The sequence below is a fragment of the Poecilia mexicana genome, unplaced genomic scaffold (assembly GCF_051168715.1).
Source record: "Poecilia mexicana isolate PSO_F unplaced genomic scaffold, ASM5116871v1 scaffold_5, whole genome shotgun sequence".
Taxonomy (NCBI): domain Eukaryota; kingdom Metazoa; phylum Chordata; class Actinopteri; order Cyprinodontiformes; family Poeciliidae; genus Poecilia; species Poecilia mexicana.
The window spans coordinates 14,671,922-14,742,705 of record NW_028263374.1 but is presented as its reverse complement, the minus strand read 5'-3'; the positions used below and the strand labels follow the sequence as shown (position 1 = coordinate 14,742,705).

The window sequence follows — 70,784 nt, the reverse complement described above, 5'->3', positions numbered from 1 at the left end:
TTTGATATGGGCAATAAAAAGCACATGTTTACAGCGCCGAGGGTGATTTTCTAGGAACACGTAGCCGGTGCTTTTAGTGCCTCTCCTGAGCAAGCTTATGACTCAAATATTTTATGTGCCGACAAATGCGTCCATCCATTTATTACCAGCGCGGCTTCAAAAGAGGGGAGTGCCTTGATGATGTCACATCACCGAATCCATTAACATTCAAAGCAAGACTGATAATGTTTGATTTAATGCACTAACACACGCCCTGACTTACAGGTTCTCGGTTCTTGTTCTCAATTAACATTTGAGCTCACACCTCCTGAGAAACCCAAAATATGGTTTCTCAAATATGAATATTGAATATTACATCTGGTCAATGGAAAATTCATTTTTTTAAAAAAAAGAAAAGCATCTTATAATACTGAATGATAGGGGGGAGTGTGGAGGTATCCAGCAGACAGTCGTTGACACCTTCCACAAGGAGGATAAGCCAAAACGGCAATTTGCTGAAAAGACGCATTCAGATGATGAAGTGTGAAAACATGTTAAATGAAAATTGTGACGAACAAAGAACTATGGTAGAAACATAGTGTGATTGCCATGCTTGAAGGTTACAGCTGCAGAATTGTGAGTACAGAAATGACAGACTACTGAAAAACATGTCCATGTATGTCCACACAGTCCAAGGATATAATCACTTGAAAAGGTTCAAAGTTGCAGTTATCACGGTTGCCTGTGTAACATTTTCCATATTTTCTTCCTTCCACTTAACTTTCTGCTAACTTTTGACACTCAGCAGTTATTTTAAAAAAAAACATCCAAATTAGGCTATTTGAAGTAAATGTGCAAGATTAATTGGAATAAATGCTAATTTATGTGTCAATTTTTAAATCTCATTAGTATAATAAATCTACTTTTCAAAGATATTTTATTTTTTTAGATGCATGTATTCATATATATATATAAAATGTTGCACTTTTTTTTCTTTTTCTTTTTTCTTTTAGATATAATGCAGCTGTGGGGGTCTTTCCCTGAGGACGGTTCGTGCTGCAGAGCACATGGCCACCAAGTGGCGGTGATAAGTAGGACCTTTTATTGCTCCTGACGAACTGGGGACCCTATAACACGGGCTCATGCGCTGTGCTGCTGCCCATTCCGAAGACTCTCAGCAGAGATGATGCCAGTTTCTTTTCTTCATCTCCAGTTTTAGCATTTATGTTTAGACTTCGGGTGTAAACATTCTTTACTGTATACATTTCTAAACATTTTTGTTGCTTGGTGGATTACAGGCAGGTGAGCTGTGTTAATATACTTCATAATTTTGTTTTAGTGTTTTGTAGGTTCAGTCTTGTTCTCGGGATGTTATTCTTCATACAAAAAAATATTCTCTTTTTCTAAGAATAACAAAAAAAATATTCCCTGATACCCTTTCTCTCTCTCTTTTTTTTTTTTTTACAGACTATGGGTGACGTCCGAGACAACGTAAAACCCTTTTGCCATCTGGGAATTATGAACTGACCTTGATTATGCCTTGGCACCTGTAAGGACGCGAGGAAGACTTGGGCGCTCACGACCCCTCTCTTGGTGACCAAAACCACTGACGAGTCCTTCTGCAGAGAGGACGAGGCTGCAGCAATGGAAACTATTTCCAACGAAAGTGATATCTGGCAACTGAACGAATCTTGGAGGAACTCCAGCCTCCTGAACGGGACCGGCGGGCTGAATCAAACGAACCCCCTGAAGAGGAATGAGGAGGTGGCGAAGGTGGAGGTGACCGTTCTCGCTCTGGTGCTCTTCCTGGCGCTCGCAGGGAACCTGTGCGTCCTGCTGGCCATCCACACCACCAAACACAGCCAGTCCCGCATGTATTACTTCATGAAGCACCTGAGCATCGCCGATCTGGTCGTGGCCATATTCCAGGTCCTCCCGCAACTTATCTGGGACATCACATTTCGGTTCTACGGACCAGATATTTTGTGCAGGTTGGTAAAATACCTGCAGGTTGTCGGGATGTTTGCATCCACTTACATGTTAGTTTTGATGTCCGTAGACCGCTGTCTGGCTATATGTCAGCCTCTGCGCTCTCTGCACAGAAGAAAAGATCGCTTCTACGTGATATTTTCCTGGCTCCTCAGCCTGCTCTTCAGCACCCCGCAGATGTTCATCTTTTCCCTCAGAGAGGTCGGCTCAGGAGTGTACGACTGCTGGGGCGACTTCGTGAAGCCCTGGGGAGCGAAAGCTTACATTACATGGATCAGCCTCACTATCTACATCATCCCCGTGGCCATACTGAGCATTTGCTACGGTCTGATCAGCTTTAAGATATGGCAAAACTTTAAGCTGAAAACCAGACGCGAACAGTGCATCAGCCTGACCCCCAAAACCTGCAAAAGCAACACGCTGGCCCGGGTGAGCAGCGTGAGGCTCATCTCCAAGGCGAAGATAACCACCGTGAAAATGACTTTTGTGATTGTGGTGGCGTACATCGTGTGCTGGACCCCCTTTTTCTCGGTCCAGATGTGGTCTGCGTGGGATCCAGCTGCGCCCCGTGAGGGTAGGTTGAGTAGAAAGGCTGTTGTAATGAATGCGCGCTGTGAGCAAAAAGGTGGCTGTGGGCTACATGGTGCGTTACGCACTTGGAATACTTGAAAACGCCAGCACAGAAACCGATATCTCCCCCTTTGAATATGCTTTAAAAACAATTGCCATGTGAAAATATGCAATTTATTATTGTTCATTCATCCGACTTCAACAATAGTGAAGTTTTCTACGCACAAAAATCATTGGTTTCATCATTTACAGTAAAATTAGACCTTTTCGGGTCTCCTCAAATATTCATCAGAATGCAGAGGACTTATACAGTGTGTGACTCAGTAATCCCGAGAATTTACACCCAGATTAAAAAGGAGGTTTTGTGTTTGTACCATTTGGCGATTTTACCAGAAAATAGCCAGACGCAGCTCAAAGATAAAGTCGGTATATAATTCCATAATCTGATCACAAACAAGGAAGCTGCCAAAGATGCATGTGTTGATTATGTGACCTTCCAAGAGCCAAAAGTTCCTCAACCCAACTCATTAATAATTGGATAAATAATTATTCAGATTTGTAGCAAAATAAAAAAGAACATACATACAAACCCCCTTTTTTTGTAATGATTTAAGTGAGATATAAAATATTCTAATAAATAAATATCAAAATAATTAATTGATGTATTCTTTACATCTAAAGTTTTTAAAGTTATTTTTGAGTTTATTTTATTAAACTATTTTATAGTCCTCTGTTGCAACAAACCATATTTTTTTATTTTATGTTTTATTTCTGAAAGTCAGGGGGCGGGACCAACACTGCTATAGGCCAATTGATTGGTCAGCTGTTACGTTGCAAGGCAGGATATCCAGATGTTTCCTGATGTGGCGCATCACAAATGTAAAATAGACAAATGCTACAATTATTATATCATACATCTTAGCAAATAAAGGAATCAAATTCTAATAAAATATTTTGATTGCTAGATTTCAAAATGTTTTAATGTTCAAAACTAGATAAAAAATGTAATGATTCAATCCATTTATTAGTTTATGTTTTTAATATTCAATATTTTAGCAAATTTTCATTTTAATAAATTGTGGCACTTTTGACATCTATGGTAACAGTTATGCTCTTTCTAAGGTCCAAGTTTCCCAGCAGAGCCAGAATGTTTGTCAGGATGTTTTCCTCTTCCTGGAAAGCAGACATGCAAACGTGTTGATGTACCGAATGTCGATTTATCCTACAATTACACGGTGTTGTAGTGTAAAAATGTCACGGTCACCTTATTTTAATGAATGCAACATTGCTAAGACATGTTGTGTGAGTTAAGATAAAAGGATCAATGGTGTTGTTTTAAAGGAAAGGATGCATACAGAATTTTACAACTTTCCACAGACTCCTCCTGAGCTGCAGAGACTCATTGACAGCTAATCATTAATCAAATCAGTGTGCACAAGCGTGCATCAGGCAGCTTTGGTGCCTGTGGGGGTCTTTGACATTTAACCACAATATGTGACTAACAGCCTCCTACTGCATGGGGTCTATGCATCTACTGTGAGCGACCACACCTCTGGGTTATACACTTAAATATGTGTTCTTTTTTCTCTTTGAGTAAATGCAATTCAAAACGCTGTATCCTGAGAACGAGATATTATAGGAAAGGTGTAAAAAGAAATACAAATAATGCTTTTCTAGTTTAACCCCAGGGGTATTTGTGAACTAAGAGTTGAAAACAGAACCATACCATTTGCACAAGACAACTATCAACCTCAGAAAAAAAAAAAAAATATATATATATATATATATATATATATATATATAGCAGAAGACAGAAATGGTGAGAGGTTTTCTTGCAGCACAGAGATGACATGTTTTTAACCGAGGCGGTTCTTGCATGAATTGTACTCGGAGTGTGTCCATTTTTTCTGCACACACAAAACACTCTGCAGATGAAGCTTAGGGGTTCAAGAAATTGTAACTAAGAACTAAAAAAAGTGTGCTTTTTAATTTCAGGTCTTTGCACTTGGTATAAAATAATTCAAACCAAGTTTGAAGCATGTTCTTTACTTTAACTCAGGTGATTCTAACCTCAAGAAGCATTAGAAATACTCTGTTTCCACAAACAGAGTAAACAATTTATACATTCAAAAACAATGTTTTATAGAAACTCTCTTCTTCAGTGCTTAACAATCCGGTGTAGCTTTGACCATTTTAAGTATTTTAGAACATCAACGTCAGTTCACATTTCCTGCCATTCTTTTAGAAAATTTAGCAATATTCATATCTCCAATTGAACTACATGTTTTGAATGAATGTTTTTGTTTCTCTTTTGACATGTTTGTTTAAAATTGTTTTCACCTCTGAAACTCGGAGCCATTCAAAGGCGTAAGCAAACTAAACTGCTTGTTATGCCTCCACCAGGTCAGAAGGGGGCACTCAAGAGCTCCTTTCACACAGATTTAACATTTTTCTTAAAGGATCTTACTCTGTACTTTGAAGGTTGATCAATAGCTATTTTGAGATAATAAAAAAAAATCTTTAAATGTTTCATGCTGCAAATTAATTCATCATTAGATGGGAAAAAATCAGTGCTAGTAAAGATAATCAGTTCTTTTGCTGAACTTGGATTGAAACTTTGTAAACCAAGAGGAAAGCAAACTTGTTTTGATTGACTAAATAATGGACTTACGTAAAAGAAATACAATGGTCGACCTTGGACAATTCATTGAAAACATTTTGTGAGGCCACTTTGTTAAATTCTGCTAAGGGCCCATTGCAATCCTCGACCAGCTATTCCAATTCTGTCCATTTGATGCATTACAAGCAAAGACACATGCTTGATGAAAAAGTAATTGGCTCTGACGCCGCACCTCAGTGTTATATTTAGAGGAATAGTGGCCAGAAAAAGGATGAAAAAAGCTTCAGTGTGTGGAAAAAGAAGAAAACGATTAATCCATTTCCCGTTAGGGAGGGTGAGAGGAGGAGGCTGACGTCTGGACGTCAGCGACACTTAGTAATGGCAGAGTTTGGCTGCGACAAGTGCCAGTGTTTGTGTACAAAGGAGAGCAGGAGTGTCATCTGTGTGCGCTGATAAAGAGTTAATTAGACGCAAAGAGCAAACCCGGCACAGACAGCTTGGGAAATAAACCGCAGCCAAGCGGAAAAAATGTCCATATTACAAATACTGAAAAATATCAATGATGGTTCTTTTTTTTTAATCATATATGGTACAGCACATTGTCACATGATCCTGCATTAAAACCAGCAGTAAATACACATCCTTATAGGTAATCAAAGGTGCATTTCTTTGGATTGAAGGAAATAAATTCTGTTTCTCAGGGTCACGGTGGATGAGAGGATTTGTTTTTATGCAAGGTGAACACCACCTGTTTGCTAAACTGAGCCTAATGACAAACAGACCCCTGCTTGTTTGACCTTGGTTTTCCCCTGTATGTCGAGCTGCATGTGTGAGGATTTATCAACCTGAACCAGCAGGAAATTCTCTGTTATCTGGTCATTAAATACCCCCAGTCCCTATGAGATCTGTTACTTTTTACATAGAATAATAATGAATCATATATTGCTTTACAATCTGAGATCAGAAAGTGAAATTTTAAGGCTGATAAAAATTGCACCATCTATCTATCTATCTATCTATCTATCTATCTATCTATCTATCTATCTATCTATCTATCTATCTATCTATCTATCTATCTATCTATCTATCTATCTATCTATCTATCTATCTATCTATCTATCTATCTATCTATCTATCTATCTATCTATCTATCTATCTATCTATCTATCTATCTATCTATCTATCTATCTATCTATCTATCTATCTATCTATTATTTTTATTTTTATTTTTTTCCTCATGCAAAGTGTTGAATGAGTGGTGAAAAACTCTGGTGCTCTCTTTCCAATCTGACCGAGTTTGAGTTATTCTCTCACAGAAGAATGGGTGACAATTTCTGATTCTAGAAATACATAGCTGGTAGAGACATGCTCTACAAGCCTTTCAGCATTTTCTGCAGTGAAAGGCGGCTCTGCAATACAGACTAAAGAAAGCTGAATTCAAATGGATGCTAATCATTTCAGCTTTTTATTCACGAAAAAAAATAAATCATAAAACCATTCATTGGGTATGGATACATTTTCAAAGCACTTATAAGAGATATCTTATGGGGCTTTAGGTCTGACACGTAACTTGAGTTTAGTCGTACAGACAGAAAAAAGAACAAACTTCAGAACGCTGAATGTTGGCTTTGTCATAATAAAAAGCAGCTTTATTGATTTCTGCTCTTTATGTCTGAGTTGGGAAACTTTTTACGGACAATGAAACTAGTTGCCAATAAATAATAATGTGTTTTTAGTTCATTTTATGACTTTTGTTGACATATAATGTTGCAACACATTATGAAAAATTAAACGTTGCTCTTAATTTTTACATTCTGGAAATAGGTTAGGAAATGTAAAAAGTGTTGGCTATATTTTTGTACTTTTATCTTCAAGTTAACTTTAAAAGGTACAAAGCTGCTGGCAAACAATGTCAACATGCTCAAAAATTGGTTAATTTTATAAATTTTTTCTAAAAAAAAAAGAAAAAAGAAAAAAGAGAAATGATGGACCGCACTGACTGATCGCTTTCACCTTTACACTCAATATTTTTAAACACTGCTAAACAATGACAATAAAATTAGATATTTAAAAATATAAGAGTGTTTCAGACATAAATAGCTCACTGTTGGCTCAATAGGTAATACCAAAACAAGTAGTAATGCAGTTAAACATGTGCAATAATGATCAAGTGTGAACATATAAGTTACTTTTCTGTCTCATCAAAAGCATAACTTCATCTTTATTATGAAAAAAAAACAAAAAACGATCATGCACGTCATAATCTATTTCCTCTACAAAAAATGAGAAGTCAGCTTCCTGACACGGGGATAACATGACTGAGTCCAGACCCGTTGCAGATGGCTTTACCATTTTTAGCACCTGATTGGGCTTATCAGCATCATTTCTGAAAATGTCAGAAGACAACAAAAATCCCCCGATTCTCTCTGAGGTTTGTTGGAGGGAAATCAGCCGCCTGCATGTGTGATTTCACATTTAGCCGCCAGACAGATTTCATTATGTGGTGGACAAAACAGCTGAAGGTTAAACCTTGACTCAGACGAGCCGACACAAACTCCAGATTGTGAACAGAAGCATCTTGTTGCAGTGGTTGCTGCCCTTGGCAGCTGACTCACACCCCACTATTGATTTGTATTAAGAGTTTTTAATGGGCACAGTTTCCACCATTCAATCTCCAAAGTCTTTTTTTTTTTTGGAAAGGTCAGTTCTCGTGTCTTTTACAAGGAAGGAAGCACAACTCAAAAGCTTTTTTTTTTTTTTTTTTTTGCTTTTTAACATTGAATCTAATTTTGTGTTAAAATCTAAATGAGGTTACCACTAATGCATGTTTACCATCCATGAACTACAATCAGAGTTAAACGAATTTCTCTGGAGTCTTTTGGACTGGACAGAATCAGCCCGACAGCCACACAGATGTGCCACCCGCAGGGTGATTAGACTGTCGCTTCATTTGCCGTGTGATCTATCAATCCCCCTGTGAGAGACTCCATGAGCCAATTCAGCGACGGGCTTTCTTTTTCTCCGTGAAGCCACACAATATTCAAATTGGATCCGGGCCCTGCTCTCATCTGCTTTGATGATAAATTCCTGATAAACTCCAGTTGGTCATTTTTGCACCACCTGCCACTGCACTACGTTCCAGAGGTCGCAACTCCAAGGTAGATGACACAACCTGCGACACGGTTAACTAAGACTGACGCGGCAGAGTCACGTTTTAATCCGTGAGCTTGACCCGTAGAGGACAGCTCTTCTTAATCATGTGTGGTGTTGCGAGAGTTTCATGCCCCCTATGATGGCATTTTACTCTGCAGTTTCTAATGAATCCAGGGGACAGAAGCAATAAGATTAGCGAGGGCACAGGCAGACCGAGAGAAAGATTAGCAACCACTGAGACGAGGTTAAATACAGGATACAAACCAATTACATGATCTGAAACTCATTTGCCAAATGTCAGGTGGACGGCGGAGTTAGCGGTGTAAATGTCATCCAGCGTACCACTTCAGGTTGCTTTCTGCAATCTACCGCTGCATCACTGGGCAGGAAACAGTGTCACCTCTTTGAATCTGACAGATGTCTCTGCAGAGTTCGGATTGGTGTCGACGGTCAGCGATGGTTGAAATTCTGTAAAACCATTTTCCAGGCACAGGGTTTTGTGTGTGTGTGTGTGTGTGTGTTGTAGTTTTAAGGTGCTGTCTTTTTCTTTAGTGTTTTTTTTCTGATTTGAGTGACAGAAAAAACCTTTAAGCACAGCATGAGTAACTCTGTATGGCTATAGGATTGAAGCAGACACTGTGAACCAATTTCATTCTTGTAAAAAAACAGCAAACACATTTAGTTTAGCAAAACTAAACCTTGACACACCTGCTCTAAAAGTGCATACAGAGTAAATACCTGTTTGTTCCCTCATTAGTTTGCTAGCATTTTCTGTTTGCCTTTTGCTTATGAACTCAACAATGACTCTTGTTGCGGTACTGAAACGTTGACACCAAATTGAAAGACTAAAACATTCAGATTGAAAACAGTCATTTCTGTTTTCTGCATCATTTCCCAGAGCACTGAGTTTCAAAGATTTAGAAATTTAAGCACACCTTCCTAAGCAGTGCATTTGCATGCTGTTAATAATTCCCTTACCAGTAGCACACCAAGACCATTATTCCTGTGGGGGAAGAAGGAAAATTCATGACTAATTATGTGCAAAAAGAAAAACCTTTCAGTCTTTTTTGGGGGCTACAAAGTCACGATTGCAGCTGTTACAAAAGAAAAGTTCAGTCATTTCCTGCAATCTTCTGCATACACACATCCTGTCCCACTGAGAACAACTTTCCTCCAAAATCAACCAATTTTCTTTAGCCCCTGACTATTTGACCTCCTGTCTGCTCAGTTTCACTATTCTGAAGCCAAGTGTGCACATTTTCCATCAAATGTTGTGGTGAAACATGCGGGGAGAATTTGATTTATAGTTGAAAGCAGATATCAAAAGACACTGTATGAAAAGATAAATAAAATTTCCCCCTGCTGTCTGAATTTACACCAGGTTAAAATGTTCCTCTTTTATTTGTTTGCTTAATCTCCCTCCGCTACTCCATCTGGGATTTCTCACATTGAGATTGCCTTTAAAAATCCTTGGGAATTCCAGATGATGTAAGTTTTTAATAGTTCAAATAACATAGTTTGAGTTAAATGGACGCACACCTGTGCAGGTGTTTTAAGGAACACTTTAAATGCTTTGCTTCCCTACGTGGCACCATGAAGAACAATCTAAAAGAAAAAAATGAGCAAAGTTATCAGGAAGAGAAATGTGAAAGTCTTCCCTTCTTCCTCATCCTCAAATTCAATTTCCTGATCATGAAGGTGCCAAAATTGTCGGTCTAAATAAGTATATGAGTCCTTGTCAAACGGCGTTTTGACTAAAGTACAAAGGGTTGGAGTCCCAGTTGACGACATCCCAACTAAAGTTCTACAGCTTTTTATTTCTCTTTCTCACTGTTAACGTTTTAATAATGTTTTTTAAATCTCTTTCTCTTTCTCACATGCTGTTTTTATTTTAATTATGTAAAGCACTTTGAAATGCTTTGCTGCTGAAATGTGCTATACAAATACAATTTGATTGATTGATTGATATGCCAGTATGAACACCATGGGTGTTAACAGGTAACCCCCAAGTTATACAGAGAGTGGATTAAGTACAATAAAGTCAATATTTAGGAGCAATCCTTGAAAAGCTCTGTTCTCACTCAGAAAAGTGGGAAGGGATGAAAAGTACTGTGGCTGACAGATGTGCAAGTGCAGCAAATGGCAAAACGAGCTGCAAACACACGAGTGATGCAAACTCCAAAATACAAATGCTGCAGAAAAATGCTGGGAGGTCTGGTCACCTTTGAAAATGAGATGAGACTTCTCAAGTTTTGGTAACACTTTATTTGAAGGGGCTTGAATAAGACTGTCATGACACTGTCATAAACATGTCATAACACCTGTCATGAACAAGAATAAGCCTTCATGAATATTTATGACTGTTGTCATAAAGCATCATTCGGTAAATTATGACACTTTTAATACAAAGTTGGCATTATTCAAAATGTCTTTGTTATGACAACTTGACATTAACCAGGAAATCATTACTGTTTAAACTTTACCTTTACTAACATAAAGTTACCTCATTTTTAAAGTACAATCAGTAATACTTTTATAACAAATTTATATCAGTAATGATTTCCTGGTTAATGTCAAGTTGTCATAACAAAGACATTTTGAATAATGTCAACTTTGTATTAAAAGTGTCATAATTTACCGAATGACACTTTATGACAACAGTCATAAATATTCATGAAGGCTTATTCATGTTCATGACATGTGTTATGTCATGTTTATGACTGTCATGTCAGTCTTATTCAACCCCCTTCAAATAAAGTGTTTTTATTTTCAAAATAAATAAGGGAAAAAAAATTGTTGGAACGTCCATTTTGTGGAGCGAGTTTTTTTATCTACTGTTGTTTGTTTTTAATAATACTGGCATTTCCCCCTTGCTTCTATTTCCTGTGGTTGCACCATTTTGGTTGTTCATCGCAGGAGTTTCTGTCTTCATTTGTTCTGCTGATTTTGTTGTAGGTTTTTGCTCCTATTTTCTGTGATTGCAGCATTTTTCTGTTGCCTTTGGTTTTTTATGTGTTGTGTATTTTGGAGTTTGCATCGTTCATCAGTTTGAAGCTTGTTTTTTTTTTTTTTACAGTTTGCTGTGCATTTGCACCTGTCAGCCACTGTAGAAGAAGTTTATATGACCGTGGCAGCCTATAAATCTGACTCCAGAATTTAAAAAAAAGTAAATTGTTCAAACCCAACCCAACGGACCCAAACCAAGAAAAGTTTTATCTGAAATAATATCAGAAAGTGAGAATGTAACAGTATTATTTTCCTTTTTAGCAATGCACTTACATATCTGGTTTTGCATGAATCTCGCAGAGAGCCGTCTCTTGCTGAATGCATATGGCTCTTTGCTGGAAGGCATTTTTACCATGCTAGCTATTAGTAATTTCTTCAGAAACACAATTGCTGAAACCACCAAAAAACACCCAATGCAATAACCAGATGTTATGACAAAACCAAATAATAGTAAAGAACTAACCCGTAACATTTCTTCTAAAGGATTGGGTCACTTGACTGTGCAACGTTGCAGAGCTGTGCTTCTAAAAACAAGACAAAAAGAAAACTGAGATTTGATTTCTGCAGTTATTATTGTTTCTGATTGCACAATTATTTAATAAAAATTAATGCTTCTTGTTCAAGTGGCTGGCACTGCTAAGAGGTAAACGGTCTGCACTTGTATAGTTTTTATCAGGTCCAGAGGACTTTGAAACACTACATTCAGCCTTTCACGCACACATTCACACGCTGACGGTAAACCACAGCTGCCCGGGGGAGACCAGCAGGAGCGAAGCTGCCATTCAGTCGGCTCCACAGGACCCTCTGACCATTTTTATTTAAAGGGCTCAGGGTAAGAGCAGATAAACAATGCAAGAGTTTAGCCTGAACCCCCAGTCTAAAATCAATACAGGGAAAATCCTACAGCAGCTGGTGTTGGTTTATTTATATGACTGTAACCACCCTATTTTAAAATGATTATTTCTTTTAAAGTTATTAAGTTAAAATAGAATCTACCTTCTATTACGTTATTAGCTGCAAACACACGAGTGAAGCAAACGCGTTTATAATCAATTGACCTGATATGTAAAGTGCTTTCTTCACTACTAAACTAGCTGATTGATATTAAGTTAATTGTTTAAATATCAGCTTTTAAAAAGGCTCTTTTGAGGTAAATGTGTGGCGAGTCATCAAGGAAGTACACGTATAGTTGGGAAGTTGAATTATGGCTGTTTGTTCCTGAAATGGTCTGTTCTAAACTTCAGTACTAAACAACAACAATGACAAAAAAAAAAGCATATTCTGTAAATAATTTTTAAATTTTTTTTTTGCTAACACAAAACCAAGTGTCGGCGGTGGATTTACGGTTTCCACCAGCACCTCCAAAACGTCTTAGAGAAAAACCCAGACTCAGTTTGTCTTTCTCATTCCGTCACTCTCTGTCTCCCCGTTTGCAGCCATGCCCTTCATTATCTCCATGCTGCTTGCCAGCCTCAACAGCTGCTGCAACCCCTGGATCTACATGTGCTTCGCTGGGCATCTCTTCCACGACCTGAGGCAGAACTTTCTGTGTTGTTCCGCTCGCTACCTTAAGTCATCCCAGTGCCGCTGCGAGCATGACTTTGACTCCAGCCACAAGAGCAACTCGTCAACCTTTGCCATTAAGAGCACCAGCAGTCAGAGGAGCATCACACAGACATCCACCACGTAAGCCGCTGGCCTCCTCTTTTTTTTTTTTCCCTGCCTCCCAAGCTGCCCACTCAGCCTCTCACTACATGCTGCTCCCCATAAATTTTCCAGCGGTTCGATTTTTTATTTTTATTTTTTCAAAATGCCTCTCTCTGCAAGATTTGCTGTTAAAGCCCAGAAGGGGGAAAACAACCCACACAGTCCTTTCATTTCTGCATACATTTATTATTTAACTGTGAATCTGAAACCATTAATCAACAGAATCCCTTTTCATGAATTTCAATGAGATAATCACAGACTAAAAAGAGTGATTGAATGAAACTTTTTCTATGTTTTTTTTTGTTATATACTTGATCTAAATGTACAAAGTGTATCTCAGTGTTTATTGTGCACACAAACTGAGTAAAAAGACTATTTGACGAATGTTGATGCGCTGTAAATTGTTACGGTTTTGTCACCAGCAAAGCTAATGGATCCAGTTGGTCTGTGTTGCTATTATAAATTTATTCCTCTGTTATAAATACGATATGTATCCTGTTGTTCAGCTTGTTACATATTTGCACAGATATAAACTGTTACTTCAAGGTTTTGTTAAGTTTATTACGCCATGCCCGTCTCTGCTAAACGTTGGACAAATGGCTGAAAAACAATAAAAGAAAATTAAAGTGACAACAGGTTTTGATGATGTTATTGTTTTTGCCCAGCTGATGTACTTCAGCTGGGAGAATTTCAGCCTGATATGAATGTCATCATATACAGTAGGGATTTCAGCTCAAAAATGGTTCCTAATACAAATATTGCAGAAAGTATTTATTCCCATTTTGTTACATTACAACCACAAACCTTAAAGTTTCCTATCTGGATTGTAGATGCTAAGCTATCATGTTTGTAGAGCCATTTTTATGTGTAACGCCAAGAGTAGATAAGGAAGACTGCCGATGTTAGCTTCTGCCAAGAATGTTTCCACTGTGATTATTGTGATGTCAACATATATTTGGTGTTTAAACTGTTAAAATAGGAAGTCATAAGCATTCTTACAGGAGGTCTCACGTAACTTAACACCTGGAGGTCCACCGGTTTGACTCCTGAACACATACTGTATGTGTGCCACAATTTCAGAATTTTATTTGGAGAAGTTATGTACGATCTTCCTTCCGGTTTACTTTGCGTTGATCTGTCACATAAAATCCCAGTTGAAATACAGTGAAGATCGTGGTTGTATGAATACCTAACCGTATAATGATGGCCATTCTTGATGGTGCTCATAGGAGGGGAATTACAAACAAGACCTGCTGAAAGATAAACGTCTCTCAGCATAGCAATTTCACCAGATAAATAATAATTTTATATCATTCGCTATTTATTTCAGGTTTATTTTTCTGTCTTCAACTGATTACTGAGCTCCCTCTTTTGTAAAATCCAACAGTACGTGTCTCCATAAACAGTACTGAGACGACTAACTTTGCAGATATAATTGACCACTCCAACCATTTAGCAGTCTCTTCTTACATTTGCCATGTATCCCAACCTGTACGAGGATTATGCAGCCTGCCAACTTTTCTAAAACGTTTTTACAATCCTCCTTTCCAAATACCTTAAACTCTCTAAGGTCTTTGAGACAATATTTTATGGATCGTTTTCAGTTTTGTTAACATGAGTGTGGAAGATAAGAAAGACGTTCTGTTGTTTTTACCAAATTTGTCCACATGACTTTCTTTCTAAAGGTCATCAGACTGGATTTTCATGTAATTTGTTCCAGGAGGATTTATGACATGCCTCTTCCATAATTTGTCTTAGTTTGTTTTTGTTTAAGTTACTTACTTTTGAGTTTCAAGTTTTCCTTTTAAAAATTGGAATAAGTGATACAGAGCGTATTTTTCACGCTCACCCACCCGGGGTGTTTCTATTCCACTCCACTGGACAACCCCACTGTGTCATTCCACACCACTTACTGGTCAACCACTGCAAGAGCATAAACCGGTCTTCAGACCAACATGGTCGACAGACAGTAAACAGTATTGTGCACCTGGATAAATCTGACCAGAGCTTCTATAGCATGAGTAAAAAATACTGGTGTCAGTATCCAGCTAAGGATTAATGTAATTGTTAAAGTTTTTAAATTTTGGTTTTGAATCAGGAGGAAATTGCAATTTATCATCTGCTCATTCAAGTAGACATCATGCATCTCTTAACTTAATCATTTTTTAACAGTTACTGTGACTATTATTCTTAAAAATACTTCATCAGTAACTCGTTTTCTCCGAAACAATATCTTTTCAGATTAGTTGAATTGTGTGGTGCATACATTTCGTGTTTTTGTCTTTTATGTTTTCTAAGTGCAGGACATGAACGAAAGCTCTCTAGGGAAGACGGTGAAGCTAATGTCGAAGTGAAGTAAGTGTGGAGGTATTACCAGCCACTCACCTAGAATTGGTAACAAACTGAAGAGATATATCAGCTATTTAAATCGGGTGAGTTCTATCCGAAACCCGTCTGAAACATTCAGGACGACGGCCCTTGAGGACTGGAAAGGCTCAGTGGCTAAGCCGAGGAAGTGGAGGGGAGCTGAGAATGCTAAAAAGTCTAAATTATGCTGAAGAAAATTGTATTTGCAACCTGATGCAGCTCTAGGAAAAAAGCAAGGGAAACATCACTTATCCAGGAACTCAAAATGGACTCAATTCAAAGTAGAAACCTTGTTTTTATGTTCTCTACTTGTAATGAAACAATAAAAGTTGGAATTTCCATTTCTTTTTTCTTTTTTTCTTTTTTGTTTTCAGGCACAGGAAATACATTTTTTTTTATTCTAGACTAGCCGAAAAGAAGAAACTAAGGTCTCAAAATTGAAAATGAAGAGCTTAGAAGCATGAGACTATAAGTAGAGAGCACAGGAAGAGTTTTTCACTGAACTGAACAGCGTTAGAAGATGGTTAAATATGTAACTGGATAAGTTTAACAACAACCACAATTAGTTTTTAATAGTTTTCACACATTATTAACTGACTTGTCAAATACATATTTAGGTCTAAATACCTGGATGTACATGTGGAAACACTGCTTAAAGGAAAAGAAAGCAACTTTTTTCATCCCTAAAAACACAAATAACCTGAGTGAGGATGTAAATTCATACATGAAGGGTTACTTGCATATGTCACTATTATTAAAGAAAATGTACCATTATGTTATTAATGTGGCTTTTCAGCTGATTGAAAGTGTTTGGTGAAATTGAATCTCACCACTGCAGACATTTTCCAGTCTTGTTGGATCCCAAACACTCTTTTTTTTCTTCAAAGAGCTAATAAATAAAATATTGCATGAAAGGTTTGCAGGAGGAAAAAAAAAAAGACCAGAACGCAGTGAGCAGAGTGAAAAACAACAATGTTATGAACAAAGCAGGGTGTGGTGGCAGTGAACCATTAAAAAATGGTCTAATGAAAGAACGCATGAAAAACACACAACAGCATCCTCTAGTGGGTCTCAGTTCACTGGTCAGCGCATCCAGGATGACAGAAGATTCCAAAAACACGTTGTTGTGGGATGATTTCTAAAGTTTTTGCAAATGCATTAAATTATTGCATGCACTAAACTCTACTTAACTGTGAGTTTGTTTACTCCAAACTAGTACAAAATGTTATAAGAGATGTCATATCTTGATGTACATAACAGACTTGGAAATTTGTTTCTATTTAAAAAAAAAATAATTTTTCTATACTGCATTATAAAGGGTCCTTATAAATTACACAGAAAACGAAGCATGTATAAAGCACATACAAACAAGTCCAAAATACAGGACAAAGTAGTTGTTTACAATTCATTTCATTTCTTTGAGGTATATAGTGAACGACATGACGGAAATCAGTAACAAAACAATGCAAAATGTTTTGAAAGGAACCAAATTAAATGCACAAATAAAACAATTTATCTTTAGAGCAATATTAATTAATGTTATGTAATTTTTTTGTTTTTGCATGTTTGTGAATTCTTGCTTTTTCTTAAATAGTGCCTCTTGAGAATGGACACATCTCTGTACAAAAACGTCAGGATTTGTCATGTAAAACAATCAATCTGCAATAAATAACTTCCAAATTTTTCATGCTCACGACGTGTCATGTGTCCCGTTCAACTGAAAATAACAAATCTGCTAAAAGGTAAAGAGGTGCAAACTCCTGATAAGTAAGTGACTGATGCTGTTTTGAGGCCTCCGTCGTTTAATTTCAGGACTCCATTTCTCTGGTGGGGAATTGTTTATTTAGTATCACTGTTGTTGGTTATTATTGTTTTTGATCTTTGATGCTTTTTCTTTTGGCAAACATAATTGTAATCTCTCTGGGTTTTGTTAAAGGATATAAATGAACAAATGTCATGTAAGTCCAAATAGAACAGCTGGACGTCGTTTCTGATATATTTTCTTACATTTCTTCTCCTAACAGATTTGTTTGATTTTCATCTGGATCTAACAGGACATATACCACATTAGAAGTAAAATCATTCTTTAAATGATTCTTCATGAACTCATTTTTTGCATCACAAAATTGTTTTTTTTTGTGTGTGTGTGTGTGTGTGTGTGTGTGTGTGTGTGTGTGTGTGTGTGTGTGTGTGTGTGTGTGCGTGGGTGTGTGTGTGTGTGTGTGTGTGTGTGTGTGTAAACTTCTAAAACCACTGTAGGTGTTAATACCGAGCTTCCCCTTATGACAGTGGACCTTCTTCTGTTTGGGTCAACCCAGACCTGCCAGAGCTGTCAGAGAGCCATGCTGCCTGCTGCAGCTGTCACAGCACTTTTGGCTAAATGCACACTGGGCATGTCAGGCTTTAGATCTCTGGCTCTGACTTCGGAGGGCGGAGAACAGCATGCCACAGTGAGACGAGGACGAGTCGGTTGCAAAGCAAGATGTCAGGGATGGATTATTTTTCCGCTGTAAGAAAAAAAAAAAAAAAGGAAACCACATACCACACTTTCTCTGGTCATATTTCAAACTGCAGAGTGAGTTCTTAGACTTCTTTGCGCAGCGCCACGCGGACGCTGCTGAAAATCTTGCCCAGAGCCTCAAAGAAAGGATCACAGAAGGTCTGAATGCAGAGTGAGTAAATGCGGCTGACGCACTGCGACTCAATCAGACAGCTCTTGATGCAGGGAACCACGGCCCAGATGTGGCAGAAGGAGATGCAGGCGAACAGGAAGCCCCAGAGCAGAGCGACTGGGATGCCAAAGACAGCAGACAGGACGCGGTAGCACCAGTATTTGGACACAGTGAAAGTGGTGTAGCTGAGCCTCCACACTCCATCCAGGCTGTGCGTGCCATCGGGCTCTGCGATTACGTCCTCGAACTCCACCTAACGAGACAGTTTGAACAGGAGTCATTAGCACAGATCCTTGAGAGAGCACAACTTCTGCAGCCTTTCTCCCAAGCAGACCCGTGAGCACCGTAATAAACAGCTCCTGCAAATTCACGTGGAGTGTGAAGTTGACCCTTTGAATAGCACAGAGTGCAGCACTCACACTCAGAGAAGCGAATAACCTGCACACACTTCATGCGCAGACAGAGTGGTGGATGGGCTTTTAATGCTGCACCCAGATCAAGTCAAAGAGCTTTATTCCGCCTCATTTTTGCTAAATCAAAGCTGGCCTCATGCAAAATTCATAAGAGAGTGGCTCCACAATGCTCCAATATGTTGTTGGATTGCATTACCAGCCACCTGGTCCTCCTGGAAAAAAAAAAAAAAAGTAGGCCATTACATTCTCAGCTGAGGCTCGGCATCAAACTGCTGTCAGCTATCGTCAGTAATCAAACTTTTGCAGGCGGACACACACACGGCACATCTGAAGCTTTATCTCCCTCTTCAAATTATTCCATGGGAAAGGTACAGGAAGTTAGAAGACGATTTCCAAAGGGAACAGCATATAGGGATCTAACTCCGAATGAATAAATCACTGGATTAAAAATAAATAAATAAATAAATACTTGACTCTGTTATCTAGTTTCTCTAAAGTTTGGATCATTTTAAACTTTAATTTATATCTATTTTAAAAAAACAGAGTTAACATTGCACAGCAGAAACATTTTAATCATCTACATCAGTGGTCCCCAAACTTTTTCCTGTGAGGGCCACATAACTTTTCCCCTCTCTGGTGGGGGGCCGGAAATTGTTGGGGGGGGGGTTGTTTCTCGATTGATTTTTACCCAGAAAGCACATGGGCAAAAACCATGAGTGAAACGGTCACTGGGACTAACTAGTATATATTCCATTGAGGGAACGTAACTACAATATATTAATTTCTCATATGTTAACATAAAGGCTCATTTTGAAGTATAAGTTGCTACTTACAGGTATTGCTTTGAAGAACTCCAGCTGGAATTCCACGTTCAGTTTGTTCATCTGCTCTACCGTGAGCAAACAACCACTGATTAAATAACATAAAAGTCAAGCAGTTCCCTAAAAGTCCAAGAGATGATGCAAAACACCCACAGTTTACAGGACACACTTCCTGCTAAGGAGCCCCCTGGTGGTTGAAGAAAAATCTACATATAAACCGGAAAATACAATAAATGAAAAAAAAAAAAAATCTGAACGCTCTCTGGTATTGTTCAGGGGGCCGGACCAAATGTAGAGGTGGGCCGGATCCGCAGTTTTGGGGACCCCTGATCTACATGCTCTATTTAGGTATAGCTGCACCATCCAGTAATTTTTAATACCGTTGTGTAGGTATATTTTTACAATAGTTTTTGTAAATTTCAAATTGTTAATATCAGTATCTTATAAGTTGACTCCTGTCTTCAAGGTTGCAGTGCTCAGCTTTCTAATAAAAATCTGGCACAAACCGGTTTGTAAATGTTTCCAAAGTGAGTCATGGAGTCACCAAACCCTTGTTTGACACTCACCCTCACAGCCTCATTTACACCCACCCAACTCTTTTAAACAAAAATATACTTAAGATTACTTATTTAATAATAACAGCAACATATATATATTGTGATACTTCCATAGCAACAAATAAATAATAAACAGTGGCAGAAAATCAGAGCGACAGTGTGTATCAGTTCCAACTCCTTCCAGCCCATCCCCAAAATAAATCTTTGCTCTGCTCAAGCAACAGGAATAGCTCCTGGTCTATTTCAGGATTTCTCTGCTAGTACAATGCCTTGTTCTACTCTCAGCACCTACTATTTGCAATTTTATCTAAATCTGCAAACATGCAATTAGAGACTGCGAGTTTGATCCCTATAACCTTTCTCATGGCATTTTTTTCTCTCTCTCTCTCTCCTTTCTGCACAAACCTTCACCACGTCCTCATTGATTTGCTTGGGGTCTCTGTTAATCAGATCAATCTCCTTGGTGTGGCTGTCCTTCACAATCTTCTCCTCGTTGGTGTTGTACTGGTACTGATCCGCCATGGTTGAGGCTCCGCAGGTGCCAGGTTTCGTCAAAGACAGGAGCGATGAGAACCTTTTTGGAAACTGTACACAGCAGTTCTCGGCTCAGTTCTGAACCTTTTCTGTAGCAAGTCTCTGACGCTCCCCGCTGACATGCCAAAGGACAGCTGCTGCATGTGCCCTGGTAGAAATGATGGCCTTAGCCCCCACCCTGCATGCACACACACACACACACACACACACACGCACACACACACACGCACACACACACACACACACACACAACTGTCCACACTCACACAAACACCATGTTATGACCACTGAGAGAAAAGGAATGCCTTAAAGAAGAACCAGAGTTGTGTCATATTTCACACGGAGTTGTCGGGTTAACTGGGACGGGTTTGCACAGTGGTGCTAACTTCCACAACAGGAAAAAAAAAAAAGCACAAACAAACACACCCACATGGCTCCAGTTAGGTTTGAACTACTAATTACTATCCTTTATGTCAGACATGTCTTCATGTCCACATTTGTTGCGTTACTAGCATAAACCTTGATCTGTGTCATTGGGTTTTCATGAGATTTGTGAACAACACCAAGAAATCCATAATTGTGAACTGGAAGGAAAATTATACAGTTTTCAATTTATGAAACAATTGTGAAATTGTGGCGGCTGTTCACATTCAGCCTCCATGAGTAAATATTTGTTAGGATAGTTTTTCTCTCCAGTTACAGCTGCAGATGTTTTGTGGTATGTTTTTGCTTTGTACATATAGACACTGACTTGTGCCTGCTCCTCTTTGTAAAACAGCCAAAGTCCAGCCAGGCTGGATGGAGAGTGTCTCTGAACGTGAATCACAGATTCTCACTTAGGGTTTGGTCTTGATCTTGATCTTTGTTCTGGATCTAAAACAAGAACCGGCTGGTGCTCTCCCAGGATGTTGCTCTAATTATTCCCATTCATCTCTCCATCGGTTTTGATCAACTTATTTGCCACTGCAGGAAAAAAAAAAAAAAGCATCTCCACAGCATGATTGAGCCTCCACCTTGTTTCAAAGCCAGCATGGTGTGCTCAGGGTGAGTCTCAGCTTGACACACGTTGCATGTTTGCAATTTTGGTCTCATCTGAAAATAGTTTCTTCTTCTTCTAAATGTTTTTGTCTTACATGGCATGAGACAAACATAAATAGCATATAAATAGTTTTTTCTAACTTCCCATTAACTATAAAACAGCACAGATGGGAGTAAGACAAACCTTCACTAAAGAAACTCTGGCAGAACAAAAGTGAGATGCTTTGACAACATTACCTTGATCCGAATAACATGAGTTGGCCCTCAACTTCATCTCAAAGCTCTGATTTGAACCAAGGGTTGATAATAAAATCTAATCTTCCTCCTAAATAAAATCCAGACAGCCTAAATTAGGCTTTGCAGTTGTTGCTTTCAGTCTTTGGATTCCATATCAGCATGCAACATAAACAAACCCATGCGGGGCAGCTGCCAAGTAAAGATTGCAGGAGGGAAGGTGATGCAGAGATACTCCCTATGAAAGGTGCAGGGGAAAAAACTTCCAGTTATGCTACGACTTTCTGTCTCAATCAGTCGGTGTAAGAGAAGTACAGGAAGCGTGACTCCATAGTGAGCCGTGCCATTCCTCTTCCCAGTTGCCCGGGAGCTGAGGAGGCAGTGGGAGAGGGGGGTGGGTGAGATCAGAGTTCATGTGATTGGGTGCCAGGCCAATTAGACGTCTATTCTTGGCCGTGGAGAGAGAGGGAGCTGGTTAGGCATGGAGGCCGGCAGACAGAAATAGCTGTGCAGAGAGAGACATAGTGGCATGTCTCTGTGTTCATGGGTATCAATATGGTGAAATGAGACAGCACTGGCTCTTATCTCTCATTAGATGTCGGCAGGCAGGGCTCTCAGACCTGTGATCACATGGAGTGTAATTGGTGGAAGGGATGCCACTGAACTCTTATTGCCAGCGTACAGTTGGAGATACATTTAAAACGCTGGGTGTGCTTCTTGTTACATGCTGTACCGTCCATGCAACTTTGATTGTTCATGATGTATGTGTTAATTTGCAACAAGTCGTCCGATGCGCACCGTTTTTAGAAATGAGTCACGCAACCTGTGCAGTTCTGCTGGACCAAAAGCACAGGGGCAACTTTAAAAGTAAACTTTTATATTTAATCTCATCATCTATATTCTGAACACTTCTTAGAACTACAGTTTGTTAGAGGGTGTTTTATATATATATATATATATATATATATATATATATATATATATATATATATATATATATATATATATATACATGATCCTACAAAGTATACACTCAGGTTGCTCAGCCTGCTTCCCAGATTTTTAGTTGTAAAAACTGTAAAAACAATAATCCTTTAATCTCAGTCAAATATATTATTAGAGTGACAAACTAATAACTTTAAGGGATACAAATACTTTCACAAGGGCATCAGTGTATAATCTCTAAAAGTAAATAGACTGGCAAATGTTTCCTATTATTGAAAGATTCTCTACAGGAATATCAATCATAATGTCCATCTCCAAAATTATGCTTTTCAGTTTTGGAAAACAGTTTAACGCACATCGCCCGAATAGAAACGGAAAAATCTGTGGCAGGTTAATTAAAAATATTTATTTAACTGAGTTTAATCATTACTATTTCCATTTTTTCATTGTGTCAATTTGATACATTTTATGACTATTCTATATTGTACTCCCAACAAAACTAAATGAGAACAATTTAGAGAAAAGTAAAAGAGTGCATTACTCTGAGGAAGGTTTTTTTTTTTTGTCAGCAATTTGGGATCATTTGGTTATTTTAGAGATTTCGTCCATGATGGAGAGTCATGCGTTCTGCATTTCTGCTCCGTGTATGGAAAACCAAATCATCACATAACTCAAGGAATCTGGGGAAATTTCAGTGAGTAAACAACCGCGGCCCAAGTTTAGGCTGGACAACCCGGATCATCAATCGTTCTGACAGCAACGTATCAGGAACCATCACTCATGTTGGAGCTGATTTATATACAGAGATTAAAAAAAAGAGAATATATTAAAATGTTAGACCAGTTTCTGCTGACTCTAAAGTGATGTCTTTACCAGCAAGAGCAAAGCGAAGCAGAATCACAGTCTGAACATGTTCCAGAGGGATCGCTGCAGAAAGAGGGGACGTGTTGTGAATGTCAGTTTTATAAATGTTCCACTAAAACTCCAAATTACATTTTCTTCCAATCATATTTTTATTATTATTATTATTATTATTATTATTATTGGTTTGCATTTAGCAGCTCTGCTTGCATTTATCAGATTTCAAATAAAACCTGAAGGCAAAGAGTCCAATTTCACTAAATGCCTGAGGCAGAATAAAACCCAAATCAGAGAAACTGTCAGGATTCATCTGATTTAGTGAAGTCATGTTTTGAAACGTAATAGAAAAAAATTCAGAAGAGGAAGAAAACAACAACAAAATATTCTTCTCATCTTACAAATAATTACAAATAATTGTTATTTTAATATACAAACCAATAAAAGATAAAGGAAAGTAACTTAGCACACCCTTTTAGTTTTCACTTATTTGTTTTGTGTTTGTTTCTTTCTGTGCTTGAAGTGTTAAATTAAACGACATGTCGTCCTTCAAAAATTTGAAATGTCACCCAGAAAATGTCAAAAGGTATTTTAGCCTGCTGTCCATGTTCTAATTAAGTAATTTAATCATCATTACTCTAGATTGTGTTTTTGTCAGGGAGTTGTTTTAGAGCAGAGATGACACTTGCTTGTCTAAATGTGTGACAGAGAATTTCAGAGGAATCCAATCAACTTTTTTTTATTTTATTTTTTTTCCACATGGCTTTATTTCATGTGATGAAGTTGAACAATTGTTTTCACAGACTGAGAAAGTCTCAAATCCGCCTGACATGATCCACAGACGCAATGCTGACAATCAGAGACAGCTTTAGACATTTGTTTTATGTCAGAAATACTTTTATTCATTAATTCACAATTCTGTTGATTGCTGAAAACAAAATAACAGAATATTTTTTTCCTGACAGTACCCCCACAGTACCACAGTTTAAGCAATTTAGCAGATTATACATTTTTATTAAAAATGTACTTCTGGTGGATTTTCATTTTGTATTTGGGGCGTTGAAATACACATTGAGGGTCCATACGTCAATGTCATTACAGAATGGAAAAGTTGATGAATGTGTCGGCATGCCAAAAAGCATGACAGGTGCATAAAAATACAAAATAATAACAAATGATACAAGTTCCCTGTCAGCAAATAGTTAGCAATCCTTCACTGCTTGTCTTTTCTTTATACCTTCTGCTTAGTTGCTCACACTGACTAAATAACTAACTCTATCTGTTATCAGCACTCGCCAGGCGGATAATAATTTGACCACAACACTTTCCAAAACTGGTAAAGAAAGGACTGATAAAAATGTTCAGTATGCTGGCCCACACCGTCTGGATCCACTGCATACTGATGAGAAGAAGCTGCACGCCGGGCATGATCAGCCTGGAAGGACACAAAGGGGAGGAGAAAACATAAGCCAACTCTCAAGTAAAGTTCCCTCCAGGGAGAAACAACATGTTGAAAAGAATGCAGCTGCAACCTTCACAAAGTGACCTCTATTCGTTAAAAGTGTGCCAACCAGCTCGACCGGCTCGGTTTCATGTATTTGTACCCTCGTATCTGAGCTTCAGGTCCTACCAGATGTGGAGGCAGCTGAGGACAGCAAAGAGCAGCCCTGCGGTCAGCGACACCGGCACCGCCAGCACCAGGGAGATGAAGCGGTAGCCCCACAGTCTGGACACCTCGAACAGGGCGTGACTCCAGAGCCAGACTTTATCAAAGCTCCGCGCTGAAGGGGGCTCTGCAATCACGTCCTCAAACATGACCTTAAGGCACAGGCAAGAACCAAGGATTTTCATTAAAATGCTGTTATTTACGGGGCTGGTGGTGGGGGTAGTGAGCAGAAGGACATGGATGCATATCTGTAAACAAACAAAAATGAAAAAATTCCTTGATGTACTTAGTTCTAGGATACTAACAGTTTTTAGTCTGAATCAGATGATCTCCTGTGCTAGATCAACACAGAGCAGAAAATTCTTGTGAGGACGACAAAAAAGATAGATCCCTTTCGCAATTTTACAATATAAAAATCTAAAATTGTGTAACAAAACATCTTGAAAGCCGGCTCGTAACAAGCAAGATAAGTCAAACTTGAGTATTTTCAAAGATATGTCAATTTTGAGGTTGTTTTATGTATTTATTACTCTGTGGTGTTATTTTGTGCTTCAACATCAACCTGCTGCCAGCGGGACTAGAGGTGAAAATTAGCCACTTGGCTGCAATCTCATGTAAATTGTTCATTAATATGTTTTGTCCCGTTTTTAAAAATAAACGTGAATTTAGATTTATATCCACCCCCTTTTATTGCGACACATCGAAAGAAAGTTATGCAGCCAGTTATGTTCCTGCATAGCCTAATTACTAAATAATGTTTACTAATTTGTAAATTAATGTCAACTTAATATGCAGCTGTTTTGTAATGCCCTCAGGGGTTCATTAAGGCAAAACGAAACAATGTGTCACAGAAAGCTCTCACTGAGCAAACCATTGTCCTGGCATGATTTAGAGAGACCGACTGATCCAACATACATATTTAATTAAATAAATATTGTCATATATACGGATTTAGAGATTGCTTTGAACAATTGCTTTCTCATGGGGAGATTGCCTAACATCACCACAGCAGGCTGCAGGCACATATTCTCCTAAAATCTATTTACAGACACGTCTCATCCAACCTGACTGAACTTGAGCTATTTATCAAACACTGAATGTGCAGCGGTTGTGACGTAGAGCGGGTGCACAAACACAAACAAGACTTTTCTGGTTTGCATTTGCAAAATAAATCGTGAACCATTTAATAGCTGAGTTTTGAACTATTTTGACATCAGTCTGTTCAAACACTTTTGAATTGGATTTGAGATTTGAAATGTAAAATACATCAACAGTTTCAAGGGGTATGACTGCCTTTGTGTTACAGAGAGCACAAGTAATCTTACCTTTAGATTGCTGTTGACTCTGTTGGGATCCCTGTCTTCAATCTGGGGTCGTGAATTGCGGTGGGTGAAATCCGGACCCTCATCCACCTTCACTTCCATCAGCTCCCCCGATTTCAGTCTGTCCTCGTCCATCGTCTTTCGGCTGTGGCCCAGCTCGGAGTCGCTGGAAACATGAAGGACGAGCGAGTGCAGCCAGCCGGATGACAGGCTCGTGGTTGACACCCAGGTGGGACATGGCACACTGATGACCGCTTTGACCATTTCTGAGCAATGCTTTTATTGGCTTTGTGCGATGCACAATCAGTCTGCTTTGTACCTGCATGAGAAGTGTTAATCTCGGAGGAAGTGGGATCAAACAAGAGTTTTGTGGGAGAGATTATGATGAGTGGAAACAATCAGACCTCACAGACCTTTAATCAGGCGAACGGTGATGATGTTTGTCAGAGTTTTAAATACACGCAGCCAAAACGCAGCAGGGTTTGGAAGAAGCTGTTCTGCTAATTGCACATCTGAGCTGAATCCCCAATTTTTTCCTTATTCAACAATACGCCGCAGAACACCAATTTGTATATTTTATGCATTTGTTTCAGAGAAAAAAGTAAAGTGTCTTACATAAAATGTGACAAGTTAGCAAAGCCGATTTTCAACTTCCTTTTTTAAAACCTAGCGCACTTTCTTTCTTACGCGTATATCACCAAATTGCTTCCCAGGTTTTAAGGCCCTGATGTATTTTTTCAGAATATGACCTTCACCAAAATACCATTAGAGAGGCTCTGGAAACACAATGACACATAGTCAGATGTCATCCATGAGTCATCTTTACTTTCTACATTATATGTTTTTTTTTTTTGTTTTTTTTTTTTGTTTGTTTGTTTTAACGGCAAACTTCAGCAGAAATCTCAACATAAAATTTTAAACAAAAAGCCACCTGACATCTCATCAGTCTTTTTGGGATGTTACTGTAACTTTAAAAGAAGATTATCCAACATAAATCTGTGTGTTTGTAGCTTATTGTTTTTAAGCAGATCTCGACTCAGACAGAAGATAGAGCAATTCATTGCCACACTGCGCCCTCTGTTGGCCAGAATATGCAGCTTGTTGAAAGGTTTCTGTTGTCGGGAGCAGCGATTTAATCAGCAGTCTGTATTTTCGTCATGGACAATGCCTAAATTAATGACATAATTAAACCTCACAACAGCAGTGATGGTAGCAGATGTTCCAGTGAGATAATAAATAATAGTTTGTGAGAAAGTGCTTGCAATTCTTTTAAATATATATATATAAAATAAAATATATTTTTTATTCAAAGATTTATCTAGTTTGACACATGCATATCAGACAACAACCAAATATCTGTTTAAGGTGTGAAATGTTTAAATAGGCACAAAAATATGAAAAGTGATTTTCATAAAGAGGCACATCAAAATGAAGGATATGCAAGAACTTCTGTGTGGTAACACTGCAGCTCAGGAACTGTATTTGGTTATTCTTCATTACAATAAAGCAGCAGCAATACTGTAAAATGTGTTACTCGTGTTTTATTATAATATTACAGCATGTTAAATGGTCAAGTAGTCTATTAGTACAGAGTTCAAAATGGAGGACATTTTTACTCATCAAAAATGTTGATACTAAGATTGTCTCCTTTTGTCACTTTAAATAAACGTATTTAATTAATTATTTCTTTATGTTTCTTCTTGCTTATTGAGAAATATGGCATGTAGTATTAGTTGTCTTGTTTCAAAACACACCGTGCCTGTTGACATGAAAACTGTCACCTTTGCTACCGTTTAGCTTGTTGACACAAAAAGAGAAAATCAAGTCTTTCCAGATGTTTCCCTGAGGCTGTGGAGGAAAGTGTAGTGCTTCGTTAAATTACTATAACAAAATAAATCTGTTTAAGCCCCATTTGCCTAGGATTTACTCTAGTAGCATTAAGCCTTCATATTGTTGCATGAAGTTGGTTGTGCTGTTGTCTGTGTCTACGAAAAGCACTTCTTGAGCAAAACCTTCACTCATTATTTTACTTTGAAAAATTCTAATAGTCTGTAAAAATGTGGGTGGAGAAGACAGGCGGATTCACAGAAACTTGAAAATCCTTTCCCCTGAACGCCTTTGTTAAATCTTACAGGTGCAGTCAGAGCCCTGTCACTCCGGTTCATCCAAATTCATTTGAAAAAAAACAAAACAAAAGAAAATACTTCAGACATACTTTTATTTAGGAGTGTCTGCTGTGCTGAGATTTGTCCAACGTTCCCATTTGTATTCACTGATGTTAATGTTTGAGCTCTGCATTAGAGTGCACATAGATTGAGTGAATTATTACCTTGTGAATATTATTTTAAATAAAAATAAAAAAAATTCTGAAAAACATGTGTTTGCTTGTCAACCTAATGTTTTTAACACACCTACAGTTATGTAAGGGTGCGTATTCCTAAGTAACACCCGTACTGCAGAATGATGTTTGCTTATATTTGCTGTAACCACGAACGAGGGCTAATACAAACAGCGAAGGCCATAAAATAGCACTTTGTTGCCTCTCTTTGGTGCATTATCAACGCACCAGTAATGATTTTCTCTGCAGGTTTCCTATCTCTTCCTTCCCATATCCATGTCCAAATTACGTTGGTCCATATTCACGGGAACATGTGAGCTATCTTTGTTCACATGTAAATGAGCTTTATCGGACTCCTTCTGTATTTGAGAAGACTTGGATCAAAAGGTTATCCAAGGGGTCATTTTGTTGCTATGCGAGTCCATTTTATTTAATATGGCAACAGAGAGAGGCGACATCGAAACCTAATATTTGTTTTAAGTAGGAAGTCTGAGGTGTTATCCCTACCTTCTCTCCCTAAACAGGAAAAAGATTAATTATGAAATATACCACAAGGAGGATAATTAAGACTTTTCAAACCCCATCTACTACTTGAATATTGTTTCTTACGTATAAATATTACCGATGATACAAGAAATTCAATAGTGTCATTATGGTGGCAATGTTAAGTCAGATGGGACACAATCATGCATTTTTGAAACTAAATTATCCATCAGACAATGTTTTTTTTTTATTGCTGTTAATCCCAAAATGTACAACAGACCATATCAAAAAGGGAAAATTGCAGTGAACAGTTTTAGCCAAAAGTTTACACACATTCATCTTGGTCAATAATGCCTTGACAGGTTTGTGCCTTTAACCACTTAAACAATTTTTTATATATATTTCTGAGATTTTTACAAAATCAGAATTGAAAATATAGGTTGAAATTAACAGTGGATTTTCTACCAATCTTTTTTGTAGCCATTAACAAGTTTGAGGCATTTTTTCTGGCTGGGTTTTTGTTCCCTCTTCTTGGTTAATTTAGATTAATGGGTCGTCTGGCAAAGAGACATTTTACAAAGCCAGCGCAATTTAAACAAGGTTTAACTTGGGTTCATTTCAGCTGATTAATGTTAGTCTTGCTTTATCCATTCCAATGTTTTGATGTTTGTTTTGGGCCTTTGTCTTGTCAGGACACACAAATGTGCTCCAGTTTCAACAATCTGATCCAAAGCACCACCCTTAGCTCAAACAAAGGGATTGTTACAAAGCAAACTAGAACTCTAGTCGTCATAAAATGGAGGATTCTGGGACTTCAGTGTCAAAGTCCACAGCAAAAGCAGTTTTAAATTACCACTGACCAATAGAGTGATAAACAAAGAGGAAATAAAAAGTTCAAAAGTGATGTCTTTCAGCATGACTGAAGTTTGCAGCTGTCCACACAGGAAGTCAAATGCTTTATGTGAAAACCTTTCATAGTCAAGCATGTTTGGCCACAATGACCACAATGCTTGGAGAAGTCAAGGTGAGGGTTTATGTAGCTCATGATTAAAAGACAAGCGTGTGATAACCAATTTAAAATAAATCTGGTCCATCAGAATTACACAAGAAGCTTGTTGAAGCTAAAATAAAGGTGCAACTTCCCTCTGTCAGAACTTGTTGAAAAAAATCATAGAAGCAGTTTGTATATTTCTACCCTGAAAAAAGAAAACTGTAGGAAGCAACCAAAAACAAAAAGACTAGACCATGATGAGTACATGTAAACCGTTGACTGAAACTGCAAATATGTTGGTGTTACATAGCCATCTTTGTTTTTGTGGTGGGTTTTTTTTTTTACAAAAAAAGTAAACAATAGAAATAATCAAGTTAGTAAAGAGCATAAATATAAGAGCATTTTATACAACAAAGTAATGTAAGAAATAAACAGTCCATTATCACCTTTTGCTGTTTTGTGTGAACCTAAATATCCAAATGCTGCTGCTGCTGTGGGACAATGAAGGCTATTTCTATTCCATCGAATAACAGCATAAATAAACATTTATATAATGAGTGTACAGGTAGTCTATGCATGCTCCTCTGGTATTTGTCCTGGAATAATGTTCACCTGGTTTAATGTGGGACTGGAGTTAGAGCAGCTGGAGCGTCTTTCGGGCGTGCTGGTGGTCCTCTGAATGAACTGAAGGAAGTTTTCCTGAAACGAGGCCTCCTGGCTGGACGCTCCAACCTCTGTGGGCTGGTTCAAGCAGCAACGTCGAAACTTCACCAACTCGTCCCTGATTTGTCTGTTTAAGAGGCCGTAGAAGAACGGGTTCACTGCGAAAGAAGAGTAAGCAAGCCAAGTTACGGCCTCCTCCAAGTCCCCCGGGCTCTGCATGGAACCGGTTAGAGACATTTGGACGTGGAAAATGAAGTAGGGCAACCAGCAAACCAAGAACTGGCCCACGATGAACACCAAGGTTATCGCAGCTTTTCCTCCGCTGAAGGCTCTTTCTGGAGACAGTCGTTGAGGCAGAGTGCGGGTGGTGGCGATCATGGTTGTTTGGCTGTTGATGGAGTCAGAGCGGTCCTTTGCAGTGCACGCATTCACCCATGTTGGCGCAGCTGGGACTTGCTGCAGAGCTGCTGAGCGAGCAACCTTGTACACAGCACAGTACACACTAAAGATGACCACTACAGGAGCTAAGAAACAAATCACACTGAAGAGCACTCCGAATACTCTCCTCAGGCGGCTGTGGGTGGCATGAAGAGAGCAGTGAGCTGCTGCAATGGAGCTCTGAGGACCGTAAGCCGGCCATCCAAACAGCGTGACCAGAGCCAAGACGAGTGATTTAACCCAGATCAGCACCATCACACCAATCGCAAGGTTGATGGTCATCTTGACTTCGTAACGCATCGGGTGCACAATGTAGAAGTAGCGCTCCAAGCTGATGGCGGTGATGGTGAGGATGGAGAGGCAAATGAGGAAAACGTTGAGGAAGATGTAAACCTGGCACTCCAGAATGGTGAACACCACCGTGCCGAAGAACGGAGAGCTGGAGATGATTCCCAGAGGCATCAGGAGGATGGCGCACAGCAGATCCACTGCGCACAGGTGACAGACAAACGCAAACTTTTTCAGGTGAGGAGCGCGAGCTATGGCCACCATCACACCGGTGTTGGCCACCAGGGCGATGAGGTTAAGCGTCACCATGCAGAACAACCCGAAAAGATCCTTGATCTGTGACTGGGAGCTTGTGACGACGCCGACATCGGCGGGGACGGTGGGATCGGTGGAGTTTGCGACAGAAGGATCTGTGACAGAGGAGATCATGGACCCCGTCATGTCCGCCATCATTTACTGACTTCCTCCTCCATTTTCAGCTCTGATTTTCTCATGGGTGAAATATCTGTGTTGAAATAGGGAAACAGATTTTACTTAAAATTTTATTAAATGGAGAAAAAAAAAATTTTTCAACCACAACCATTTCATAAACAGACACATTCAATAAATTGTTGAATATGTGTTGATGAGTACTTAAAAAAACACTAAGAGGCTATTAAACACACTTTTCATTAGGCTGACATTTTTGTCTTAAAATAACTTTTTAATGTTCTGACATACTTATCCATAAATTCATGTTTCCACTAGATATCAGCAGAAAACCATAATAATTTACAGAAACATGTGTGTAATTAATCTTTATGTGTTTTACTTTGTGAACTGAGTTGCTAACACATTTGTACTAATATTCTAATTTACTGAATGTGACGGTAGTATCTGAAACAAAAACTATTGAAAAAGTTGACAGATTATCAGCATTTTTGATAAATGAGTTGCTTTGTGATCAAACAATTAATCATGCAGTTTATTTGTATTCAAACCCCTTTTCTCTAATGCCAAAAATGAAATCATGCGCCATCAATGGCCTTCATAGTTGAAATCTGTACAATTCAGTTCAGTTTATCAGTATGTTTCAAACATAAGTCAAATTATAGAAACAAGTTTTGTGAGGTTATTTTTTAATAACCTCACAAAACTTATCAGGTTTTAGTATGTGGAAGTAAAGGCATATAATTCATCTGCTCCTTTGGGCTATACCACTTACTGACAAACACTTCAGGTTAACTTGCAGTGAAATAAAATGTCAACAATTTTCAGAAGATGGGTATTAAGATGCTTTAATGTCATGTTTTAGAAGAGTAATAAGAAAAGCAATATTTTGATAAAACTGACTTACCCCTGGTTTCCTCTCAGTTTGTTGTTTAAACCAGTTGCTTTGAGTTCAAGGATTTTTTTTTTTACAAAAGTAAACAAAATAGATGCTTTATCTCATTTCTTAATCAAAAGTATATAAATCATATGTCCATCTCTGTTTAAAAAAATGTAAAACTTTCTAAAGTTTGTCTTTTCCATAGAGAGGCACTGGAACTGCATTACAATTTATATCACAAAGAAAAATATAAAAACACAATCCCATGACGGTTTTGGTGGTAAATTATTCTCCTCTTCCCTCGCCCCTCCTCTGTCCTGTCCTGTGCTGTGTATGGCAGTGACTGTCACACATTGTTTTGTGTAATGGTGCATGCTGAAGTTTTTTCCTCTTTTGCCATCAGACACACACACCACTGTCCCCCCACCAGCCATCCCTGGGTCCTAACTCCTCCATCTTCTCAGTAACACCATGGATACACTCTGTAGAATTTCAAAAGTCAGTTTTGTTATCAAAACATGAGAGATTTACCATAAAAGCATCAACAACTATTCAACTTTTTCACATTTTTTCAATTCAGAAGATTCTGGGTATTTTGTCAGGGCTACAACACAAAGCGGCGCATTACTGTGAAGTGAAAGAAAGAAAAATAAGCAGCATTTTAAAACTTCTTACAAATAAAAATCTGTGTGGGGTACTTTAATATCCCTTACTGAAATCCATTTTTACAAATAATGTGTGTGTAATTAATCAGAGGTCACTGGCATTTCTTAAAGCTCTACAGAGACTCATGATTAGTCCCACACTGCACAAATCTGACCTTTGTAGACGAGTTTCACAGCGAAAGCTACGTGAACTCTTGTTTTCATTTCACCCCACACCATGCAGGGGCCGCAGAAAACATGTGGAAGAAAGTGTTCTGGTCAGATAACAACTTTACAGAGCAACTTGGAAAAATCAGCTGTTAGAGTTTGCAAATGACTCAAACAGAGTGGAAGTTTCCTTGAGAAAACAAAGGTATGATGAGCAGTAATATATATATATATATATATATATATGTATATATATATATATATATATATATATATATATACATATATATATATATATATATATATATATATATATAAAAAATACACATTCATGACATGGTATGCTTAAATGCAGGCAAGTTCTGCATTTTAATTTATTGAACCCTTCAAGGAGTTTGTCAGTGCAAAATAAACAGTTTGTTGGTCAGCAGGTTGCAGCATTTTGACACAGTCCAAAATCTCAATTATGTAAAGATGTTAGTAATTTGCATATGACATCACTTTTGATTACCTCCAGTCTTTTTCTACTGGTTGAAGAAACAGTTCGTCATTATGAACCACAGGATAAGCTTCCCACCACTTCTGTAAACACAAATGTACATTTCCTTTGATCCTGCTATACTTTTGTTATTTAAAATATGGAGGTGAAAATCCATACTGGAAGTGACGTTTAAGTAAAGAAAATGTATATTTTTAGAGACCGTTTTTTCAACCCCTTTTGCAATCTCAAAGTGTTCCAAACAAAACCTTCATTGTTTTTTTCTCCTCTCTTGTCAGTTACTTACAGCAAGGCAGATATTGCACATAGCTATATCTACTCTGCTTTCACACTTTCACAACAAAATAATAATCATTTTCCAAAGGCTAAGCATGTCCCTTTTTGGGTTAAGTTGGGGGATATCCTTCAAATCCCCTAGAGTGCAAATAAACCCTTCCAAGATGTAAGAATAGTCAACTCTAAGTTACCAACACGTTAAAGCAAACACCTTCTATGCAGTACAGAGTAATATATTATTACTGTCATTAAGATTATCATCATTTACTAACAATGTGCAAAGCCAAAGTACATTCTATGGGTCATGCATACAATTATAAGGCACAAAGAGAAAGAAGCGCTTATGCAACATGGTAGGATTAGCTATGCTCTGATGACCTGCACAGCATTCGTTTCCTTGTTAAACTGAAACTGTTAACGCATTTCTATCTCGAGCAGGAAGCGAAGGCGACACTGGCTCTCTTTGTAGATCAGGTATTCGCTGTTGCTGAAGCTGCTGTTCTTGTATTGGGGCTGTTCGACGGCTTTTCCCTGAGGAACAGTAACCTGCTTGTCCTCCAGAGTGATGACGGTGTCCTGAGATGGGTCTGCAAACAAAACGGACAGAACCACGTCGGCCCTCTTAAAGCGCTGGGGTGCAGAATGAAAACTCAAATTTGATCTTCCACTGCTTTTTTTATTACTTAGATAAAGCAATCAATAATAAAAATAAAAAAAAAGAACATTACTGCATTTTCAGGGCGAACCTTTTGAGTTTTGTGTAAAAACAAAAAACACAATCGAAATGTGTTCAAAGTTTTTTTATTTTTTTCTTTTAAAAAAAAGAAAAAAGATATATGACAAAACTTGAATGATTTTCTGTCTTTCAATACAAAAAATGCTTTAAATTTGTCGTTTCATAGAGTTAAAGGGATGTTTGTTGATTCTGACAGTCAGGAATCCCACAGTGCATTCCTGACTGTCTTGATGCTGGATGCGTTTATGACCCTTTAGATCAGGGGTGGCCAAGTCCAGTCCTCGAGAGCTACCATCCTGCAAGTTTTAGAAGTATCCTTACTCCAACAGACCGGGATCAGCTCTACAAAGGCCTGATAACGAGCCATTCATTTGATTCAGGTGTGTTGAAGCAGAGATGTATCTGAAAGTTGCAGGATGGTAGCTCTCGAGGACTGGACTTGGCCACCCCTGCTTTAGATGATTAATAGGTTGTTTCAATGCCTGATGATAAATGCAGAGGGGTCCAATAAATATTACATATTCCTACTATGGATACTTTCTCAGTCAGGAAACTTTTTGAACTTGCCTATTATTTTTTAAAGTTGTAACTTTAAGTGATGATTCTGTGTAACTAAAATAGAGGTCTGCCCTTTTATTCCTTAGACCAGAGGTTCCCAAACTGTGGCGCACGCCCCCAAGGGGGCACCGTGCCATTGTGTGGGGGGGGGCACGAGAAGCTGTTTGGATGAAAAAACAAAACATGAACACTGTATGCTCTGGGTTTTTACCTTAGAATGGCCAACTCTCTGTTATTCCTATGTCAATTTGATACAGTAGAGGCTTCCACACTTCCCATATTTGTGTCACTTTTATCAGCAGTTAAAACTGTTTAATCCGTTGTTAACATGTTGTAACCTGTTTTTCCCGAGCCGCCTTTAAATGCAACATGAGCGCTACGACGCTCGCGCTGGGTTTCCACCTGTGAAGGAGACCTGCTGCTGCTGTGCGGAGCTACGTAGGTTTGTGTTAGAATCACGGCAGCAAACCAGCAAAACGCAAAGAACTTTTCACAGTTTTTAAGCTGTTGGATGCAGGTAATGTTAGCTAAAAGGTGACTAGCTAGCTAATATCAATACATCACCTTAAGCTTAACAAGTAGCTTGTAGGCTACTGGTGTTGTTGTCTGTGTTCAGCTACGATTCATTTTGCCCCCCAAAAAATTGATTCCCCCCCTTGTTAGTCTGGAGCCGAGGCTGAGTATAAATAAAAAAACTCGACCCCGTCAACACCTGGTCTGTTCAGCCCCATCATGTTTGGCTGCATATTTGTTTTTGTTCAAAATATACTTCACATTTCTTTTTCTTAGAGTTTGTTAAAGAAGAACCTTTTTTTTTTTTTTTTTTTTTACTCCAAAATAGTATTGCATTTATTGAAAAAAAGGTTAAGACATTTATTCAATGTAATCATTATAGTTTTGAATGGTCATTCACATGTATGGTGTAGATCACAGATTTAAAAAAACGTATAGCTCCTTGGTTATGTGTAATTAATTTGATTGCAAATCTCTTTGTCCATTATTTACATTCTCCAATAAAATCAAACCCAGTAAGGAGAAAAGAAACTTTAAATAGTTTTTTTTTTATTTTCAAAAAAACAGGCGAGACTGATCAACTTTATTAATGACTGACAAATTCTTGATATATTAATTTAACTTAAAGAAGCCATCAATTCTGCTGCCATGTTGTTTTGTGAATATTGGAATAAGAGCAAGAAGATCTTTCGTATGCCAAAGATTAAAAGCATAACTTCAACACCAAGAGACCTTAAGAGCAAGGTCATTTGTAAATTTGTAGTATGTTACTGCATCTTACCTGGTTCCATGCGGCCTCGTGCTACCACACTGTCATAACCGGCAGGAGCCTTCTTCAAGGTACAGTCATCTTTGGTGATGGTGAACTCCTTGCCTAGAGCTACCTCACTCAGAAACATCACTCCAGTGTTTTTTGAAGGACACACTAGCAATGAGTGAAACACATTTCAGCTAAGTACAATACTATGATCTCAAAAGAATTCAAAGAAACTGCTTTCTTAGATTTCTTACCGTAACCTAAAGATTTTGCGTTTTCAGAGGCAAAATAGATCCCGCTGCCAACACGGCCCCCCGAATGGGGCATGATCCTGAGACCGCTCTTCAGGATAGCTGCCACCACCGCTATGTTTGTCCCGTGCCACAGCAGGCGGCGGTTCTCGAGACTCTCATTCTCACTGAAGCGTTCTCCCTGAAAGTCACAATGTGTTGGTTGAAAGACTTCTGGACTCCTTCACTATAAGTGCAAAACTGGCAGGAGTGCCTCACACCTCTTTCTCTCGGTCCACTTCCCAGACATTGAGTATCTTTGGCTTGCTATAGCTACACGTAGTTGACTTCATGTATTTCTCGATTATCTTTGAATGCAAAAGGCATGAGATACTTCAGTAATTGGAACATGACAATTATTTTAGCAGTCAATTATAATTTAGGACACAATACCTTATACATTTCTGTATTTTTGGCCAGCAAGGAGAGCTTGCATTTCAGAGACATGTAGTCTTGGTCGATGGGATGAGGAACCGTCTCCAGCATCTCATCCTGAGCCTTCTCCGTTTCTGACTTCAGAGTCTGGGCCAGCTCAATGTCTGCCAGCACCTGAACAACAACATTGAAACGGACATTAGAGCTGACAGAACTTTATGTAAAAAAGGCAAGAAATCACTCTAATTGAAAATCTTACCATAAGCATCTCCTTCTTCTGTTCAACAATCTCTTTGGTGTCAATGGCTGGCGGTCTGCTCCTGCCAAAGTTGTGGGGAATTGTGGTGAAGAACTTTGATGAGAGTTCTTCAAGACGTCCTCTTCCACCTTTTTGGCTCATAGCAGCTTCGATCTCCTCCAAAACTTCAAAGCCTTTTGCTATTTGGGCCTTACTGAGTTTACCCAAAGGCATCTTCTTGATGTCTGTAAAAATAAAAACCATGTACACACACCACTGGTCAAATCAGGGGTTTTAATATCTTTATTGTGCTAATAAACACATGCCCACAAAAAAACAGAACTATTCTGAAAAGAGTAAAAAAAAACTTATCAGACCTACATTTTAATATGCAAAGATAAGAAGAAGCCAAGGTGAACCTTTGTTTCTAACAATGGTTAATCATTTGCATGTTGTAACCTGATCATGTAGATCTTAACTACACTTTGAAACCAAACTTTCATGCATGTAGCATAACAGTGTTTTAATCTACCCAAAGTTATAGGAAGCAGTTAGTTTAAAATGGTTGGTTAAGTGAGACAAACCTACCTAAATCCATGCATTTCATTGCCTCCTTGAACATGTCATTGCTGAAAATGAGCTTAATAAGATTCTGTGTTGGGCCATCAAGAGTGCATGGGAGGACATTTTTTGGGACTTTTGCATCAACAGTGTCCACCTGTGGAGCAAAAAGTACATCTGAAAATATATCTAAGGATATAAATAAAATATTAACAGCGAGTTACTCAAAGCTTCCTGTTGTTCAGAAATAAACTGTTGCAATACCTTGACCTCAGCGTCCTGCTCTCCGTCCACCTCAATCAGTGTGTACTTCCCAGGATGAGAGACAAAGTTCATGCGGTCACTCCAGTTGTTCTTCGTCTTGTCCTTAAATTTCTTCTCAAAGTCCTTCAAGGCTGACTCCAGGTTGGCAAATGGAGTCAGTTTAGATTGTCCTACTTCCCCCTGAGGTCAGATTCAGAAAGATGTTGAATGTAATAATCATTAGTAGCGTCGCAGAAGGTGAATCTGGATGTCACATCAAACCCAAATAAACAAGTTCCAGGAGTTAGACAGGAAAAACAGATGGCTATGCTAATTGCTACATATTGAGTATTGTAAGCCTGGCAACCTGTCAAAATGTCAATCTTAAATTGACTTTTCCAACTGTCATGTTGCCCACTGCTCAGGGAGTTTTTGTTTCTCTAATATAGCTCAAATGCTATCATCAGCCACTGCAGAGGCCAGCTGTAAAACTCAGCTGAGGAAAAATGGAATGAATAAAGAATATGGTCTATTCTTCAGGGATAATAGATGAAAAAATAATTATGGCACATTTACATAAATATTAATTAGTGTGCCTTGTCCCTACTAAATGAATTAAATCTTAAATTTGGTAAGAATCTGAGTGTTAGGTTTCATGTCCTCTCAACTTCCTGTTATAAGGGAGACATTCCCTTCTACTGTCGCCACATTGCGCATGTGGAGAGTTCTCCGCAACGTCAACGACTGTGTCAATGTGAATTTGCCATCAACTGATTGTATTATGACTAGGGTCAAACTGAACTCCTTATAACTAAATCCGAATGTGACAGAATCGTATCAGAATGAATTGGAAATAAATCTGCATCGGACTAGAATGCATGCAACTTTGATCCGACAGTAAAATGCCTCGATGACACCAGTTGTAAACTGTCTTCATGTAAATAAACTTAGTTGGGATTAATTGAATTATGGTGGATGCAACCTACCACTCGTCCCCATCTGTTCCATGAGAAGTATCCGTTTTCTGCTCTAATAACTTGGATGACATAAAACTTGTTGTTGTTGTGTCCTATGTTTGTTTGGTTGAGCATGCAGTCGTAGTCCTCATGAACCTGTGGAAACGACACATAAGATTTTCCACAGTTACATATTACTCATGGATAAAATAAATGGAATATCAGTGCTATTTCTCTACCTCTCCGGATGAAACAAGTTGACAGTGCTCATCCACCTTCCTTTTGTCTTTAACCTGTGATCCTGCAGCCAGAAGCGCCTCTTTTGCAGAAGTGAAGGCATCCTTGGGTTCATCTTTCGCCTTTTTCCCACCTGCTTTGACAGCTTTAGCGGCTTTTCTCTTCGGGGCCATGCTCAAGCTGCAAAACCTGCACAGAAACTCACTACGCTTATTACTGGACGTGCTGCCAGGACAAGCAGGAACATGCCTCGACTCGCCACTTCGCTGGACATCAAAGCTGACAGGCTTATTTTTCAAGCTGTTTACACATTATCTGGGCTATCCGTGTTATTGACCATTCGACAACTGCAATGAGACGTCAATAGCAAGATAAAACATTAGTTTTAACGAGTTTTCAACAGCTGCAGCTTCCTCAGTTTAACACGAATGATCATAAAAAGACACGAATCTATTTCAGAAAAAGGAACCTACCTCTTTAAAAAATAATATTAATCCGGGTTAATATTGTAATATGATAAATGTGAAGTCGGCGAATACTCCCTGCGGGAAAAAAACAACACTCTTCCTGTTGTTTCTCTGATTCAAGGGAATCACCAAAGGAAGAGGTGGGACTTTACTTCTCTCATCTTCCTCCCGTTGGAGTCAGCTTCACCGCGGTCGCCACCTGGTGGTCAAACTCTGAACCGCTTCTAAGAGGTGACTTTCCTGAAAATCATTTTATGGACGGATCGAAACTTTGAACTTTCTCCCTTTGAAAATAAATAAAATGCATATGCTGTTCAATTTCCTTCCCCCAGTTATGTTAATCAGTCTGTTGCAACACTCTCACCACTATCTTATTATGTATATCTTATTCAGTGAATTAAGGGCAGAAGTAAATGTTGTTTGAACAATGAAGAAAAATTAACAGATTGAAACACTGTTAGCTTCATGGAAGTGTATCTCCGCAAAATTAAAGAAAAAAAAATGAGTTAAGTAATTTAAAATTTTAGAAATAAAAATTAAGAGTTCTGTTTGCAGAACTGTTGCACTGTAAAACTATGCAAAATACAATTAGAATCTATTTATTTGCAATATTTACATGTAATATTATTTCCGGATGATGCCATCTACATTTATATTAGCACATGTCACTACTACAGCAAAACCTTCCCACAGCATGATGCTGCCACAGCTTGGGTTGTGTTGTAGGGCTCTTTAGCTTCCCTATTTTTTCATTATAGTGATAATGGCCCATTGTAATTTCAACAGATCACAGGACATGGCTCCAAAAGATGACTTTTTCTTTCTTGGGGCTGTTTGCAAACTGTAATTTGGCTTCTTCGTCTGTGAGTGGTCAAAATCATTACTTGACTTCTTTCACTGTGTTCTCTCACCAGCTTCTTCTCAATGTCTTTTTATTTTATTACTCTAGGATTGCTACACTTCTTACCAAAACATGTTTGTCTTTGGGATACAGAATCTGTCTCCTTCATGAATGGTGAATGTCTGTACATTCCCAAGCTTTCCGTTTATATTTGTTTGTGAGATGAAAACAACAAATTCAGGCATCTCGAAATTGAAATCCGCATTTCATTTCCAAATAGATTCCAGATAGTTTGGCTGATTTATTATTATTATTATTATTTTTTTTTAATGATGTCACAAAGGAAACATGTTGTTTTAGGTGTTGGTTTAAACTTTCGACTTTGATGAAAGTAATTAAAAAATGTCTGTGCCATTATTCTGGCATTTAATTATTTTTTAATAATCCTAATTAATCTAAAACAGAAAACATTTAGTCTGATTAAAGTCAGACAATGTGAAAATGGTAGTTTCAAATATTGTGCACATCAAGTTTCAAGAGCAGATCACTAAATCATTCTACAGATGTGTATGTACCATTAGAGCATAAGACTTGCAAATTAAGAGAATATTTTCTGTTGGATATGAAAACAACTATTTTAAATGATATTGTAATTTCTCCATTATGCTAAATTTTTTAAATAATTTTCCAGGAAAACCATATTGTTATAGTCTGTTTTCTGATTTACAATAGAAAGACCTTAACACAAGATGGCAGTGTGAAGCAGCGTATCTGGGCTGGCCGTGTTTCCTACAGCGCCAGTCTCTTCAGCCCACTGCCACTAACTACTGAGGTGTTTCCTGATGGCTTTGTTGGATGTTGATGTCGTATTATCAAATGGTGTTTCTGCATAGCAAAAATACTTTTTTTTTTGAATAATCAAACTGTTAAAAGTGTAACTTTAAATGCAATGCTCAAGGTTTGACTTTCTTCTCCTTCCAACTTCTTTTCAAACATCACTTTCAACCACCATCACTCTAAGTGACCAATACAGGGTGGACAAGTCAAACAAATTGCAAACAAATTTTACTATTTATAAAAAACACATTTTATTTACATAAATTACAAGAAAAGCACAAACTGGTCCACTATGTTCTACATTAAAAACGTCTTGAATATATTACATTGAACAGATTTACTATAATTTACTCCATTGTTGCAAGTAGAATCTCCAAAAAAACAAGAGCTATAATTTCCTTTATTGGCATCTCCTTCAAAACTGCTACGAGTCAAAGAACAAAATGACATAATTGGGACATTTGTACTCACAGCACTCTGAGGACAACAAAGTCAGGATGGTCGCCTGCGTGACCCTGTCTGTTTCTGAGACACCTGATTCAGGACTAGTGATTATATTACTCTGTTTACAAGACTTGGCAAAATATATATATATATATATATAAATAAACCCAACTTGATCTTCACAAGGAGGACGTTGTGGAGTCCACCACCTCTCGTCCGTTACAAACTGTCGGAACAACGTTAGAGGCTGACGCTGCAAAAGCAAAGAAAAAAGATTTAAGATTTTTGTTACAGAACAATAATTATCCAGATAATGTATGCAGCATTTGATAAATCCCTCTAGTGTTTAGTTGTTTTTTTTATTTATATACCAGCCTAAACTGACTTGCTTTGAATCAGCTAAACAGGTAATCTAGCATTAATCTGAGAAACTCCCAGAAGGCCCAAAGTTGCTCTGGGTGTGTTACTGTGGACTCAAATGCAAGAATCTGCTTAATCTGGTAAAGTTTTCCAAAATCACACAGGAACATAAATGACAGCAAACATGGGAACAAAGGTGCTCCAACCAGATGAAATCAAGCATGAAATATCTGGCCTACATTCAGGCTGAATACCTGGCACACTTTCCAGATTTGTGTTTATTTATTTTACTGAAAACCATTCTTTCTTTTCCTCCTTTTTACGATTATATGCTACTTTGTGTGCGTTTGTCAGAAAATCCCACAGAACTACATTGAAACTTAGAATTGTGATGTGACAGGGGTGTGAACACTTTTTCAACAATAACAATCAAGAAAATCACTCGTCTCCCAAACGAGCTGGAAGTTTAGCAACTCAATTAATTTACATTCAGTGGAATATATCACATTTATTAACATTAATATCAAGTTGATTTTCTGAAATGATGTAAAACCAGATAATTATCTCATCAGTGTCCCTCGGGCTTTATTTGTGCTTCGTTTATGTTCTGACAATTTTCTGAAGGAATGAAATGGATTTAAAAAAAAACACTTTCTTTTGCAAGAAAAGTGTAAAAACAACAAACACTTGGCGTAATAACCAGATTATCAGCTCTATGACCCACCTAAGACTGCCGTCTCATCTCGTTTAACATGTTTTATTAAACGTATCTTTTTATGATCGTGAGGCTTGGCTTCTTCACGACCCGGAGCGAGTTCTGAAATCCATTCACACCCAGTGGTCCGAATAATTAGATGCTTTTATTATTTATTCTTTTACGACAATACCTTGAGAAAAACTGGAGGCCGGACCGGTGTTGACGCTGAAGCGGGTGGTGGCCACTCGGAGGTTGCAGACATTCTTCTGAGGTTGAAACAAGATGATGTGGATTTTTGGAGCGAAGAGGCAGCCCAGCACCACAGACCCACTGAGACTGACGGAGATGCACATGGTGGTCGTCTGCACCTGCAGGGTGAAAAAGGGATGAAAAGATTCCCTGTTAAACACCAAAAACTTTGGAGTGTGAATACTTTTTTTAAGACATTTTTTTTGCTTCTTACAAACATTTCTTCAATGCAATCAAAAAGCCCCAAGTCAGGAAACCCAGGAGTAAACACATCTTTTCAATTTTAGAGTCAAAGAAAGGTGAAACCGAGGAAGAAACCGGATGACATCCGTGACGCCGCCTATAATTGCACATCGCGAGTTATAACGTTTTATTTGTTTGTCAATCAGCAACTTAACCCTCAGTCATTTTTGCCTCACCGTGCTCGCCCTGCTGTTTCCACTCAGTCTGCTCCATCATTTCCAACCCCTTCACAGCCTTTTTCCTCCCGCCTTAACAAGAGGATACAGCCCAGCATTTTAACGGTGTGTGCCAAGCGCGCTATTTCACAAGAACCACAGCAGGTGTTTGTTATCACCCAGAATGTTAATGCTGATATTAAAACGGTGTGAGCACCAAGTGCAGCGCTGTGCACCAACTGTTCTGCCGTGAGGATAATATCAGGGAGGCAGCAAGTGAACAAAAGCAGCTTTTAGCAGAACAGCTTCCCTAGATTTATCACATGGTTTTGCGGGAGAATTGCAATTATTTACTTAATTTATAGAAGCATAGTTACTGTTAATACTACATATAAATGCTGAAAGTTTTCTATTTTTAATGGATTATGTTGAACATTGTTGAATTAGATTGAAGTGAACTGATGTTGGATTTTAATTGAGCCTCTTTACTTTTCACACAGCGTCCTGTGATTAGGAGTGCTGGAGCTGAATGTTTATGACAGTGTCATGTCAGTCTTATTCAACCCCCTTCAAATAAAGTGTTACCGAGCCAGTCGGACATTTACATCAAGGGTCCTTCTGGAAACTTGATGTTGGTCTGCATTATCCATTACAAAGCTGGTTTTGATGCAACTTCGGGCTCATCGTCCTGTTGGGTCACAGAGCTTAACTTTCAACCATTTGGCTGTTAAACTAAGATCAAGTTGAATCATTTGAACAGCTCCTATTTACTCAACTCTGTTTGTGCAACGCCCTGATGCCACTACCTTTGCTCGAGGGTGATAGTTTGGCTTTGAAGGTTGAAATTTGAATAAAGTTGGGTGTTTTGAACAAGACAATGATGCCAAATCTACATCATTTAGTCATCCTCAGTGCCCAGGCTTCTGTACAGTAAATGGCCTGTATATATCATTTGCATCTTAAGTGGATGAGAGATAATTAGCACGAAACTTGTGCATCCAGATGCTGTTTTTAAAGTTGATTGAAGTTGTATCATCACTCTACACTGGAAAAGAATGGTTCGAATGCATTAAAAGCTGCTGATGACTGTATGTAAACTTCTGACTGTTACTATCACTATTACTACTGCTGCTGCTGCTCAATGGAACTGTTTAGAAAGGTAGAGATTAAGAAAAAACCTTCAGGTTCATAGCTTTTATGCATTATTTTCAATTATTATTTATGTATAGTCGTTTATTATCTTTCTGTAATTCTTCTCTTTTTTGTCAGGAAGCACAGTTTATGTTACACCCATTACAAAATAAAAGTATGTTACAACTCCTAAACTCAGTTGTATCCCAAGCTGAAGAAAAAGCTTCTCCTCTCTGAAGTTTAAAAGAAAGGGTTTGTTTACTTTTTAGCGACCAAAAATTATTTTAAAGGGTGAGTTTGAGAGAGGACAAAGGAGGAATGAACTCAAAGTAAATCAGTTTAACTGTTAACCAGCAATTAGTGAACCGTCATGCTGACAAGAGGGCAGCCTGAAATGGGGTTTTGTGTTACCTCTCTCTGAGCCAACTTTAGCTTCTCGTCCTCTAGAAACATTCTCAACACTCACGGTTGTTTTAGTCTGAAAGGCTACCTGTGGAGGAAGGTGTTGGTTGGTTTATTTGTCCCATATTGTTAAAATATTGGTTGGTTTCCCACTTTGGAACTTTGTTAAATCAAATTGCATATGAAGTAGGAAACCGTTTTATTAAAAAAAAAAAAAAATCAATGACTGACATTGAGCAAGTTTAGATAAAACTTGAATAAGATAAGTATACAAAGTGTTTGGCTGATCAATTTTTGGTCCAATTGGTGAGGAAGAAAATATTAATGGATTGGTGTCTTTTCTCCGTGTTTGTCTGAGTCACGGCTTAAATGCACACAGGAACCGACATCTTCTTGGAGAGAGCATGCCACAGGCCTGTCAATCGGCTACAGGCAGAATTTGAGAAATTGGAGACCTTGTTGCACCGAGCTGCTAATAAGAGAAATGAAATGCAATTTATTTTTGATTCGTTCTTCAACCAGCAAAGAGACATCAACTCGTAAACAACCGAACTTGTTCAATGAAAACTCTCCCCAGCTGGAAACTGCACTTTCTGTGCTCAAGGTTTCCAACAGAAAAAAACCTTTCAAGGACGAAATCAAGCTTGCATTTAAATTTTAATATATCAGTCACAAATTTATAGTTATGAATAATTTATATTCATAGCTATGAGGAACTACAAACCAATTATAGATCATTTAAAGCAAAATTCAAAATCATAAAACAGGCATTCATATTTAGCGACACTTTGACATGTACCGACAGGCATTTAGACAAACAACCTTAAGTTATGACAGAATAACAACAAACCTCTTATATCACGAAGGTTTCTGGATATGATTTTAAAAAGTCTTGATACAAAAAAGGTTCCTCTTTTAAATTACTTTGAGAATGATTGCAAAGTTATTTTGCTCTTAATGCAGCCAAGGTTCCTGATGATGCAAACTTTAAGCTTAATACTGTATCGCCTCTATGTAGCAGTCATAGAGTGATCTACCTCTGCTTGAAGATGAATTAGAAACACAGTGATGTTCACACTGGGTTGATGATCGTACACACAGAATATTTTGTGATTCACTTTTAAATCCAACAGCTACCAGCACTTTCATTCTGGGAGACCCCCAGTTGAAACTCTCCACTATTTTTATGTGATCCATCAAATGTGCCATTCGTGGCTCTGCAGATTGTATTTAGCATTGTTTACTATTTCTTGGCTGACTGCAATCTAATCTGTATTTGTTATTCAGCTGAAGATTTCCACTGGGGTGTGACAACAATCTGAGTGGGGTTGTAAAAACCAGGAGAACACTGGTAACGTGTCACCGCCTGTGAAAACTAGAGGCTCTCCGCCAACTCAGTCGCTTCAGTAATTATTCATCGGTCAAAGAGGGGTTTTGCATCCACCTAATGAGTCCATTCAAGCTGTGAATTACGTTGCCTAAAGGGGCCAGAGGAAGGTTTTCCTCTGAGCATCCCTGAAGTCCCAGGATAGAGGGAGCACAGCTGGGACTCAGCACCCCAGTCTTTCACACTCCATTCCACACAGCTACACACGGGGACACACAGAGACATTCAGTTCCCATTTAGCCTTCGTGGTCTTGCCTGCCTTTTCCGTGTTTCTGCAGAGGCAGCTGTGTCAGGAGGCTCCGTCGCCTTTTTCCTCTCTCCTGTTTCTCTTTCATTGCGTGCTGGTGAGATCCCAGAGGGATAATCTCTCGCAACTAAGGACAGGACTTCTACCAATTCACTTTATCTCTCTGTGCCTGCAGATAGCTGTCACCCATTCAGCAACACATTTATGTATTTATCAATTTATCTGTTTGTGTGTGTGTGTGTGTGTGTGTGTGTGTGTGTGTGTGTGTGTGTGTGTGCGTGCGTGCGTGCGTGCGTGCGTGCGTGCGTGCGTGCGTGCGTGCGTGCGTGCGTGCGTGCGTGCGTGCGTGCGTGTGTGTGTGTGTGTGCCTAAAAAAAATATCTGAGCACTAGTTAAACCTTGAATTCTGAGTCAGATATGACTCAAAAGCTAAGCATTTTTTCAGGTGACGCATTGAGAAAAATATTCTAGTATGGACCAGCATATTATAGAGGAAAGGTCAGAATATTTTAAGTAACGTTAATAGCTTACACCATATCTGCAATAGGTAACTCTTGACTTTTTCTTTAATTATCATGTTTCCAAATTAGGTTGTGCAGGAGACTGACATTTTGTACAGAAACACTTTTTTAATGACCCTTTAACCTGTTGCCAGGCTTCCTTTCTGTTGTTATTGTCAGATAAAACTATTAACTATCACATTACCGTCAGAGTGTGAATGTGTGGGTGAATGGCTGAATGTAGTGTGAAGCATTTTGGAGTCTCTTGGACTAGATAAAGGGCCAAACAACTACAGGACATTTACTATTTATAGAAGGCCACCAGCAATCTTCCTATGCAAAACACAAACACTGGTTTAACTGTTTGTCCATCCAAAGTGTTGTACAACATGGAGGGTAAGTTCAGCTCAGAGGGTTTTCAATTCAGCTAAACAGAACAGATTTTAGAGTTGACAAAAGGTTGCTCCAAGTCGATGAATCTTTCTTTGAAAAACAGTTAAAGTGGTGCATAACTTTGAATTTGAATTTTTTTTTTTTTTTAAAAGCCAGCATTACTACTTTTATTTTTATCTCACATAGAGTTGAGTTTTAGTGCTTGAAGTGTCATCTTTAAAATTTGAAGGGGCACAACTAAGCAGCATATTTTATGTTTTAAATAGTTGGAATTATAATGGCTCAGTCATAGTGAAGCTCTAATCTGATTGAATTTGTTATTTCCCTAAGAGGCTGTGGGTGTTTGGGCATTTGACATATCCTCCATTTATTGCATACATGTTTTAATAGGATCCTGTTTCGTTTGGGAATTTGAAGCCTGTTAATTAAGAGCATTATTGTGGGGCTAATTGGTGCGTTTTGTATCCTGTTTGTTAGTTTTTCTCCTTTCTGGGTTTCTGAGTTCAACACACTTCACCACAATCCCCAGTCAAGACCTTCTGAGCAGACAGGCTTTAAGCAAGCGCTGCACCGATGCATATAAAATACAATTTCCAGCACAGAGGAAGCCATTATCTACAGGGATGTATTCCACTCAGATTTTAAGAGCCCTAAACCATCTGAACAAAAAATTTAAATGGTAACCGCAGCACATGCTGAATGCAATGCAAAAGATATGTTATCTTAGAAGAAGGAGACCGCGTGAATGCCCATACGACCTAGTTTAACTTACCCTGTAGTCGCTGGCAGTGACATAGAAAATGGGTTGAAAGGCCAGCCAGATGATGCAGGTGGTGTACATGGTGAACCCAATGAACTTGGCCTCGTTGAAGTTTTCCGGGCATTTTCGGGTCTTGAAGGCGTAGACTGTGCAGAGGATGATGAGTAGGCAGTTGTAGGTGAGCGACACGAGCATGCTGGAGTCTTTGCTGTTGCACTTAAGAGTAACTATGTCTCTCTTCTCCGGGCTCACTTCCTTCCTCACACCCGGGGCCTCCACCAACATCCACACCACCACCACCACCAGCTGGCAGGAGATCAGAGCGCCACAAATGGCAACCTGGGAGGCTGGGCTGATGAAGCGAGGCCTCTGGGCGCCGTCCTTCACTCCGCTGAAAATCCGAGCAATGCGATTGGTCTTGGTGAGGAGCGCTGAGTAGCACACAGCAAATGAGGTGCCTAAGCCTAACCGGCGCAGCGTGCATACTGCTGTGGAAGGCTTGGCAATGTAGATGAACGTCATGCTGTAGCACATCAGCACTCCCAGCAGAAGGATGTAGGTGAGCTCACGTCCGCTGGCCTTTACTACAGGTGTCTCATTGTTTTTAAGAAAGAGCCCAATGACAAATAGTGTACTCATCATCCCCAGACAGGAAATAGTGACAGGTCCAATGGCCCAGGCGTCTTCCCACCGAATGTACTCCTCAGGTAGGTCGTAACAGCCTGTGAGATTGGCCAGAGGCCACTCTCCGAAGCTGCAGTCAGCACAGGTGAACTCGTCCTGAAGGTACTGGTACGGCTGGCAGGGGATACATATCCAGCAGCACACGTCCCCAGGCTGCATGCTTTTTATCTCATTCTTCCTGCAAGGGTCGCTACACTGGGATGTGGGCACGACGTGGCCAGACCAGGGAATCAGGCTGGTGTTTAAGGTCAGGCTCTGAGCCCAGTAGCCAACGCTGCGGTAGACGTAGCGCCCGCCCTCTTTGTGGTAGTGGAAAATGTTGTAGCGCCCAACGCTGTCTCCAAAGGCATCGAAACGAACTACATTCTCTGTGTCGGGGGGACGAAAGGGCGCTGAAAGGAAAGAGAAGAGAGGACAGACAAAAAGTGTTAGGCTGTTGCACAAAGAGTAACAAGCAGAGCACAAACACAAAACCAGGAGTCAGTCACAAAGAATACTTAATTTAAAGACGTTTAGGACACATTGTAGAGCATGTATCATTTCTAATAAGAATTTGTCATCATTTAAATGTAGCATAGCTTCTTACTGAGACAGAACATATTGTAGGAGCTCTCACATAGTATGTCAAAGTACTGTTATTCTACAGCATACAAGGTTTCTTTGTCAGTTTTGGAATACCTTTTAAAATATACAACATTCTTATTTATATAAGCAATAGTTATACTGACAGCTGCTTCATAACTATATGATTTATTTTCTTTTATCTTCTCTGACTTGGCTAGAAGCAAGTTACGTCATATTTGATAGAGTAAATGTGTTTATGCTCAGTTTTTTCTTCACAAACACATAATTTATTGTCTCACTAAAGTTTTGTCTGCAGATGTATCCAGACAAACCTCCTAACAGTTTTCTAACTTTTAGCCAAATAAAAAAAAGGGGTTATCCCAGGCCGCTTTGTTATTTCAATATATTGAGTTTAAAAAAAAGACCTGTTTCCAATTCCTCTGTCATTCATTCTATAAGCATATTTTATATAAATATGGAGACTGTGCTTTTGCATCCTTCCCCAGATGCTTGACTTGACATAAGGTACATCTCTTCATCTGCTGAAACCATCTGCAAACATATGAGAGCATATTGCATGTTTACAGATTCACCTATTGCAGCTGAGTCTGAGCTGATTGAAGCTAGTTATGACTCATAGCATGCCAGAAAGTCCAACAAAACTACACTTAGTTCGACTTTATGGAATGCCCGGAACTTTTTTGTCCAACAGACTTTTCTGAAACAAGACACGAAAATGCCTTAAAATTTTAGAAATTATAGAAAACATTGACATGTGACTATTAAAAATGATAGATCTTGAGTAAAGTTACAACTGGAATCACTATTTTAGTACGGTACTATTATTTGCAATGTTTAAGGCATAGTTATATCTGCATGACTAGGAAGTCACACAATGTTAAGGGGTCATTTCGCTTACATTGAGTCATTTTTTGTAAACTCGTGTTTACATCACACTTATGTTATTATTTAATACATATACAGAGTTTATTGGTCCACCTGTCTTTTCCTCAGAGGGCTGTGATACCACTAATTTAAGGGCTTTAATCCACTTCAAAGCCTCTAGATAGTCAAATCCTCTGGGTATGTTTTTTTTTTCCTTCTTTTTTTAGAAAATGTGAAGAGCAGAAAAGCACAGCTGGATAAGAGCACACTACCCCCTCCTTTATTTTTCATCACTGAAAATGTCAGTATTTCCATAAATCGAAGGATAACCCAAAGCCCTCATAAAAGTGAGAGCATTGGAATAGGTAAGATTATCATTTGCAATGTGTGGAGGAGCCAATGCAGAAGCAGTTACACATTTTCTTATTTTTTTACTTGTCTATAAAAATATGAAAACAAGTGTCGATGTGCCTGAGACGTTCAGTTGAAGGCTTTTGTTCAGATGTATAAACAAACACCACAACATTAGGGAATAGAGAGAAATTGTTTCATCTTTTCTAACTAAATTATTACAAAAGTGATCTGCAGCAGCAGTGGAGGGATATGTATAATCCGCTTGCCACTAAATCAATATTTCACATAAAATTGGTGCAATTAATAAACTGCTTTAATCTAATTTGGCATGTGCAAATTGGATATGGAAAGATTAAAATGTCCTACATTGAGGCTTAATACACAAAGGAGTTGGCCAGATGTTAGAATAACTAAACATAATTAAGTTTCCTCAAACTTTGCAGAACACAGCAGATATTAAACCCAAACACAAAACATTTATAGTGCTTAGTAAACACGTTTTGAATGACTTTCAGTTTTTCTTTGGACTTATTTGGATGAACTTGATTTCTTTAAAAACCAGGAAAGAAAACCTGACAGGACCTCAAAATGCACCATCATTTAGGTAATTAATTTTATCTGAAAATAACACTTTAGAATTCAATTGTTGGTTCTAAAACACTATCTTATGTCAAACTGAGTTTTATTTGCTGTTTTTTTATGCTTCTAGTATAAAACGTTTCTAGAGAATTGTATTTTTGTGGCAGGTTGCTGCAGAAAAGCGCCTAAATGTCCAATTTTGCATTGGTTCTTTTTCTGTGGTTTTCTGCTATATGGAGATACAGCACATTTACTCTTTGGGTTTTAGAAAAATTTTATGCCTGAACGATTCCTGGGTCACACTGAAGTGGCCTAACAAACAAAAAACATCTCTGACAATCGTCTGGAAGACTTTGAAAGACATGAGAAGTATTGCCGTGCACCAGCTTACAAGGCAAAGAAAGTCTGGCAGGTCGGAGGAAAAATATAAAAGATGAAGAATACCTTTGCACAATGATTCAGCATAACATTATGACCACTGACAGGTGAAGTGAATAACACTGATTATTTCTTAGGAATTGTATCTGTTGCTTCGAAGACAGTATGTTGCAAGGAAACATTTTGTCCTTGAAGTTGCTGTAGAAGCAAGAAAAATGCATAAAGAATAAGCAAATGCTCAAACTACTGAGTCAGAGCATTTCCAGAACTTTTGTGGGGCGTTCCCAGTCCGCAGCTCTAAGCGTCCATCAAAAGTGGTGCAAGAAAGGAAGAGAGGTGAAACAGCGACAGGGAAACGGGAGCAGAGGCTGGTCAGCTCCGTCTAATAGAAAAGCTTCTACAGCTCAAACTGCTAAGCAAGTAAAAGTTGGTTGTAATAGAAAAGTGTAAGAATAGACAGCGAATTGCAGTTTGTTACATAAGAGCCTACATAGCTGCACAGCTGTCAGGGTGCCCATTCTTACCGCTGTCCACTGCCAAAAGAACCAACACTGGACATGTGAACATCAGAATCGGACCCTTGGGCAATGTAAGAATGTGGTCTGTTCTGATGAATCATGTTTTCTGTAACATTATTTGGATAACCTCAGGCATATGCATCACATACAGGAAGGAGTAAAGCGGTGGAGACAGAAAGTCGAGTGCTGTCATCTGTAAGGATGTCACTTTGACATATTATACCTACCTAAACTATATTGTAGACGATGAACACCCGGTCATGGAAACAGATGACTCCAGCTTCTTTCAGCAGAATAATACGCCCAACAACACGGTTCACAAAGAGTTTTATGAGTCTATGAGTTTTAGGTACAAACATTTCCAATCAATGGAGCTCAACTTTGCAATTTAAAGGGTAACAAATTAAAGGATACCTCAACAGATTAGGGATGTTTTATCAGTGACAGCCTTTTAAGGAGTGCAACCGAATAAAGGGGGCAAAGACACCAATAGGAAGAAGTCATAATGCTATGCCTAACTGATGCTAACTGAGCATAAATATTAACTAACTTGTGTCTTGAGCATTTTTTTAGACTAACTGTTTTAATAAAAATTGTACTTACCATCAAACTTGACTTTCAAGATGTAGTCCCTGTAAAACTTGCGTCCATTTCCTGGTTTGAGAGCGTCACACACCTTGGTGGAGTTTGGGCACAAGGCCTGCCTCATGTTGTGCAAGGCAGTGGCCATGGCGTAGACAGCATTGATCACAAACATGATCTTAGATTCTGGCTGAAATGGAACTTCGTGGAGTGAGTGTTTTCCACAGACCAGGTCATGGAGACTGCACTGGAACTGGTTTTCCCAAAATTCCCTGAACCAGGGGTTTCTGGTGTTGTTATAAGGATGCAGAGTGGTGAAGTATTGGTTGAAGTGGGGGATTTGATAAGAAGCCAGTTCAATAGTGAACGCCCCGTCTGCCACAGCTTCACTTCCTCTCACCACGCTCTCCTGCGCCCCCCAGCCATCACTGGCCACCCAGGTGAAGGTGACGTTCATCCGATTAGCCGCCACCAGCAGTTCCCGGGCATCCTCGCTGCGGGTGAACAGGATGACCACTTTGGCGTTGGACTTCTGCTGAAGGGAGCGGATGACGTTCTCGTAGCTCCAGCGGCTCATCGATCGGCTCACCTTGGCCGACGTGGCAATGCAAATCTGTCGAGCGCGCGCCTCCTGCTGGAAGGCGTCGATACCAGTCTCACCATAGTCACCTTCAGAGGCCACAGTCGATACGTAGGTCCAGTTAAAGTAACGCAGGATTTCTGCCATGGCTTTGGCCTGGTAGAAGTCAGGGGGCACTGTGCGAGCAAAGTAGTCATAGCGAGTCTTGTCACTCAGCTTGGCACTTGTAGAAGCGTAGCTGATTTGGGGGATTTGAAAAAGTCGCAGGAGATTTGCAACCTGTAATAAAATAGAGCACATCAAACAATGATTGCCAGGTTTATACCAACCTTTGCACAGTTTAGATAAATCTTGTTCATTAACAATGCTACAGCACCTTGTAAAGATGTTGCCTTTCTCCGCATTTTTGCAGAGGCTACTACGACCCAAAAGTCAAATTTATTTGATCGGTAGTTTATATGATACACCCAAATATCCATTTAGAGGTGGACGTTTGAAACTTTTCCTATTTTTTCCTATTTTTTTTTTTTTTTCTTTTTTTTGAGAGCTTTTGTCAGTGTTGTGACACAGTATACGGGACAGAGAAGAAACTGCAGATTAGTTTTTGCTTCAGGCACATTTTTGGATGCCTAAGGGGAGCCAGACTCATACATTCAAAAGAACATCAACTTACGGTTTAGCTAAAGTCGACTCTCCGAGAAGCGCACTTTAAAGAACACATCTTGAATGCCGATGAGTTATTTCAAAGAGGGTTCAGAAGGAAATTCACATTCGAAGAGTATTTCCATTTCACATCTATGTTTTGGAATCACCAACTCAACTTTTGCCTATAATGAGTGAGACAGGAGAAGCGTTGACAGTTGTAACTTTAATCTACAGTTATGTAAAAAATAAAATAAAATAAAAACCAGAAAAAGTCATCTTCTAGAGATTTGAAAAACTGTAGGTTTTGTGTGAAGCACATTGAACTGCCTTGTTGCTGAAATGTGCTCCACAAATAAACTCGAGTCGACTTGACTCGTCAATGCCGCCGTCACTCAGCTGATTCTGGAACGCCTTTCAGCTCGTTTTGAACTTTACACCGACAAAATATTGAGCAGTCTCAGTTCAGTCTGTATCAATTACCAAAGAGCAGCAACGCTAGCTGCAAAAGCACCTCAGTTTAGCTGCAATTTGGGTTGACAGTGGTGTGGGGAAAAGAATGACGACACACATCTGCAACATTTAATTATTTTGTGATGAAGTATTTTAAGGTCAAGTTTATTAGACAGATCAGTGAAACACATGACTGATTATTTCAAATGAGTTCAAAAGTTTATTTCCCCCCCTGAGCGTTTTAGGTCAGCTGGAGAAAGGCTGGCAGCGCAGACAGCATAATAATTACATTTGCGTGTGACAGTTACTGTCTTTCCTTAAACTACTTTGACAGCCTCCCTAAACTTGTGAAGCGGCGTCTGGAGGCAGCGTGCTCACTCTTTCACAAAGAAACCAGACTGTAATCAAAAGTGGCAAGTGACATTAACACTGATTACTTTGTTCATTATCAGATTACTCAGTCCTTTTACGAAGACTCACAAAACCAATTTCTGTTCTTACAGCTTCTAACGAGTTTTTTTTTTTTTTTCATAATCATCTCATGACAATAAATTAATACCACCCAGCGTAATGTGATGGAAGGCACGCTTCTCAGTTATTGGCAGCCCTGATACAGATGTGTATGGAAACCAACGGCTACCAGCCTCTTACCATACAGAAATGCTGCTACCTATGAGAACGTTTGCACATATCTGTGGTTTGAAAGGTGGCGTAAATGAGCGTGGTCGTGTTAGGTGCACGTCAATCTGAATAATTTAGGAAACAGAGTTTGCATTTTTTTTGATTGATATGATTTAGAAATTACATATCTTCAACAATCAGACATTTATTTAAAGTACTTCATGTTTTTAAGCCTTTAGTGTCATTCATTTATTAGAAGCCAGACAGATGGAAGAATGAGGAGAGAAGGGGAAGACATGCAGTGTGTGATCAGTAATTGAACCAGCAGTAACTCCACTGAGGACTGGATCCTCTGCATATGGTGCAGATTCACTTTTGCATTTTTATTGGCATTCTTTATGTTCAGTTTCTTGGTTTATTCTTGCGTTTGGATTTATGTCTTTCAGATTATCATCAGGTCTTTCCCCCCTGGGTTTGCAGTTTCCTTATGTAGAGTTTTGCTCCCTGTTCCGTTATTAATCCTCCCTCAGCCTGCCTGTTTGCTCTCCTTCACATCTCTTCCTAATCCCCTGATCACATCTGCATTGAATAGCTTTCCCCACTTCCTCTCAGCATAATCTCACGAGTTTTTATCGTTCTTTGCTGGTTCATCTGTTCTCCTGGACTCTGCTTTATACTGGTTATTATTATTATAATTTTTTTAGCTTTAGCTACCTTCAGCGAATGCCATTTTAGATTTTCAGTCCTTATTGATATAATGGCATCAAACTGTTTTATTTCTGTTTTGCATCTGCAAACCTTCAATTGGACCTTTCATATCTACCATGTTAGTGACACTATAAAATGTATACAACAGTTTATTTTGGGGTTCAAGACAATGTGGTTGCAAGGCATAAATTATTAATAATTACTGAGGACACTTAGATCTGTTAACAGGCAGTCCTTGAATTTTAATAGTTAAACAGGCTTAATTATTAGGAAAATGTTAAAACTATGATTCATCAGACAACAAAAAAGGTCAGATCAAATCTGAAAAGTTTGTTTTGATGTTGTTGTCCAACCACAGAAGTAGTTTTGTAATTTGTGGCAGTTTTGTTTCACTTTTAGCCACCAGAGGTGAATTTTAATAACGGCGCGAGTCAAAAAGCTGGATTAGATTGACCAGTTTCCTAGGAGTTTGTCTGTCCCTTGTGTACGGTACTTTCTGTCAGTATTAACAGAGAAAGGGATTGTGTGGAGGTGTGAGGAACGGTGGCTGTGTTCTTATGTGCTTTAGAGCGTAAACCGCCGGGAAAAAAGGTCATATTTGTCTTATTTAACATTCTGTTCAGTGCATCTTGACTTGTGCTGCCACCGCTGTCGGCACCAACGCTGAAAAACAGACACAGTATTGATCAAAACTGCTGCCAAAGAAAGAGGATGAGGGTGGCAGAAAAATGTGATTCCTATTAAGATTATAACTATCAAAAATGAATCCCTACTGAGATCTGATCAGAGGTAAAGTTTGAGGATTTATTGATTTGTTTTTGATGAAAGGTGGACTATGGGGTTAAAATTGGATGAAATGTGTCAAATGAGTGGATAGATGCCTTACTAAGCTTTAACTTGAAAGAGATGTTGTTGAAGAATGGTAAATGGGCTGAACTTACATGGCATTTTTACAGTCATACTGTCTGCTCAAAGCCCCTTCACACTACAGCCATACACACTTATGAACACACATATTTATACGCTGAGATCGGTGGGCAGGTGCTGTTCCCATGGTAACATCGACACGCGACAGGATGAAGCTGGAATCGAACCTACAACCTTCAAAACATCGGAAGACGACTTCTCTACTCACAGTCACATGTACTGTATGTATACACATCAGTCACCACTACTGATTCATTTTAATGGTTTGGCCTACAGAGTAGTTGCAGGGAACAGTGTGACAGGAAGTGGAGAAAGTTTAATAAGTACTACTCCTGTTGAGTTTTTTTTTTCTACAAAGATGTCTTTTTACAGTCTAAAGGAACAATATATCTAAACTTTGAACTTTCTTCTTATTTTAGATTTGAAACTTGTGATTCACTGTGTAAAAGGATATAATTTTTTTCTCTCACTGTCTGACATTAAATCTGTAATTATTATGACTACTGCGCATTATTTCAAATCTGACAGTGTGACACAAAGGTTATCAGTCTTTTTACTCAGACAGCTGAGAATCAGAAGAAAATCTGACAGAAATTCTAATAAATAGCTGGATAACTAATAAAGATTGGTATATTTTAGCAAAGTGTTTTTTAATAGAGAGCAGTGCAACAAAAAGTAAAGAAGCATTTATTTAATAATGGAATGATCTCTTTAAAATAAGCGAGGGATGCTGATGCGGCTCAGCTGTACATTTGGTGCGTTCCTGTTCGGTACGAGCAGCAGAGCTCTCTGTAGGTCAACGGACTCCAAGGAGTTCATTAACTGTAACTTTCAGAGTATGGCATTTTTCAGAAATTATTCACTCCATTGTAAGATTGTTGAGAGCATTTCAGCAGGAATTTATGTCCAAAAATGTCTGAGTGGTTCAGTTTTCTTGCTCTTTATTAAAGTATAAAAAAAATCCAATTCTACTCGGTCTATGTTTCTTGATTTTATGTTTTAAAAAAAGCAGGAAAAGGAGAGGAAGGTTTTTTTTTTTATTGTACCTTTGGCAGTAGAAAAATATTTTCTTTTTTGCTCGTGTTGGTCTATAAAATAATTAATACGTTGCCTTGGATACCTTCGTGTACTGTCATAAGTATCTTTTGAGCATTTAGAAGTGGTTATTCTCAGGAGTCTTTCAGCCAATACTCAGGTTTCACATAAAGTTAACATTTCATATTTACGCTTTCATTTGAGACACTTCATTGCAGCTCTGGTTCCAAGATTAGGATTGTTGTCTTGCTGTAAAATAAACCACAGGTGTTTTATCTGGCTCCAACAGGCTTTCTTTCAGGATTGCGCTGTAATTTGCTCCATCAATTCTGTCCAGCCTCCTTGTCCCTGGATAAGAAAAGGTATCCCCCACAGCATCATGCTGTCACCACCATGCTCTACTATGAATATTGTGTGTTTAAGGAGATGTACAGCGTTCACCCAGTATGGCACATAGATTAAAAAGTTTAATCCCAGCATTATGTGGAGACTGCAGAAAACCTTAACTTGTACTTTTATGCTAGTTTTTCCAACAAATGTCTGTAAATTTCTCTTTATATAATTTTATAGTACAATGATTTTATACAAAACTAAGATAATGCCACTAAATAAAATGATTGTAAATAATGCTGTTGTATGTTGAAAGGATGTTAAGCTTGGTTAGAAAAAATTGTACCGGATTATATTTGCTTTTCATAGAAATAAGAACTAACAAATAAGCTTTAGAAAAGGCATTTTTAAATCATAACATATTATTTTCTACTAAAGATACATTCGGAAAAAAGCCAAACTACTGTCATGAAAAAGAAATAAAAAAAAAATACCTGAGACAATTAGCAAAATCATTAGTGGTCCGTGTACGATATCATTCAACACCAGGATAAGATTTTCTTTTTAATCATTCATCCATAAAGCAGGAATTTGTCAGTGCTTGCAGCACAGCGTGAGTAATTTCTATATGGTTACATTAAACAGAGCTCTAATCTTCTTATAAAAGAAGCCATGTTCAAAAGGCTGTGAGGCAGTGACAGACAAGACACTGATGCTTATAAGGGAACCTTTAGATCTTTACAAGCATTACATAAAGAGCCAAATCTCTCCAACCTGCCAAAACTCATCAACGGGATGCTGAAGACTGAGTCTGTCATGTGACAGTGATGGGGATAATCAAGCTGAACTGTTGGACATGAAAATACAGAATCCTCCTGAATCATTCAGGATAGAATTATTATTGCCAAATGTTACAGTGTAGAAAACGATCAGCTAACCGGCCACTACAACGCAAAGATTTTCTTTGACTAATCTCTGCTTTGATGACTTCAAAGGAGCAAGAGATACGATTGAAGAGGACAGCACACAAAGCTAGAGGAGTAAACTACATGTCATCAGAGAGTGTATCGCCAGAAAAAGGTGGAGATGTGTCATGTATAAAGTCATGGTTGGCAGTAAATAGGTTTCTGCTTTCTTTCTTTCCTTGTGTTTATTGCTTGCAATTGGTTCTGCGACCTCTGGACAAAAGCTGCAAGTTACCATCGAAGCTGGGAGAGTGTTTATTTTGTTATTCAAACTGTCAGTTTTTTTGTTTTGTTTTGTGCGTGCTTTTTCAATTGGGCTTTTCTCCTGTCCTCCTTCACTGGTTTGGCTTTTCATACTTCTTTATTTCATCATTTTAGATATGTATGCTATTCACTTTGTAGAATAAGTGAATCTTGAGCAGAGTAGCTTTCATATTTAAAGGCTTTTAGGCATGAGGTGACCACCTAACAATGAGGAGGTTTTCCACTCTGTCCTTAGAATTGCCCTAATTCTTAACAGACAGTGAACATCTGGATTTCTAGTGGCAACCATGCATCGAATCTTGAAGAAGACTATTTACTCTGTTCTGTGGACCATTGTTTCTCGATTTTTGGACGTTCATTCCACCGTCAAAAAAGTCAGAAACCAGCATCTTTTGGCAAAAGCTTGCCGCAAAGCATCACACTTCATCCACAGGCGGCTTGCTTTCTTTCCATAATGCATCCTGGTGGCGTGTCTTCCTTATGCAAGCAATGCCCATGGACTCAACCATCCAAATGATTTGAAAGAAAATGGGATTCAGCAGACCAGGACACCTTCGTCTATTGCTCCTTCAGCTGACTGTAATGCTCAACTGGATGATTTTGATGGGAGACAGTCGGACCGAACCCCAGACCAGGAAAAGGAGCCTCAGAGGCAAAAAACTAACAAAAAAAGAGAAACATGCACATTGTGCGCTGCAAAAGCTTTTTGGAAAAGAATCGGGATCACATTCTTAGCAGCTTCAGTACTTCCAGTCATTTTGGGACATTGCAGAAAAAAGAAAAATGTTCTGCAGACATCCCGACATTTCCATCTTTACTAGAAACTTTCATACCGAAAGTACGTTGTGTTTCGATCTACTGATTTACCATGTTACAGTAATCCCTTTCTAACTGTGTAAAACTGAATGAATAAACTAATGATTACAAAATCATAAATAACTGAACATGAATTAAAACATCTTAAAATATAAAAGTAAAAATAAGCATATATTTGTAAATATAAATCAGAAACAGTTTATTTACAAATATTTAAATGGCAAATGGTGCATGGGCATTGCAATAATAATGTGTGAAGCTAAAGAGTGCTATCAAAATATTTCCCACGAGAAACTTAGTGATACATTTTTTTGATGAATTGTGTTTTTTCTACATGATGAACCTCCGTGTCCAGCATGTTCGTCATGCTCAGGCATAAAAATATAGGTATTTTTGGTCTATATCCAAAAAACTCAAAATCTTAATTGCTAAGAAACTCAAAATAGCTTTTTCAAACTTATAAAATACCTTCTAATGAACTTAACATGTTATAGAAACACATGACAAATATATAACATTTTGATTAAAGACTTTTGTGTTTGTCTCAGAACATTTTGTCACAACTTCAGCCAGAATAATAAAAACACACATTAAATCCTCAGAGGACAGTGCCTTTTGCGACTTGCAGCCAGTGTAAAAATATTTTCCATCTTGAAAGCTGCAAGGGGAGAAGAGAAGATGAAAAAGCAACCTGTTGCACTGCCTGCTTTTAGAAAAAGAGCACAGGAACGCTGTAAGAAGACCTGTGCTCACTGCACCATGTACCCGGGGCGTAATGAGGACAGCGTGATGCAGTCAGCTGCTACGCTGGGGGCGAGGGAGTCCTGGTGCTCGGTGTAGGGCGACAGCATGGAGCACATACCCCTCTGTCCGGGACGCAAAACAATGACCCAATTTTTATTATGTGAAGAGAAAAGGAAGAGAGTGCAAGCTGTTCACATCTGTTGAGTTTGATGGGGTGTTTTGTGCTGAAACAGCAATAGTTCAATGTGCTTTTTGAGAGCGAGAGACACAGAAGAGAGAGAAATAAGAGGCTTGGAAGGGCAAAAGTGAAAGCAAGTAGAAGGGTAATTGAACAGGTAATTTTAAAACAAAGTAACTGAACCATCTCTGAAAGATTAAGAAATATATTCTTATTTAGAAATTGTATTCTAATTTATGTTACAGTGAGAATATGGAAAATGATTTGTTCACGGTGGCTTTAAAATTAATCAGAGAATATTTGTTGACGCTGCCTGAGCAACATACACAACAAATCTGCGAAATTATTTTCTAGCTCTTGTTTCCACAAATGATGGTTAGGACTGCGGCCCAACAAAGGAATAAAAACAGAGACAGAGAGACGTGGCAACATCAGAGTGGCCTGATCCAGGAAATATCAGCCCTACTTTGTTGGATGGTCATGATTATTTCTACATGAAAAGCCCATCTCCTCTTCCCAGAAGACTGTCTCTGGGTGTGCGTCTGCAGCAATAACACTATTCCCAAAGCAGCGGTCGTTAGCTCCACTCAGTGTCACACGTGTATGGCCCGGCACGGCTCCGTGAAACACCCCGACATATGCGTGCATCAGCAGTGGACAGCCACGAACATTATATTTACACGTTAAAAGTATTACGCAGTAAAAAAAATAATAAAAATCTGTGCCAGATGATTTCTTGCGATTTTTAATTTAGCCACATGGTTTTAATGAGAAGCCTGTTGAAAACGAAATGCGCAACTTTACAGGGAGGAGCCAAATCACAACTCCTGTTTGTTTGTGTTGATTTTTGTTTAACTGAGTTATTGCTGAATGTATATCTTAATCACTTCTTATGTTAATTAAAGGTTCAGGTTGAAGTGTGATTATACTTGATCGATGCTAAATAAACCTCGTCTAATTATCAGAGACTTTTTATATCCTCTTCATTAACTTTTTTTTTTTTTTTTTTTTGACTGCTTCCACTTGAAAAGCATTAATATCAGAATCAGTGGAGGGCTCAACAGCTGCCTGCCACCAGCTGACAAAATGCTCAGATGCTGCTTGGATGTTTTTTCTACCATGTTGTGTAATTTATGACACTTTAATTATTTTTACACTGATCTGTTGGAGATCTCCCAGGAAATGCTTTCTATCTTTTTGTAAGCTAACAAACTATCACATGACAATAAATTGATCTGATATACTCAGTTGGTGCCACTGGAGTCATGCAGCTGTTAAGATTGCATTTAAGTGTAAAGTTGCACATCATTTAATCGTGAAATTAGTAACTCTGTGACATTAAGGCTTCTTAATTTAGTGACAACTGCATCAGAGGTGCACGGTTTGATACTAAAATGTCATTTGGTTGATCATTTTCAGGTGCTGCTCACTGTACTTCGTTGTGAGATTGATCCATTAGATTCAGAGAGCGTTCGCAGAGCGGTGGACACGGTATGTATTTCAACAGCTCGTATATTGGATTCTGCCGAGCCACTGAATAATCCAATCACTGTCAATTATTCACAATTTCAGAGCACATTATTCAGTTTCATCTATGAATGATGCATTTCCACGAAACCACTTATCACCATAGTTCTTCCTGATGTAGATATGTGAGTTTTAGTGTATAAATCCTCTGCATGAATCATCGGTGCTCTCGTATCAGAGGGAGCCTCTCTGAAATGAAGCAGAGTTATGTGTGATGGATTTAAATCGGATTGCTGAAAGTTCCTAAATACAATATACTAAATCATCAATGTTTTTATGGGTTCTGTGGGTTTTGGAACGTGCCACTTTTAGTTAATTGCCCGAATGGTGAAATCTCACTTTACATGAATTCATGAAAAGTTGTTGTACGCGTCCCACAGCTTTCAGAGATTTCCTCCTGTAACTGATTTGTTCTGCGAACATTAGAGAGCTTGATATTCAAAAGGTGTCGTCCTTCTTCTGTGCCCTGGTGGTTATGATCCTCTGCCTGCTGATTCTCTCTCACCAGTGAGGCAGACATAGCAGCACTATCTGCTGTTTGGGTAGCAAAAGCAGGCTTGTTCATGGTTTATTCAAAAGCAAACACTTGAGGCAAGATGCTCCTGGGCTGTAATAGGAGGATACAGCACGGTTTGGATTAATCTACACATTTAAGACAATGCATGGCAACAAAGCAAATACGCTCTAACAGCCAGCCTGTTGAAGCATATGAATATATTTTATAACATTTTATATGTCTTCAGAGTTGCATCCTGCAGAGTTTGCGCTGCAGGATGTTTTCCCAGGAACTAGGGTAACTTTCTAAGGATCTTCTTGAACCCCCATTTTTTTTCCAAAGTAGGACCATTAGCAAAATCGGATTACCTGGTAGATATTTTAGTTGCTGCATTATGTCTGCTCTGTTCTGTTTTCATTTTCGTCTTTAGACGGTGTAGACGGTGATGCTGTCAGCTCTCAAGAGTGAAGACTGTTGGTGTATGACAGTCTCATGTCTGTCATGACATGCTAATGCTCAATATCTGGGCAACAGAGACGATACGTCACAGTCACATGTACTGGATGACACCATCAGCTGTTAGCAAGCTAATCCACCTCATTTGCTTTTGCTGCTCCTCTTTAAATCTCTGTCTGCTTGTTTGGTTAGAAACCCAGAAAGAGATCCTTGCCCATTATGGTCGATAGGCGTCTCCCAATTTAAACTTACCGACAGTTCAAACCTTTTGTTAACTTTGTAATAGGTAAAGTAAGGTAAGGTAATTTTATGTATACACATTTTCAGCAACAAGGCAGTTCAGAGTGATTTACATGAAGGAAATACAACAAAACAGCAAACCAAAAGAAAGACAAAAAGGCAAAAGTATAAAACTACATATTGGTTCCCCATGATTAATAAGAATAAGAATAGGTAATCCATAATTTATAAAATAGTAGAGGTTTCTCTGGATTCTTGTTTTGATAAAACTAAATGTTGGTTCTTCTCCATGTTTGAGTCTATAAAACTAGATGATGGTACTTTTTAAGTTTGCTCTGGATTTGTAAACTAACAGGAGTTTCTCTAGGTCTTGCTCCTATATTAAAAGTTTAATGATAAATGTTGATCTAAGCTAAGTTTCTCTAGATAAACTAATAAGATTTGGATTTTAAGTTTGCTCTAATTCCTGCTCTGGGTTGAGTGAAGTGTAAAGCTAAATATTCCTGTCCTGGATTTCTAATTAAGAATAAATACTGCACAATTTATAAAGTAGAAGGAGTTTTTCTGGATCTTAAGTTTGTTCTAACTAATACCAATGTTTCTGTTTCTGCCTAAAGTAATAAGTGCTCCACAGTTTATAAAAGTAGCTAAATGTTGTTCTCAGGTAATGAGTAATCCACAGTTTCTAATAGCAACAGGTTTCTTGGTTGCCAAACACAACATTTACATACAGCCATTCATTTTTGTTCTACATCTTACATTTAATACTTTAATCAAATCAGCTCTCTATAAACAACTGTTTACAGTTTTGTTGCTGGAAATCATCCCTTTTATTTTTCCTCTACTGCTACAATTAGCAGTCAAAACGGTCATAGTTAATTTAGCATCTATCACACATTCCAACCAAAACTACTATGAAACAATCAAATTTTAATGCAGTCTAGGTCTGATTTCATGTTTTTTTTAATCACATTCTGGGCTGTGCTGCTGCAGTGGGCAGTCATGCGTCTCACTAGATCACTGAAGTTGGTTAAAATGAAAAAGAGGTCTGTGGCACAGTGGGGAATGCAGGGCCTCTGAATTCAGCTTTGCTTAGTGCCTCTTGCAACCTTAGGTCACCTCTGAATGGTAAACTTGCTTGACTTTTTCCATACTTTCCCCACTGCGTAAATTAAGAGCCTGTATGTAGTAAACAGGTCACCGTGGAAAAACCACGAGGGGAATGTTCAAGGCTAAATACTCGAGTCACAGAAATTTCTCTGCAAGCACACTCAAACTGTCCAGATGGCTCTACAGACCTCCCTCTAACTGTTCATAAGATCCAGGCTTTGCTTGTCGAGCGTTACGAAGCCATGTGACTCACTCCATCTCCTTCTCCGCGCTTACGTCTGCCCGTCACTGTCTCAGTGTTTCTGTGAAACACGATCCTTTGGTGCGATTGCTCGACATCCTCTGTGTGTGCCTGCACACCTCTGCCAAGCCACCAGACAGCCCGGCTGCAGCCACAGATGGGGGGGGGGGGGGAGATGGGGCCTCGCCTGTGAGAGAGCGTCACAGAACTTCGCCTTCTCGCTTCAACTCAATCTGTGCCCGTATAACGCCAGCGCGGCCGGGCCCGGAGCCAGAACCGCCCTCGTATCTGCGATTGTCACCACACAACACCAGCAGCACAGCAACACAATTTGACGTTGTGACACATTTAGACGGCACTCGGCGTTCTTACCACCTGCTGGTTTTGCCGTGTTCTGCCTTCATGTTCTACGTCGCCTCGACAGCGAGGGGCTTTTTAGATGGATGCTGTTGTGTTTCCTATAACTGCCTTCCCTCCGAGGTGAAATATACCCATCTGTATTAACCGCCTGCTGTTGTCACCAAGGGGCAGACTTTGTAACCTTTCACACAGCGGGGCTGGTTCACCAAAAGGTCTGACAGGCTATAGATTATGCACAAACCAGGCAGTTGGAAAGGACAAAGAAATTAGGTGGAGATCGTATCCAGCGGCAGCACAGAAATGCCACACGTTCCCTTGCCCCAAATACATATCTTTGTGTAATAATATCATCAGCTGGGCAATAAAACGTCTACAAAGATACACCTCATCTTATTTGTAAAGGGCACGGTTTACGCAGCAAATCTTTAAAGCCTTACGAATGTGCAAAAAAATAATTACGCGGTCACAGGCCGCTTGCTATGAGCACATTTATGCTGCCATGATTAAACACTCGCCGGCCAGCCAAGACAAAGAGCCGTATCTCAGTGCAGAAAGCTATTCATGGTGAGAAAGAGAGCTGCGTCCTGTGGTTTACTCCCACTGATGGGGAAGATACAGATAGAAGCTCAGGCAGACCTCAGGCTCTTAATAGCACATCCATAAATTACCACAAGACAAGGGCAGTCTCTAAGGAGTCCCAGATGCAGGGTTTCGCTAAAATTACACCTCGTTTATCAACTCCTTTATTTCCAAGCTGTGTGCTTTTCACCAGGAATCCTTCCACCGTTGCTCTGAATCCTCCTCTTACATCACTTCCCTGGGAGCCCTCGATCTGTGCGCTCATGACTGTACTGTACTGTCATGCTGTTTTGTCATCATTACAGTAGATGCTCGCAAAGCTCTTCAATATCTAGAACAGCCTACACAATTAAAGACAATCACTGCTGATTTCAGTTAAGTTGTTAGTTTTTAGATCAGAAACTGCTGATCTATGGGAGTTTCACACATGATCATATTTCTGGAGAGTGGTTTGAAATGGAGCAATGGGAAGCGGTTGTGTGGACAAAAATATCAAAGGTCAATTTCAAAGGTCAGAGGGGAATCTGCCGACTGCTTTGACGTGACACGTTACAACTGAGCTATGTAGAATGCCGTCTCTGAACGCGCAGCATGAAGGAAATGGGCAACGACACCACACCAGGCGTTCCTCCTGTCTGCTAAAAGCTGAAAAGTGTTTTGCACCACCTCACCAAAATTGGAGGAAAATAGATTGAGAAAACATTGCCGGGTCTGACGAGCCTCAATTTCAGCTGCAACAGTCAGACGGTAGGACCAGAATGTGGGATAAACAACATGAAAGAACGGATTCAGCTTGCCTTGGACGAGCAGTTGAAGCTGCTGCCGTTTGGCGCAGGGGCGTGGCAGATGCTATCGTGTTAAAATATCTGACACCTTGTCGACTCTGTGCCACTTAAAATAGGGAGAGTCTCCGTTTTAACCATCCAGTTACCTTGAAACTTGACAGAAACTGTTGGCTACTCACAACGGGAAGCAGACAGCCACAGGCAGGGTTACATCATCATCTTTGGTCTAGAAGCGATCTGAATCCAATTATATTTCTAGGAGGGCCGAAGTACGTTCCTTTCTTTAAAGGAGCGTATATCTGGAACAGGAAGCGGCTGCAGCTGAAGTGAGGCGAAGCATGCTTTTTGAAGTGAGCGAGAAAGACTTTGTCCTCTGGCTGGCTGAGTCAGGATGATGATGATGTCTCTGATTTAATGATTTCGAGCATGCATATTTGTGGATATTTACAAATCTCATTTCCAAAAGGACACACCGTCTCCTCTTCACAATGACTTGGAACTGCACCGATGTAGAAACTGCGTTACAGCCAAGGATTCGGAGAGCCAATTAGCAGAGATTTCCTCGTATCAGCCTGAATGAGCCAAAAGGAGCAGAGCGTAATCAGGCTGTCGCTAGTCATCCCGTCAGCCAGTCCCAAGTGCAACATCTGTAGCTCGTCTGCCTCTGACAGGACCACTGCCAAAGTGTAAATTACAGGGGAAGAGAAAGAGATCCTCTAAATTAGATCTCTCAGGCAGATTTGTGTTCAGGTAAACAGATCCTCCTGTGGAACTGATACTCATTAAGTCCCAGGGTTAAGATCTTGCAAAGGGTAATTGTGAGGGGTATTTAAGTCTAAGTGGGCTGTTATAATATTTCACACTCGCAGCTGAATCCTGCTTTATGTCTTCTCTCTCCAGCCCACAATAGCTCCAAGCATCGTCTGATAGAGTCTTTAAAAGGCTGTCTTACAGTAAAAACAGTAAAACTCATCACATATGCCTACCTGGATAGAGACATCACTGTAGGAGCCTCCAATGACCCCAGAGATGGCGAGAGGGACGTCATCGTGAATGGCGTAGGAACCGTCAGGGCACGTGTACTCGCTGTCGTCCACTTTGGTGAGCGAGGCCCTGACAAACTCCAGGGACTGCTCCAGAGCGTAGGTGTCCTTGGAACAGGTGTCCAGTATGTGGGCTCCGAGTCTGATCCCAGGAAGGATCCGCTCATCTCTGTTGATTTCATCCAAGGCCAGCAGCATCGCCTCCAGTCTCTGGATCCCTCTCTGTGAATTGATCTTCCCACAGTCTTCCAACCCCTCGCCCTTCTGATGCACAGGAAACAAGCCGCCAATCATTAGATCTCCTTCCAGGGTGATCTCCTTCTTGGAGTCCGTGTTATAAGCCACCACAGGCAGGCCGTGTGTCGCCCGGGTAAAGAGGGAAACGCATAGACAGAGCAGGCCGAGATGGGACAGCCATAGGGGTCGGGGCACGGGGCGCACCCCCCACGTGGGGGATTTCCCCAATGACATGTCCCTGGAGAAAACAATGACACTGTCCTGCCTGTGGGGTCTTGCTCAGCGGCTGGTCAGAGCTGACGATGGTGCCACCGAAAGGAACAAAAAAGAAAAATCTCAAAGGCGCAGCAGCACCAGCAAATCTCAAAGCGCTGTTGTTTTTATTCTGACAGAGGCCATGTACAGCATCGCCGCCATCCCTTTCGTCCGTCTCTTCTTCTGAGCGTTTGTAGATTACAGCCTGCAGATCAAACAGAGGGAATTTCAGTCAGAGCTTTGGAGTTGAAGTACAATGATCCCTTTGTCTCACAGACACTGTGTCTGCCAGAGACAGACTCATTCAGTGGAAACATTTTACAGCATCTGCATGAGTAAATTAATATTTCTGTGAATTAGGCAGTTTGGTGTGACAGGAGGAATAAATGAGAGTGTAACTGTAAACTAACATATCACACATTAATCTACTTTAAATAGACACTTCTTTTTTTTTCTCTGCAGTCTTGACTCCTAGAAACCCCAAACAAGTTAGACGTTTTCTTTTGTTTTGTCTTTTTTACAAAGAAAATATGTGTTTTGCACATTTGTATTCAGTCCAATTTACTCTGATATCCTTTTGTAAAATGCTACAAATGTCCTTTAGAAATCACCTTACTAGCCTGCAGAGTGCAAATGTGTTATTTATTTATTTATTTTGTATGTATAAATCCAGCTGTTCTGGTGTCAAAGGTTCGTTAGAGGATTTTGGTGAACAAACAAGATCATGAAGACAAAGGAGCACAGCAGGAGACCCAGAGACAACGTTGTGGAGAAACTGAAAGAACGGTTTTAGTTTATTGCAACATGCCTGGCATTGAACATCTCACAATTTGTAAAGTTACACAGTAGGAAATTAACAGTAATATTTAGGTTTATTTAACCTGAGTAAAAAAAATGCAAGAGTTCATTTTTCAGTCACATTTAAACATGTTATTTATACATTTAGAAATGTTTCAAACTAAATATTTAATTCACAAACTATTTAGTTTGAAAACTAAATATTTAACTTTTAAATTAAATATTTAGATTTAAAAAAAATAAGCTAGCTAAATAGTGAGCTAAACATTTATCTTTCAAACTCAATATTTTGTTTACAAAATAAATATTTAGCTCCAAATTAAATATTTAGTTTGCAAACTAAATATTCATTTTCCGAACTAAACATTTAATTTTCCAGCTAAATACTTGGCTTGTTAACTACCTACGTAGGTTGCTGTAAATATTTAGTTCATAGCTAAACATTCAGGTCCAAGTTCAAATTCAGCTATTAAGAAAATTATACTGCGAATAAGCGGAAGTGGGATTTCAAAATAAAAGCTGGGTTTCATGGACCTCTATATAAACGCCGCCGCTGACGGAGCCGAATCGCTTCAGTCGTCGCTCAGGTACCGTTTGTTTTAATATATTAATCGATTCGTTTTTTCTTGACGTGTCCAACGTGTTAGTTGAAAACATAGGCTGTGACAATTTAGCAGACCTTTACTATGCTAAAAATGTTGCTATAGAAACTGTAGTTTCCACAG

The 70,784-nt window shown here is 39.0% G+C and overlaps 6 protein-coding genes across 7 annotated transcripts; 1 reads left to right on the top strand and 5 right to left on the bottom strand.

Annotated features, from left to right (window-relative positions):
* The first annotated feature begins 447 nt into the window (after positions 1 to 447).
* Positions 448 to 13,657, top strand: oxtra (oxytocin receptor a). The gene is made up of 2 exons (XM_088005591.1): positions 448 to 2,542; positions 12,754 to 13,657. The coding sequence occupies exons 1-2, from the start codon at positions 1,624 to 1,626 to the stop codon at positions 13,005 to 13,007; spliced, it is 1,173 nt and encodes a 390-aa protein (XP_087861717.1). The 5' UTR covers positions 448 to 1,623; the 3' UTR covers positions 13,008 to 13,657.
* A 2,689-nt stretch (positions 13,658 to 16,346) lies between these two features.
* On the bottom strand, positions 16,347 to 20,887 carry cav3 (caveolin 3). Its single transcript, XM_014988295.2, has 2 exons — positions 20,260 to 20,887; positions 16,347 to 18,316 (listed from the first exon to the last, which is right to left on the bottom strand). Exons 1-2 carry the CDS (start codon positions 20,374 to 20,376, stop codon positions 17,975 to 17,977), a joined length of 459 nt encoding a protein of 152 aa, XP_014843781.1. The 5' UTR covers positions 20,377 to 20,887; the 3' UTR covers positions 16,347 to 17,974.
* A 3,336-nt stretch (positions 20,888 to 24,223) lies between these two features.
* LOC106918478 (caveolin-2-like) lies at positions 24,224 to 26,655 on the bottom strand. Its single transcript, XM_014988296.2, has 3 exons — positions 26,455 to 26,655; positions 25,094 to 25,281; positions 24,224 to 24,898 (listed from the first exon to the last, which is right to left on the bottom strand). Exons 1-3 carry the CDS (start codon positions 26,584 to 26,586, stop codon positions 24,739 to 24,741), a joined length of 480 nt encoding a protein of 159 aa, XP_014843782.2. The 5' UTR covers positions 26,587 to 26,655; the 3' UTR covers positions 24,224 to 24,738.
* A 3,650-nt stretch (positions 26,656 to 30,305) lies between these two features.
* Positions 30,306 to 32,105, bottom strand: gpr61l (G protein-coupled receptor 61-like). The gene has a single exon (XM_014988301.2). The coding sequence runs from the start codon at positions 32,103 to 32,105 to the stop codon at positions 30,834 to 30,836; it is 1,272 nt and encodes a 423-aa protein (XP_014843787.1). The 3' UTR covers positions 30,306 to 30,833.
* A 2,008-nt stretch (positions 32,106 to 34,113) lies between these two features.
* On the bottom strand, positions 34,114 to 40,619 carry parp3 (poly (ADP-ribose) polymerase family, member 3). Of its 2 annotated transcripts, none has more exons than XM_088005590.1 (11): positions 40,486 to 40,619; positions 40,015 to 40,359; positions 39,806 to 39,931; positions 38,841 to 39,020; positions 38,604 to 38,733; positions 38,037 to 38,260; positions 37,796 to 37,951; positions 37,624 to 37,710; positions 37,367 to 37,544; positions 37,137 to 37,280; positions 34,114 to 35,135 (listed from the first exon to the last, which is right to left on the bottom strand). In XM_088005590.1, exons 2-11 carry the CDS (start codon positions 40,183 to 40,185, stop codon positions 34,963 to 34,965), a joined length of 1,569 nt encoding a protein of 522 aa, XP_087861716.1. In that variant the 5' UTR covers positions 40,186 to 40,359; positions 40,486 to 40,619; the 3' UTR covers positions 34,114 to 34,962. The 2 variants fall into 2 exon arrangements, with proteins under 2 accessions (XP_087861716.1, XP_014843784.2); XM_014988298.2 differs by having other exon boundaries at positions 40,015 to 40,201.
* Positions 40,620 to 42,383: 1,764 nt separating this feature from the next.
* grm2a (glutamate receptor, metabotropic 2a) lies at positions 42,384 to 69,422 on the bottom strand. The gene is made up of 5 exons (XM_088005589.1): positions 68,713 to 69,422; positions 53,691 to 54,528; positions 49,138 to 50,201; positions 43,849 to 44,026; positions 42,384 to 42,854 (listed from the first exon to the last, which is right to left on the bottom strand). The coding sequence occupies exons 1-5, from the start codon at positions 69,238 to 69,240 to the stop codon at positions 42,781 to 42,783; spliced, it is 2,682 nt and encodes an 893-aa protein (XP_087861715.1). The 5' UTR covers positions 69,241 to 69,422; the 3' UTR covers positions 42,384 to 42,780.
* Between the last annotated feature and the right edge of the window lie 1,362 nt (positions 69,423 to 70,784).

Coding starts and splice junctions, on each gene's coding strand:
- oxtra (XM_088005591.1), top strand. CDS start 1,624: ATGGAAACTATTTCCAACGAAAGTGATATCTGGCAACTGAACGAATCT. Junction 2,543..12,753: donor TCCAGCTGCGCCCCGTGAGG/GTAGGTTGAGTA, acceptor CCCCGTTTGCAG/CCATGCCCTTCATTATCTCC.
- cav3 (XM_014988295.2), bottom strand. CDS start 20,376: ATGGCGGATCAGTACCAGTACAACACCAACGAGGAGAAGATTGTGAAG. Junction 18,317..20,259: donor TCAATGAGGACGTGGTGAAG/GTTTGTGCAGAA, acceptor CTGTCTCGTTAG/GTGGAGTTCGAGGACGTAAT.
- LOC106918478 (XM_014988296.2), bottom strand. CDS start 26,586: ATGGACGAGGACAGACTGAAATCGGGGGAGCTGATGGAAGTGAAGGTG. Junction 25,282..26,454: donor GAGTCAACAGCAATCTAAAG/GTAAGATTACTT, acceptor CTGTGCCTTAAG/GTCATGTTTGAGGACGTGAT. Junction 24,899..25,093: donor CTCAGCTGCCTCCACATCTG/GTAGGACCTGAA, acceptor GTGTCCTTCCAG/GCTGATCATGCCCGGCGTGC.
- gpr61l (XM_014988301.2), bottom strand. CDS start 32,105: ATGATGGCGGACATGACGGGGTCCATGATCTCCTCTGTCACAGATCCT.
- parp3 (XM_088005590.1), bottom strand. CDS start 40,185: ATGGCCCCGAAGAGAAAAGCCGCTAAAGCTGTCAAAGCAGGTGGGAAA. Junction 39,932..40,014: donor AACTTGTTTCATCCGGAGAG/GTAGAGAAATAG, acceptor TCGTTTCCACAG/GTTCATGAGGACTACGACTG. Junction 39,021..39,805: donor GGAACAGATGGGGACGAGTG/GTAGGTTGCATC, acceptor ATCTGACCTCAG/GGGGAAGTAGGACAATCTAA.
- grm2a (XM_088005589.1), bottom strand. CDS start 69,240: ATGTCATTGGGGAAATCCCCCACGTGGGGGGTGCGCCCCGTGCCCCGA. Junction 50,202..53,690: donor CTTGAAAGTCAAGTTTGATG/GTAAGTACAATT, acceptor CTTTCCTTTCAG/CGCCCTTTCGTCCCCCCGAC. Junction 44,027..49,137: donor TCACTGCCAGCGACTACAGG/GTAAGTTAAACT, acceptor TTCACCCTGCAG/GTGCAGACGACCACCATGTG.